Source organism: Mauremys mutica, chromosome 1, assembly GCF_020497125.1.
Source record: "Mauremys mutica isolate MM-2020 ecotype Southern chromosome 1, ASM2049712v1, whole genome shotgun sequence".
Lineage (NCBI taxonomy): Eukaryota > Metazoa > Chordata > Testudines > Geoemydidae > Mauremys > Mauremys mutica.
In genome coordinates this window covers 359,253,266-359,324,838 of record NC_059072.1, presented here as the reverse complement: position 1 = coordinate 359,324,838, position 71,573 = coordinate 359,253,266, and the positions used below count along the sequence as shown (strand labels likewise).

Genomic DNA, 71,573 nt, shown 5'->3' with positions numbered 1-71,573 from the left:
AATTATGTACATCCACTGTACCACTGCCCTTTGCTGCACCTCAGCTCTTCTCTTTGATGAAAAACAGACCAGTGCTTCTGTTCTCTCAAGGTTTTTTGGTAAATCTTGCACATGGTATTGAATATTTATTGAATACACGACCCTGAATGTAAATTTTCAAAACAGCTTTTAGTCAGTTACCAGGAGACAGTATCATACTATTCACTGAACAAAGAGTTAATAGCACCATACCCATTGCAAACAGTATTTTGAGTACTTCTGAAATACTTTCTAAAGCAAAAGCCATTAAGAAGTAAAATTACTACTGCTCCCTCCTGAAGAGATTCCGGTAACTCTGCTGATGGCTTTTGATATCCAAGCAATTCATGAAAGTTTGGTTTGTAATATTTGTATTACAATGAAAAGTTCTGATACAGCATTTACACATCTGTACTTTAGTACACACATGTCAACCCATTCTTTTGCCTCATCTTTCAGAGATGATTTCTCAGGTTACAGTGGGACTTAAAATGTAGGGTCTGTCATGAGGATTTCTTCAGAACCTGAAAAGATCCCAGCATCTCCACCCTCAGTCAGTCGCTTGTTAGGAAACAATAGTCTACTAGCACCTCTGTCCCTGGCTTAATAGCTGACTGGTTCTCCTCAGGTTCGGTTCTATCAGTCTGTAGCCTGTATCCGGAGTGGTAACAGGCACTGGGGTCAGTATAGAAAATATTCATTCCCTGAGCTCTCACTCTCTAATATATAGTAACTCCAGCACTTGTTATTCAGCTATGATGAGGGTTTGCAGGAAGTGGATTTCAAAGTCAAATGTATAAGTATTCATGGAAATGGAACTTCATTACACACAGGAAAGTCGTCTATTGTGCTCTCTCTCTTTCTCTCTGACAGTCTAGCTACAGTATTTATGAAATACTTAGCCCCCGGGAATGGCACTGGGACAGACATGGAGTTGAGCTGCCATAATGAATGTGTGTGTTAAAGCCAGTTCTTGGCTTAACTGTTGGGACATTTATGCTATGGCTATAGTGTGTGAAACCAGTATGGCTCATCTTAGTTTAACAGCAGGATGCTGGGGGAAAAAAGCAAGAGAAGCAACAGCTCAAGAAAAGCCATCGTTCAGTCAGCATCGTTCAGAGAAGCTCAGAGACGACACCCAGTTACAAGCTGGGAAGAGCCTATTTCTGGGCTCTAGCCACGTTACACAGCTTGTTTTGCCAGCGCTGGGAGTCTGTGCAGAGCTGGGGCAGCTGTTGCTGAGGCACTCTTCAGACAGGCACAGACACCGCTGGGGAAGTCTGAAGGCCCTCGGCCTGCCTGGGTCCCCGTCAGAGTGGGAGGGTTTGGGGTCAGAGACGTGTATAGACTGTTGTTTGAAAACCCTCTTATTCAGAGAATCATAGGCCTGGAAGGGACCTCGAGAAGTCATCAAGTCCAGTGCCCTGCACTCATGACAGGACCAGCAACATATAGAACAGGCCTGCACAACTCGTAAAGCAGCGAGGGCCGTATTACTTCAAAGAAAACAGCTGAGGGCCGAACCCCCCCCGGCCCTGTCAACCCCCCCCCCCCAGCGCCGCCGGAACCACCCCCCCCAGCGCCGCCCAGCCCCCCTGAAACAACCCCCCCCCCCCCCAGTGCCACCTGCCCCGTGGAAACAAACCCTCCTTCCTCAGCGCTGTCCCACCGAAACAGCGGTATTTAACCTTGGTAATATGTTGTAGCAGGCCCCTAAGGTAGTATAATTAAGGTAAAAGAAAACTGTCTTTTTGCTAGAAGTAGAATAAGATCTTCCCCCAACTTTGTAATCAATTGCCCTGTTGAATGAATGAGGTGTGAATGAGGAAGGCGTGGAAGGCAGCACCTCCAGACTGCTGCAACCCTTGGAGAGGGGCTGGGAGCCAGACCAGATCAGTAGAACAGGTCAGCCACTGACTCCTCGCTCGCCTCCTCAGCCTCCCTCCCCCGCCACTGGTTCACCTGCCCCCCCGCCACTGCCCGCCCTCTCGCCTCCTCAGCTTCCCCCCCCCCGGCTCGCCTCCTCCCCCGCCGCCGTCTCACCTACCTCCCGCCACTGCCTCCCCGCTCACCTCCTCAGCCACTGGCTCACCTGCCCCCTCGCCACTGCCTGCCCACTCACCACCTCAGCCCGCCCCCCACTCGCCTACTCACCCCCAGCCACTGCCCGCCCGCTCGCCTCCTCAGCCCCTCTCCCTCACCCGCTGCTTGCCTACTCACCCCCCGCTGGCCACACAGTGAGCCCACGCGGGCCGCATGCGGCCCCCAGGCTGCATGTTGTGCAGGCCTGATCTAGAACATCCCTGACAGGGGTCTGTCCAAACTGCTTTTAAAAATCTCTAATGATGGAGATTCCACAACCTCTTTAGGCAATTTATTCCAGTGCCTAACCACCCTGATAGTTAGGAAGATTTTCTTAATGTCCAACCTAAACTTCCCTTGCTGCAATTTATGCCCATTGCTTCTTGTCCTATCCTCAGAGGTTAAGAAGAATATTTTTCTCCCTCCTCCTTGTAATATCCTTTTAGGTACTTGAAAACTGTTATCATGTCCAGTCTGTCTTCTGCAGAGTAGAGCCCAAAAATTACTTCTCGTGTCTTGCTTACAACACTCCTGCTAATACATCCCAGAATGATGGGGTTTTTTTGCAACAGCGTTACACTGTTAACTCATATTTAGCTTGTGATCCACTATGACCCCCAGATCCCTTTCCTCAGTACTCCTTCCTAGGCAGTCATTTCCCAGTTTGTATGTGTGCAACTGATTGTTCCTTCCTAAGTGGAGCACTTTGCATTTATCCTTATTGAATTTCATCCTGTTTACCTCAGACCATTTCTCCAGTTTGTCTGGATTATTCTGAATTATAATCCTATCCTCCAAAGCATTTGCAACCCCTCCCATCATCATATAATCGGCAAATTTTATAAGTGGACTTTGTATGCCATTCTCTAAACCATTGATGAAGATATTGAAAAGAACCAGACCCAGAACTGATCTCTGTGGGACCCCACTCGTTATGCCCTTCCATCCTGACTGTGAACCACTGATAACTACTCTCTGGGAACAGTTATCCAGCCAGTTATGAACCCACCTTATAGTAGCTCCATCTAGGTTGTAGTTCCCTAGTTTGTAAATTATTATTCTCCCATGTTACACTTTATTCCGACTGTTCAGATTAAACAGTATTTTGGTTCCAGAAGGCTGGCTGGTCACTCGTCTCACCGCTAGTCACAGACTCCCAAAGGGAAGAAACACAGGTGCCAAACCCACTCAGACCTGCTCAGTAAGCACATTCGACTCGCAGTGTGCTGTAGCCCAGAGCCCAGTCTGAGGGTGGGAGGATCGCGGGATTCCACCCCATGAGAGGGAAGGGTCCGAGGCCTGACATCTGGCACTCGGAGACCAGAGATGGGGCAGAGATGCCAGTAGCCCTGGAACTCTCAGAGGTCTCTATGGGCAAAAGTGCTGGTGCCCTCAGCCAGTCAGGAAACAGAAATATGCCCTGTTGGACCTGTTACGAGAGAGAAACACAGCTCTGAATTCCTGCCTTCACAGTCGAGCCAGAGAATAAACCCTTTGAAAATGCATTTAAATTTCCAGGAGCAAATAAACCCAAGACCATTTGGGAACTAGTCACTGATATTCTGTGAGGTCTCCTCTCACTCAGTCCCTGGCAGGATCGGGCCCAGATCACACAGCATCTCTAGAGATGGGAGCCCTTGAGAAATCCTGACTCTGAACTTGTTTTGAACATCAGGTTTCTGTGTAGTTTGAATAACCCACCATGAAGCATAGACAGATGTAAGGGAGGGGTTCCTGAGCTACCTAGTGCTGCCTGCCCTCCAGCCCCATCACTGCGTTATCCCGACAGCCCAGCTGAGTCCTCTGCTGCTACACAGAACATCTGCAAAAAACCCAGCTTGCAGCCTTTACCCTTCTCTTCGCATTTTAAAGATAGTGAAACTTGCCAATGTACCCAATTCCTGCTAGAAGAGGAGCTGCTGACACCAGAGATCTTCACCCTGAAGGACCAGGAGCCATTGGAGAGATTGCAGGGCAGCAGGCAGTATCTGTTCAGATATGGAGGGAACTGCCTTTATGAAGCATGTCTGCACATTCCCTTACGGACCACTTGGCCATCAGGGAACCTCAGCTGCTTGGCTCAGTGTGCAGCAGCTTTAACCCCATTAGAGCCAATGGCAAACTGCAGGAGGCCAAACCACAGGAGATGGGTGGTGATGCTGCCCAAGTGGACTGTAGCACCAGCCCTGCTGCAGGCTCTATTTTTGGAATCCAGGCTTCTCATCACTGTTTCTATTATTCTAGCTGTGGTCTTGCTGAAATAAAATTAAATATAATATAATAATAATATAGCACCAAATTTCTCCCAGGCAGCCCCCTGTCCTGCATTACATATCCAGGGTGCAGGCCAGGGAAGAGACATTCTACAAGGCTCCATACGTGGAAACTTCCCTCAGATTGTTCCAGGAAGTGAGGTCCCTTCCCTTCTCCCTGAGGAAGGAAAAGGGGGACCCAGGATCCCCAAAGTTATGCACAGATTTCAGTGATCCAATGGTAGCTAGACGCACCCACCCCTATCTCTGGGCCTCCACAACTGCTCTAGGACCATCTCCAGCTCCCGGCTAGGACAGGTTCATCAGAGTTGTGCTACCAGGGCCTGTCACAGTAGCCACTGCCCGCAGGATCTGCTGAAGGAGTGTTGCATAGAGGGGAGGGGGCTGCACAGAGATGGGATGGCTGGTTAGAGTAGCAGATGGGCACAATAGCCCAGCCATAGGCTGGTTGGGAGGTTTTGAGCTTTCCATACCCAGAATGCAGTCATAGACTCCATCAGTGCGACCTTCATTTATGTTATGAGAGACACGTAGATGAAAAGCCTCCAGTTTCTCTTGGGGATCCAGGCACCTGCAGCTGGGCAGCATCATGGCAGCTGAGCTTTCAGAGAAAAATGATCCATTTTCTATGAAAACTCACGACAAAACATGCATGAAAAGGAAACATTTCAGTTTGGGTCATAATTTTTCATTCTAGTTCAAACCATGACCCTCTGTGCCTCGTGTTAGAGAACCACACCCCTACATGGCATCACTAGCCCCCCCCGCATAGGTCTCCCACACTGAGCAGCCCCGGACATCTGCTAGAGTGGCTACGTCAGCTCTATAACACAGGGTGGCCCTGGAAACAGCTTGTCTGTGGCAGCTCATGCATCAGTGGCACAAATGAAGAACATAACAAAGGCCATGTTGGGTCAGACCAATGGTCCATGTAGACCAGTGTCCTGTCTTCTGACAGTGTCCGGTGCAGACACTTCAGAGGAAACGAACAGAACTGGGTAATTAGCGAGTGATGCATCTGCTCTTGTCTGCTCCTAGCTTCTCGCAGTCAGAGGTTCAGAGAAACCCAGAGCATGGAGCCACATCCCTGCCCATTTTGGCTGATCGCTGCGGCTGGACCTGATCTCCAGAAACTTATCTAATTATTTTTCTTGAACTAGTTATACTTTTGGCCTTCACAACACCCCTTGGCAATGAGTTCCACAGGCTGACTGTTCATTGTGTGAAAAAAGTACTTTCTTTAGTTGGTTTCAAACCTGCTACCTATTAACTTCATTGGGTGACTTCTACCCTTCCTTCTCATGGGATGGAATCCCACGATCCTCCCACCCTCAGAGTGGGCCCTGGGCTCCAGCACACTGCGATTTGACTGTGCTTGCCCAGCAGGTCCGAGTGGGTTCGGCACCTGTGGTTCTTCCCTCTGGGAGGCTGTGAGTAGTGGTGAGACGAGTGACCAGCCTTCTTGAAACAAAATACTGTTTAATCTGAACAGTGGGAATAAAGTGTAACATGGGAGAATAAGAAGGGTTTAAATAGGGCTGTGAAGTGATTAAAAAATTAATTGTGATTAATCGCACTGTTAAACAATAGAATACCATTTATTTAAATATTTTTGGATGTTTTCTACATTTTCAAATATAACGAGGAGTCCTGTGGTGCCTTAGAGACTAACAAATGTGTTTGGGCATAAGCTTTTGTGGGCTGGAACCCACTTCGTGAGTTTTTTCATGAAGCTGATGGATTTCCACTTCATATGGCTAAATTCAGTGCCTTGCATGGTGACAAGTTTCAGACGGGTAGCCGTGTTAGTCTGTTTCAACAAACACAGAAGTGGTTCCAGCCCACAAAAGCTTATGCCCATATAAATTTGTTAGTCTTTAAGGTGCCACAGGACTCCTCATTGTTTTTGCTGAAATATTAACATGGCTACCCCTTTATAAATTAAAAACATATTGATTTCAATTATAACACAGAATACAAAGTTTACACTGCGCACTTTATATTTATTTTTATTATAAATATGGGCGCTGTCAAAAAGAAACAAAGGAAATAGTATTTGTGATCACTTAATTTTACAAGTCACCTAATATAGAATTATATAGAAAAAATAACTGTACTCATAAATAAAACAGTGTAAAACTTTAGAGTTTTACAAGCCTACTCAGTCCTACTTGTTGTTCAGCCAATCACTCAAACAGGCAAGTTTGTTTACTTTTATGGGAGATAATTCTGCCTGTTTCTTGTTACAATATCACCTGAAAGTGAGAACAAGTGTTTGCATGGCAATTTTGTAGCCAAGGTGTCACAAGATATTTTTATGCCAGCTGTATTAAAGATTCAAATATTCTTTTATGCTTCTCTCACCATGCCTTTGAGCGGGGAGTTGGACTAGATGACCTCCTGAGGTGTCTTGCAACTCTAATCTTCTATGATTCTATTCAAGAGGACATGCTTCCATGCTGCAGACAGGTTCTGCTTGCTAACAATTCAAAACAGAGCAGACTGACACATATTCATTTTCATCATCTGAGTCAGCTGCTACCAGCAGAAGGTTGATTTTCTTTTTGATGCTCCGGGTTCTCTAGTTTCCACGTCAGAGTGTTGCTCTTTTAAGACTTTTGAAAACATGCTCCACACCTCATCCCTCTCAGATTTTGGGAGACACTTCAGATTCTTAAACCTGGGGTCGAGTGCTATAGCTATCTTAGAAGTCTCACATTGGTACCTTCTTTGCATTTTGTCAAATCTGCAGTGAAAGTGTTCTTAAATTGAAAAACATGCTGGGTCATCATCCGAGACTGCTATAACATGAAATATATGGCAAAATGCGGGTAAAACACAGGAGGAGACATGCAATTCTCCCATAATGTGTTCAGTCACAAATGTAATTCAGCATGGAAGCATGACCTCTGGAATGAGAACTGGAGCATGAAAGGGCATAGGAATGTTTAGCATATCTGGCATGTAAATATCTGCTCTCACTTTCAGGTGACATTGTAAATAAGAAGTGCAGGCAGCATTATTTCCTATAAATGTAAACACATTTGTTTGTCTGAGCAGTTGACTGAACAAGAAGTAGGACTGAGTAGACTTGTGGGGTCTAAAAGTTTTGCATTGTTTTGTTTTTGAGTGCAGTTCTGTAACACAAATAATCTACATTTGTAAGCTGTACTTTCAGGATAAAGAAATTGCACTACAGTACTTGTATGAGATGAATTGAAAAATATTATGGTATCTCTTTTGTTCGTCTTTATTGCAGTGCCAATATGTGTATTAAAAAATAATATTATAAAGTGAGCACTGTACACTTTGTATTCTGGGTTGTAACTGAAATCAATATATTTGAAAATGTAGAAAAAATCCAAAATATTTACTACATTCCAGTTGATATTCTATTATTGTTTAACAGTGTGGTGAAAACTGTGATTAATCAAAAAAATACTAGTTAATTGCGTGAGTTAACTGCGATGTTCAACTATGTGTCTGATCATTCTGGTCTTCACAGAATTTTCAACCAATTTGCTTGGTACTGAAGTTCAGCTTAATGGCCTGTATTGCCAGGATCACCTCTGAAACATTTTTTGAAAATCAGCATCACATTAGCTATCCGCCAGTCATCTGGTACAGAGGCTGATTTAAGCCATAAGTTAAATTCCATAGTTATTAGTTCTGCAGTTTGATATTTGATTTCCTTTAGAACTTCTGGGTGAATCCCATCTGTTTCTGCTGACTTATTCCTGTTTAATTTTTCAGTTTGTTCCAAAACCTCCTCTATTGACACCTCAGTGTGAGACAGTTCCTCAGATTTGTCACTTTAAAAGAATGGCTCCAGTGTTGGAATCTCCCTCACATCCTCCACAAAGAAGACCAATGCAAAGAATTCATTTAGCCTCTCTGCAACAGCCTCATCTTCTTTTAGTGCTCCTTTAGCACCTCAATTGCCCAGTGGCTCCACTGATTGTTTGGCAGGCTGACCGCTTCTGATGTACTTTAAAAAATATTCTCCCCATTTGTTCTTGTGCCAGCACTGTCCTTTAGCTTCAGGAGCTCATCTCTCCCCTTGGTTTTTACTCCCCTGATGTATTTATAGAGCAATCTGATCCATTCTCAGCCTGCCTGGCCTTAGGCTAAACCAGCCAAGCTCCTTCAGTCTTCCCATAAACCAGGCCCTCCATTGCCCTGACCATCTTAGCAGCCCTTCTCTGCAGCCTTAATTCTTCTTTCTAGCATAGCAATGACCAGAATTTTACACATTTTGCCAGAGGAGGTCTTACCAGTAGCTGGTATAGTGATATTAATAATTCCCTATCTTGTCTAACACATTCTAGGACCTCATGTGCCTTGTTCACAGCCACATCACATCAGTGACTCACAGTCATCCTGGGACTGACTAATACACCCAGGTCTTTTTTCTCCTCTCTTGTTTCCAACATACCCTGGGCTGTATAAACAGGGGCATAACGACTAGAACTAGGGAGGTGATCTCACGTCTGTGCATGGCATTGTTGAGACAGACCAATGCTGGAATACTGCGTCCAGGTCCGGTGTCTAGATTGAAAAATTGGAGTGGGTGCAGAAAAGAGCCACAAAAATGACTGAAGGGCTGGAGAAAATGCTGGACAGTGACAGACTTCAAGGGCTGAGTCTGCTTAGCTTACTAAAAGGAAGGCTGAGAGCTGACTTGATGACAGTGTACAAGCACCTTCACAGGGGCAAAATACCAGCTACTAACGGGATCTTTTCTCAAGCATGGAAGAGCCAATGGCTTGAAACTGAAACCAGACAAACTAAATGTGGACCTGAGGCACACATTTTTAACAGCTAGGATGACTAACCACTGGAACAAACTTCCATGGGAGGTGGTGGATTCTCCTGCTATCTCCAAACCAAGACTGGATGCCTTCCTGGAAGATGTCCTTTAGATGAACACAAGTTATGAGTTAGTCAAACAAGGTCATTGGGTTCAATACAGGGGTAAATGGATGAAATTTTGCAGCCTGTGATAATAGAGGAGGTCAGACTAGATTCTCAAACTTTTTGATTGTGCCCTCACTTCTTTGTGTCTGTAAGAGTGTATGCACCCCCCCCACACACACACACACACCACCACAAAAATGAATATACTGATACATGCCGGGGCAGAGCTTCACTTGAATCAGTTGTGCTCTTTTTCCTGTGACATGAATGATCCAACGATCCACTGTAATAAGTGCAAAACAAAACTGCGATTGTGGCCCCTGCTTACAATGAAATGTGCACACCGTGCCATAGCCAACGGATTGACATACAGATGGCATTGACTTTGTATCCTGCTGGGCAAACTTAACAGAAATCCATCAGCATGCACAGCGCCACCTAGAGTCAAACACACAGCGCCGTCAGAGGACTGGATGTGTCTGGAGGAATCAACTTTGCTACTTATTCACTTTTGTGGGTAAAATGTTCACAGTCTGGTTTTTACCCTCAAGCTTCTCATGCCCCCCACCCCACCGGAATACATTCTGCACACCCCAGGGGGGCCCACCCCTCAGTGTGAGAACCTCTGTAATAAATGATCTAATGGCTCTTTCTGGCCTTAAATTCTATGACTCTATTAATCATTGTCTTGAGTGGATCGTTATGTTGGATCCAACTTGAACAAGTTGCTCCTCTGAACTCTGATAGGCACTCAAGGGAAGATGCTGGCCAACAAGAACCTGGATTGTCACAGTAAAACTAGGATATATGGTCTCTTTACCCTCTAAACCAGGTCCTTTCCTGTCTTGGGGGGAATCTCACAATTGTCCCAGTCTTCGAGCTGGGAACAACCCCCCAGCTCTATAAAACGCTTATCACCAAACAGGTCTGACTGGACACCTCAATCCATTCCCTTACCAGAGCCTGTACAGTCACCCCCAGCCTCCTTAAAACTAGTAGGTTTATTAGCAAGGTGCTGGAGTCACAGGGCTTCCCTCAAGCCAGCTGTCACAGGAAGCTTTGATAAGAAGCCTTTTATAGAGAAATGTCAGAAGTATTGTGCTTTGGAACCCTGACATAGCCCTGATCTCAGGGTCTCAGAGTATCTGAGCACCTTGAATGTCTTTATCCTCCTGCCACTGCTGTGAGACAGGGCCGGGCTATTATCCACCTGTGCAGAGGCTCAGAGACAGACAATAGCTTGTCCATGGTCACACATGTTAGGGAATCAAACCCAGCTGTCCTGAGTCTCAAGCTGTGCCCAGACCACAGGACCAGCCTTCCAGCCATCCGAGCGGTGACAGGTCTGGCTCAGTTCTCTGCTGTGCCAGCAGAGCTCCCCCCTGCGGTGCAGAGAGCGGGGATGGCCAAGAGCCAGTGACAGGGGTTTGATTCTCTGGCCTGTTCTCCCCCTGCCCTAGCAGAGTTCAGAGCCGCCTGGGGGCTAGGCTGACTCCCCCCATTAGCAACGGCTTCCAAGAGCACAGCCCAGTCCAGCCAAGTCCCTGTGGACAGGGGCCACCCCAGAGTGTCCCCTTGGGGCCTGAGGTGGCCCTGCAGGCGCCCTGCCCTTCCCTCTACGGTCCTTGCCTTGACTTACTCTCCGTCTGGGATACTTAAAAAAGGAGACCCCTCTTTGGGATCACATTAATTCAGTCTTCTCCAAAACACAAGGTCTCCTAACCCCCAGCCCCATCCTCTTCCTTAACTCAGGAGCCCCCCACTACCCGGCTAGCTGGGGCCAGCATTGGTTCAAACTTCCCACATCCCTATTCCTCTTTTTCCCCAGAAGCCCCGCCCCCATCCCATCTCTTCCCACTAAGCCCTGCCCCCTGCTCCTCCACTTCCTCCGATGCTCCGCCTCCCAGCCAGGCCAGACTCGGGCCATGGTAAGAGCTGCCCCAGGAGCACAGGTTGCTGTGGGGAACCCTGGACTCTCCACTTTCCCTGAGTTGTATATCCTGGATGGGGGCGTAAAAGGTGGAGGGTCTGGGGCTCCTCACAGTGGCTCTGGCTCTCTGGGCAGCTCGTACCGCAGCCTGGCTCTCACTACCAGCCTGGAGAAATGGCAGAGGGAAGGACCTCATGGGAAGAGGATCCAGCATGGAATAGGTGGCTGTGTTTTTTGTTTCCCTGTATCCAGCCCTGGAGACGAGTGATAAACTGACCCTTCACTTCACAAATGCCCTGATTATCCTCTCACGAAGGTGATTGCTTTTCACGCTGTACACGATTGGATTGATCAGTGGCGGGACCAGCAGGTAGAAATAGCCCAGGACCATTTGAAGCAAATGAGAAGAGCTATTCCCGAATCTGTGTGTCACGGCCAGGCCAATGTCTGGTATGTAGAAGACCAGGACAGCGCAGAGGTGGGAGACGCAGGTGTTCAGGGCCCTCAGGCACTCCACTTGGGACGCGATGCTCAGCACTGTTTTGAGGATCATTACATAGGAGAGGAAGATGAGCAGTGAGTCCAACCCCACTGTTAACAGTGTAGTACACAAGCCATAGATGCTGTTGACTGTGATATCCGAACAAGCCATCTTCATGACCTCCTGGTGCACGCAGTACGAATGGGAGAGAACATTGTCTCGACAGTATTGAAACCGTTTCAGGAGAAAGGGGAGTGGGAATATAACGGCCACCCCTCTTAGCATAAATGCCAGTCCCATCTTGGCTATTCTCTGGGGAGTTAAGATGGCAGCATATCTCAGCGGGTTACAGATTGCAATGAAGCGGTCAAAGGCCATCAACAAGAGCACAGAGGATTCAAATTTTGCAAGTGAGTGGATGAAGAAGAGCTGGGCAAAACAGGCATCCAGGCTGATCTCCCTAGAGTTAAACAAGTATATACCCAGTATCGTTGGCATGGTGACTATCGATAAGCCAAGGTCTGTGACAGCCAACATGGAAAGGAAAATGTACATGGGCTCATGGAGGCTTGGATCTGTTTTTATAATGAACAGAATGACTGAATTTCCTACTATCGAAATAACATACATTAAGCAGAAGGGGATAGAGATCCAAAGATGGACGTCTTCCTGCCCAGGTATGCCGGTGAGAAGGAACACTGCAGAGTTGAATTTGGTGTAATTGACAGTTGACATAATGTACTGGGCAGGTCCGAGGAGTTCTGAACTTTCCTTCCTGAAAGGAAAAAGAACAGGAGACTAGATAATACTTAGCAAGACATCTTTCTGCTCTCAGCACAAGTCTAGAGACTCCCAGAAGCTCAGTGAAGATCAGCAAAAACATACCCTTGGATCCGAGGATAGGAAGACAGGCACTGCCAGACTGGATCAGACCTGCAGTCCATCTAGCCCAATATCCAGTGGCTAATTCCAGATGCTGCAGAGGAAGGTGGAAGAAGCCCTGCAATAGGCAGCTATGAATAACCTGCTCCCAAAGAAAGTTTCCCCCTGACACCCACTAGTTAGACATATTTTGTGTGAATCAAGAAAGTGTATAGCCCTTCCAAGACTCTTTTTTTAAAATCCTCATGACTGTAATTTTCTGGTTACTCATATAAACATCCTATCACTCTTTGAATCCTGCTAAGCTCTTGGCCCCTTTGATATCTTGTTGCTGGGAGTGCCGCAGGCTACGCAAGCACTGTGTGATTTTACAATTGTGACCTGCACACAGACACCCTTTCTGGCTCTTAACTCCTGAGTGTGGCCCATTGTACCATGACACATGACAAGTGCATAGTGAAAACAGTCATTATATTTTTCTGTCCTGCACTGAAGCTATTTATAAATGTGTTTCATTGCCTCATTATATATATTCTTTATTTGCTCCACTCCTGTGAGTTCAAATTATGCCACTGCCTGTTTGCAGTACATGGGATAAATTCTTAGGTCCAGGTTCTTAATTCAATAAAAATGGACTTCCACTGCATTACTCCAGATTTACATGTGGAATTTTGATTAGAACTGGCAGGTGCTTGGGGCGGCCATTACAAAGGGGCGGCTCTCCGTCCACTATTGAGGCGGCCCGTCTGGGTCTTCGGCAGGAATTCGGCGGCGTGTCCGTCAGTCCCTTTCTTCCTCTTTGAGCTGCCGCCGAAGTGCCACTGAAGAGGAAGAGAGGGAGCGAAGGACCCACCGCCAAACTGCCGCCGAAGAATGGAGCGGCGTGATTGAGCTGCTGCCGAAGTGCCGCCAATCGGCTTTTTTTTCCCCACTGCTTGGGGTGGCAGAAAATCTGGAGCCGGCCCTGAGAACCAGGCTTTATTAATTTTCCCTTAACTAAGGTTCCCTTCATGAGAAGCTGAAGTGCTTGGCCTGGCCACTGTAGCCTGACTCCAGAGAGTTTGATCATCCTACAAGCTTCCCGTCATCCTCACAGGACCTGCATCCTGTCCCCGTGCAAATGTCTGTAGATATTTTTTGGTAAGTTACAAGTTAAAACAGACAGTTACTTCACTGGGCAGAGGAGGGGATGGTTTCACAAGTGGGTGAATATGCAAACACTAGGTTTACACTAATATCCAGTTGAGTGTGCATATTCTTCAGCCATGCTCCTGTAAGAGAAGATGCCATAAATTACATACAACCACTATTACACTTGCCTTTCAGCTGTAGTCTTTGCTTAAACACAGACCAGCAGTTCTGTTCTCTTGGGACTTTTTGGAAAGTCTTGTACAAGTCTTGCAGAGTGATTGAATGCACGACCCTGAATATAAGTGTTAGAAACAAATTCTGGTCACTTACCAGGAGACAGTATCACACAACTGTTCACTGAACAAAGAGTTAATAGCACAAACCCATTGCACACAGTATGTGGAATACTTTTGACATACTTTCTAACATAAAAAACATTAAGCAGTAAAGAGGGCAGAAATGTTGAAGCCCTCAGCCAGTCAGGAAACAGAAACAAGTGCTACCAGATCTTTTCCCCAGAGCAATGCGGCTCTGAATTCCTGTGTTCACAATCGATCCAGAGAATAAAAACCTTGAAAATGCATTTGTTGATAAAATTTCCAGCAGCAAATAAACCTGAGGCGATTTGGGAACTAGTCACAGATATTCTGTGGGGGTCTCATCTCGCTCAGCCCCTGGCAGGATTGTGTCCAGATCACACGGCAACTCTAGAAATGGGACTCCTTGAGAAACCTTGACTTGGGGCATCAGGGTTTTAACATTTTGAGGTCGCTTTCAATCTAAGACTTCTCTGTTGCTTGAACAGCCCACCGTGGAGCATGGGCAGATGTAAGGGAGGGGTTCCCAAGCTACCTAATGCTGCCTGCCCTCCAGCCCTGTCACTGAGTCACCCCGACAGCCCAGCTGAGTCCTCTGCCGCTGCACAGAACATCTGCAAAAAACCCAGCTTCCAGCCTTTACCATTCTCTTTGTGTTTTAAAGATAGTGAAACCTGCCAACGTACCCAATTCCTGCTAGAAGGGGAGCCGCTGACACCAGAGCTCTTCACGGTAAAGGACAAGGAGTCATCAGATATATTGTACAGGCAGCAGGCAGTATCTGTTCAGACAGGGAGGCAACTGCCTTTATGAAGCATGTCTGCACATTCCCTTGGGGGCTACTTGGCCATCAGGGAACCTCAGCTGCTTGGCTCAGTGTGCACCAACTTTAACCCCTGTCACGGCCAATGGCAAACTGCAAGAAGCTAAATCACAGGGGATATAGGGTGATGCTACCCAACTGTACTGCGGCGCCAGCCCTGCTGCAGGCTGTATTCCTGGAATCCGGGCGTCTCATCACTGTTTCTATGGTTCTGATTAGTCACAGGGCTACCTCGGGGGCGGCTGAGTTGTAACGATGATGCTGTCACAGCTGTGAGCTTTCCATCATAAAATTAATAAATAAGTAAATTAATAATAATAATAATAAACATAGGACCAGATTTCTCACTGGCAGCCCCCTGTCCTGCATTACAAACCCATAATGTGGGCCAAGGAAGGGAGATCCCACGAGGCTCCCTACAGGGAAATTTCCCTTGGATCATTCCAGTAAGGGAGGTCCCTTCCCTTCTCCCTGAGGAATAAACAGTGGGCCATAGGATCTAGGGAACCCCAAAGTTATGCACAGATCTCAGTGATCCCTGGTAGCTCAGCCCACCCACCCACAATCTCTGGGCCTCCACAACTGCTCTAGTACCATCTCCAGCTCCCTGCTAGCACAGGTTCATCAGAGAGGTGCTACCAGGGTCTGTCACAGTAGCCACTGCCCACAGGATCTGCTGAAGGGGCCTTGTACAGGGTGGCGGGGGCTGCACAGAGATGGGAAGGCTGGTTAGAGTAGCTGATGGACACAATATCCCAGCCACAGACTGGTCAGGAGGTTTCAACATTTCCATACCCAGAGTGCAGCCAGAGACTCCGTCAGTGCAACCTTCATTTACGTTATGAGGCAGATGAAAAGCCTCACATTTCTCTTGGAGATCCAGGCAGCTGCAGCTGGGCAGCATCATGGCAGCTGAGTTTTCAGAGAAAAATTATCTGTTTTCTATGAAAACTCACCCCCAAAAATGGATGAAAAGGAAACATTTTAGTTTGCGTCAATATTTTTCAGGGGGGCGGGGGAAGCTCTCTCTTCCAGCATAGCTCTAGCTCAGATCATGAGCCTGTCTCCCGTGTGCTACAGGACCACACCCCTAGGTGGCAGCACTAGCCCCCCTTCAGCCTCCTATACTGAGCAGACCTTGGATGTCTGCTAGGGTGGCTACGCCAGCTATATAACCAGAGGGAGGCTGTGGAAATGGCCTGTCTGCAGCAGCCCCTCCATCAGTGGAACAATTAATGAACATAAGAATGGCAACATTTGGTCATTCTAGACTAGTGTCCTGTCTTCTGACAATGGCCCATGCAGATACTTCAGAGGGAATGAACAAAGCAGGGCAATTATTGAGTTATCCATCCCCGCTTTGCTTCCAGCTGTCTGAGGTTTAGAGACACCCAGAGCATGGGGCTGCATCCCTGACCACTAGCCAATGATGGAGCTATCCTTCAGGAATTTATATAATTCTTTTTTTGGACCAGTTATACTTTTGGCCTTCACAACACCCTTTGGCAATGAGTCATATGGCAGTGGTTCCATACCCCTAAACATTTTTGTCGCCCTTCTCTGTAGTTCTTCAAATTCAAACACAGACAGACGGACATAAAAGTGCTCCGAGGGTCTCCTCCTCTTGCTCAGGCATGAGACATGCACACAGCGGCTAAGCAAGGCGGGGATTTGGGGCGCTGGGTGGGGAGCTGAACCCTTCACAACAGCCCTTGGTGATGAGGCCTGTCATTAGCACAGCCCCCTCCCCTAGATCCAGCTACCCCCAAGCTCGGTGATGATGGAAATCTGGATGCAGAGTGTGAGGTCTATCTCCAGTGCTAGAGCAGCTCTCACTGCTCATGGAGGGGGTGAGAGTCAGGATCAGAGCGAGGGGCAGACCAGCAGAGCTCTGTTCAGCGAGGGAACACTCTCCAGATCCTTCTCTCTGAAAGCACGTCCTGATTCCCCGTCTTACTGCTGAGCTGCAGGAGGGGCCCAGAACTCCCTCGTCAAAGGGGGCTGTGCTAATGACAGGCCTCATCACCAGGGGGTGTTGGGAAGAGTTCAGGTTCTCCACCCAGTGCCCCAAATTGTCCCTATAGGGCACACAGAGCTGAAATCTCTCTACGGCACTTAACTCTGGGTACAATTACTGTAGTGTCCGAGCACCTTTCAATCTGTAACATGTTATCAGTACCACACCCCGTGCGGCAGGGCCATGCTACTAACCCCACTGGGCAGATCCCCAGGCCAGAAGCCACCTTTGTGATCCTTTAGTCCAGCCCCCTGTATAGCACAGACCAGAGACCTGCCCCCACAATAACTCCTAGAGCAGAGCTGTTAGAACAACCTCCTGTCTTGATTTAACAATTGTCAGCGATGGAGAATCTACCTCAGCCCTTGGTAAATTGTTCCAATGGTTAATTACCCTCATTGTTAAAAAAAATTACACCTTAGTTGCAGTTTGAAATTGTCTAGCTTCAACTTCCAGCCATTGGATCCTGTGATAACTTACTTTGATAGACTGAAGAACCCATTGTTAAATGATTGTTTCTCATGCAGGTACTTACAGACTGTGATCAAGTCACCCCTTCCCCTTCTCTTTGTTAAGCTAAACAGAGTGAGCACCATGAGTCTCTCACTAGGAGGCACGTTTTCTAATCTTTTCCTCATTCTCTGGGCTCTCTGGACCCCTCTCTAATATATCACCATCCTTCTTGAACTGTAGACACCAGAACTGGACAGAGGTCCCAGCAGTGCTCACACCAGGGCCAAATGCAAAGGTAAAATAACCCCTCTGCTCCTACTCAAGATTCCCCTCTTTGTTCATCCTGTGTTGCACTCACTTTTTCATCTATAGCACCACACTGGGAGCTCGTGTTCAGCTGATTATGACCCCCAAGTCTTTTTCAGAGTCACTCCCTCTCGGTTCCACATTCAGTAAGGATGGCCTGCGTGTCTTGCTCCTAGATGTACACCTCTACATTGAGCCGTATTAAAACACATGTTGCTTATGGCATGGAGGGACTAAGTGAGTTGCCCAAGGTCACAGAAGAAATCAGTGGAAGAGCCTAGAACTGAAGCCAGTTCTTCTGAATCCCAGGCCAGCACCTTAACCCCTGAACCATCCTTCCTCTCTGGGGGTAGTGGTTGGAGAGGGAGCAGCTGGCAGCTCAGCATGCTGAGATTACCAGGAACTCAGGGAATTAAATTCCTGTGACAACACTAAACAGGAGCCCAAGAACAATTCCTTTTCCCAGACGATAATGCTGAGTCGGGCTTTCTCCTGAATCTATTCAGGGACAAATCCATAGGCCAGGCACGGAGCAGGGCCACAGTGAACAAGCACCTCCACATGAGCTCCCAGTGTGACTCAAAATGGGCTAATGTGACCCATAAGGACATAGGTCTGGAAGGGACCTCCTGGGTCCATGATTCTAGTTCCCTGCTGTCATAGGATACCCCGGTATATCGACCGGTGCATCAGCCTGTGTAAGCAGGATCTGGGTGAGTTCTCCCCTGACAGCAGGCTGGGATGGGGAGAGACTTCAGGAGCAAACTGTATTTACATAAACACGCCTACTCTGCCTAGGTATCCAGCCCATAGCGTGGGGTTGCTCAAAGTGATCAGCTTTGGCTGGTGCTGGGCTACAAATCACTGCAGTACTGAATGCAGGGGTAGTGAGTCCCTCTGAGATAAAAGAAACTCACTAAGCTAGAGGCTAGAATGACAGAGCCCTATGAAAGGGAGAAGGGTGGGGACAGGTTTAAGCTAAGGGACCTCAGTCTGATTTAACTTGTTCCTGTCCAGTGTTCAAAGATAGAGCTAAATAGGCTCCATTAGGAGCCTTTTCTTATTTTAAGTTCTCACCTGAGAGCTGAAATCACTTGGGGTGGGACAGCATTTCTGCTTGGCCTCCTACAAGCTGAAAGTATCTATGAGGCAGCAGTCACTGAGAGACTGACCTGCCGAGGTCACAGCAGAGAGGCAGGTGGCAGCAGAAGGGAACTGACAGTCGGCTGGCAGGCGCGGTGAGTGGCCAGAGCAGAATGAGCCGCTGGCAGGGTAACTAGCGGAGAGAAACCGCGGTTGGCGGGGTGACTAGTGCAGAGGAACCATGGCTGGCTGGGGTGGGGCTAGCGGAGAGGACCTGTGGCTGGCGGCATGGCCTGCAGAGGAAACCTTCTGTGACTGGCAAGTGCTCAGATGGTGGAGCAAGCCAGGTGCCTCCTTCCGGAGGTGGGAGGTGAACTCACACAGAGGCACCTCGGAACCCTGGGTCCTCATTGACCAGGGACAACCACAGTGAGTGGGGTGGGCTGAGGGAACAGAGAGGGGCACAGTAAAGGAACTTTTGGTTGTAGAATTCAAGACTATGAGGCAGAAGGCACTGCCCCACGCACTCTGGGGTGGGTGTGCTGCTAACGGTTTTAGGATTATGTATCCTGCTTGAGACACTTCCCTAATTATTGTCTTGTAACTTCTTTCCCGAAAAGTTTCTTTTCTACACTCAGTCTCTGTGCTTGCAGGTGGGAAGGCACCCATGGTTACTGGGTGGGGCTTACTGATATATACGTGGATGGGGCTTCACTTGAATCAGTTTCAGCTTCTTTGTTTTTCTCTAGAGTTTTTTATTTGTTGTTGCATGAATGAGCCAAAGATCCATTGTAATAAGAGCAAAAGCAAAACCCTACTTGCAATGAAATGCGCACACCGTGCGGTAGCAAACCGGTTCACGTACAGATGTCTTTGTATCATGCTGTGCAGGCTTAACCAAAATCCCTCAAAATGTACAGCACCATCTAGAGTCAAATGCACAGCGCCGTCTGAGGACCTGATCTGTCTGGAATGATCAGCACGGAAATTCTTCATTGCTGTGCTTCAAATATGCACAGGAAGGTTTTTTCCCCTAAAGCATCTCATGCCTCCCCCTGCCCCGTCCAAATACATTCTGCACCCCATTTTGAGCCTGGGCCCAGCCATCATAGTGCTCAGCCGTGTCTGTGTTGCGGGGCCAAGGTGTGGAGCTGACCTTTGCCCTCAGACTGCTTTCTCCCAGCCAGACATCTAAGATGAGGCCCCCATGGCCGTTGATCCATAGTTTGGCAGTTAGACTCATTCAGCCTCAACGTCTTGCAAACACTGGTCCAGTGACTGAACTGAAACTTCCAGTGATCCCGTGATGCTCCAACACTCCCTCAGAAATCCACAACCTATCCCGCACTGTCACCCCTGAGCGCCCCCATATTAGCCACAGACACCAAGGGGCCAGAGTCATGGGGCTTCCCAGAAGCAGCTGTCACAGAAGTATGTGTTACGAAGCCTTTTATAGGTTAAGGTCAGATTCATTATTCTGTGGAACCCTGACAGAGCCCTGATCTTAGGGTCTAAGAGTATTTGAGCACCTTGAATGTATTTATCCTCCCATCATAACTGTGAGGCAGGGTAGGGCAATTATTGACCTGTGCAGAGGCTCAGAGAGACCCTTGCCTTCCCTGTAAGGTCCTTGCAAAGACTTACTCTTAGCCTTCGATACTTAAAACAAAATCCATCTTTGTGTGACCACATTTATTCAGTCTTCTCCAAATCACAGGCTTTCCTACTCTCTGACCCCATCCTCATCCCTTAATCAGGAACCCTGCAATGCCCTGCTTCCTGGGGTCAGGGTTGGGCTTCCCACCTGGAGAAGGGATGGAGCCTTGGGTAAAGGGGAGTAGTAGAGGTAGGGATTCGGGGAGGAGATGCGGAAGAGGGAGAGGCCTCAGGGGAATAGGATCCAGGAAGGAATAAGTGGCTGTTGACATTCCTTGTGTTTTTGTCTCCCATATCTCCCGTGGAGCCAGGTGATGAACTGACCCATCACTTGACGAATGCCCTGATTATCCTCGCACGAAGGTGTTTGCTTTTCACGCTGTACACGATTGGATTAATCAGGGGTGGGACCAGCATGTAGACGTAGCCCACGAAAATCTGAAGCAAGTGAGAAGAACTATTCCCAAACCTGTGTATCGCAGCCAGGCTGATCAATGATGTATAGAAGACCAGGACGGCGCAGAGGTGCGAGACACAGGTGTTCAGGGCCCTGAGGTGCTCTGCACGGGACGCGATGCTCAGCACTGTTTTGATGATCATCACATAAGACAGAAAAATGAACAATGAGTCCAACTCCACTGTGAAGACTATTATGAACAAGCCATAGGTGCTGTTGACTGTGATGTCTGAACAAGCCATCTTCATGACCTCCTGGTGCAGGCAGTAGGAATGGGAGAGGACATTGGCTCGACCCTCCACTATTACCCCCAGATCCCTTTCCGCAGTTCTCCTTCCTAGGCAGTCATTTCCCATTTTGTATGTGTGCAACTGATTGTTCTTTCCTAAGTGGAGCACTTTGCATTTGTCCTTATTGAATTTCATCCTGTTTACCCCAGACCATTTCTCCAGTTTGTCTGGATTATTCTGAATTATAATCCTATCCTCCAAAGCATTTGCAACCCCTCCCATCTTCATATAATCTGCAAACTTTATAAGTGGACTTTCTATGCCATTCTCTAAATCATTGATGAAGATATTGAAAAGAACCAGACCCAGAACTGATCTCTGTGGGACCCCACCCTTTATGCCCTTCCATCTTGACTGTGAACCACTAATAACTACTCTCTGGGAACAGTTATCCAGCCAGTTATGCACCCACCTTATAGTAGCTCCATCTAGGTTGTAGTTCCCTAGTTTGTAAATTATTATTCTCCCATGTTACACTTTATTCCGACTGTTCAGATTAATCAGTATTTTGGTTCCAGAAGGCTGGCTGGTCACTCGTCTCACCGCTATTCACAGACTCCCAAAGGGAAGAACCACAGGTGCCGAACCCACTCAGACCTGCTCAGTAAGCACATTCGACTCGCAGTGTGCTGTAGCCTAGAGCCCAGTCTGAGGGTGGGAGGATCGCGGGACTCCACCCCATGAGAGGGAAGGGTCCGAGGTCTGACATCTGGCACTCGGACACCAGAGAGGGGGCAGAGATGACAGTAGCCCTGGAACTCTCAGGGGTCTCTACAGGGCAAAAGTGCTGGTGCCCTCAGCCAGTCAGGAAACAGAAATATGCCCTGTTGGACCTGTTACGAGAGAGAAACACAGCTCTGAATTCCTGCCTTCACAGTCGAGCCAGAGAATAAACCCTTTGAAAATGCATTTAAATTTCCAGGAGCAAATAAACCCAAGACCATTTGGAAACTAGTCACTGACATTCTGTGAGGCATCCTCTCACTCAGTCCCTGGCAGGATCGGGCCCAGATCACATGGCATCTCTAGATATGGGAGCCCTTGAGAAATCCTGACTCTGAGCTTGTTTTGAACGTCAGGTTTCTGTGTAGTTTGAATAACCCACCATGAAGCATAGACAGATGTAAGGGAGGGGTTCCTGAGCTACCTAGCGCTGCCTGCCCTCCGGCCCCATCACTGCGTTATCCCGACAGCCCAGCTGAGTCCTCTCTTGCTGCACAGAACATATGCAAAAAACCCAGCTTGCAGTCTTTACCCTTCTCTTCGCATTTTAAAGATGCCAATGTACCCAATTCCTGCTAACAGAGATCTTCACCGTAAAGGACCAGGAGCCACCGGAGAGATTACAGAGCAGCAGGCAGTATCCATTCAGACAGGGAGGGAACTGTCTTTATGAAGCATGTTTGCACATTCCCTTGGGGGCCACTTGGCCTGTGCAGCAGCTTTAACCCTATCAGAGCCAATGGCAAATTGCAGGAGGCCAAACCACAGGGGATGGGTGGCGATGCTGCCCAAGTGGACTGTAGCACCAGCTCTGCTGCAGGCTCTGTTTTTGGAATCCAGGTTTCTCATCACTGTTTCTATTGTTGTAGCTGTGGTCTTGCTGAAATAAAATTAAATATAATATAATAATAATATAGCACCAGATTTCTCACCGGCAGCCCCCTGTCCTGCATTACAAACCCAGGGTGCAGGCCAGGGAAGAGAGATTCTACAAGGCTCCATACATGGAAACTTCCCTCCGATTGTTCCAGGAAGTGAGGTCCCGTCCCTTCTCCCTGAGGAAGGAAAAGGGGGACCCAGGATCTCCAGAGTTATGCACAGATTTCAGTGATCCAGTGGTATCTAGACCCACCCACCCCAATCTCTGGGCCTCCACAACTGCTCTAGGACCATCTCCAGCTCCCGGCTAGCACAGGTTCATCAGAGATGTACTACCAGGCACATCACTGTCACAGTAGCCACTGCCCGCAGGATCTGCTGTAGGAGTGTTGTATAGAGGGGAGGAAGCTGCACCGAGATGGAAAGGCTTGTTAGACTAGCAGATGGGCACAATACCCCAGCCATAGGCTGGTTGGGAAGTTTCGAGCTTTCCATACCCAGAGTGCAGCCATAGACTCCATCAGTGCAACCTTCATTTATGTTATGAGGGACATGTAGATGAAAAGCCTCCAGTTTCTCTTGGGGATCCGGGCACCTGCAGCTGGACAGCATCATGGCAGCTGAGCTTTCAGAGAACAATGATCCATTTTCTATGAAAACTCACGGCAAAACATGCATGGAAAGGAAACATTTCAGTTTGGGTCATAATTTTTCATTCTAGTTCAAACCATGAGCCTCTGTGCCTCGTGCTAGAGGACCACACCCCTACATGGCATCACTAGCCCCCCATTGGTCTCCCACACTGAGCAGCCCCAGACATCTGCTAGAGTGGCTACATCAGCTCTATAACACAGGTTGGCCCTGGAAACAGCTTGTCTGTGGCAGCTCATGCATCAGTGGCACTGTAACGGGTTGGGGCTCACCCCAGTGGCGCCTCCTGCTGGTGACTCTGGGAATTAGCTCTTTCCAGTGGAGCGCCTCCTTCTCGGGTGTCCCGTCCGTTGTTCTGTCCTCTGTCGTTGTCTCTGGACCCGTGTTGCTGCGTGCTCGGCGGTGTCCTCTTCGAGGCCACTGCCCTCCGGCAGTGCCCCTTAATCCATCTGCGCCCCCTTCCGGGGGGGGGGTCAGTGCTCAGCAGTCTCACACCCCAGTCACTATGTGCAATCGCCCTCTTAGTCTAATCCCTCCTGTCAGGGATCTGGCGTAGCAAGATGGCCGCTCCCTACAGCCAATGGCTGGGTGCACTGCAAAGGGTGAAGGGGGGGGACCCAGGCCCGCCCTCTACTCTGGGTCCCGGCCCAGAGACACTCTGGCGTCCGCCTCACTGTCCTTCTCTCCCCTTCCGCTGTCTGTTTCCCTGGGCCGCTTACCCTACGGCCCCTTGCACCCGCTAGGCCCTTCCCTTCAGGGCCTGCAGCCTGGCAGGCTACAGGTTCAAGCTCCCTAGCCTCCCTGAGCCTGGCCAGCACTGCGCTGTCCACGGTGCTAGTCTCCCCCCCTGGGAGACTGACCTTCCCCTGTCGAAGGCCTGGGACAGACCGACTGCTCCTGCTCTGGGTAGCCTTTTTATATGCCTGAGCCTGGCCCTGATTGGCTGGCTCTAAACTGGGCCCTGATTGGCTCACAATAAGCCTCTCTTTTATTGGCTCACCATAAGCCTTGTCTGCGCAGGCACCCTGGCCTGCTACAGCCCTTTCTTACAGGGAGTGGGGCACTCCGCCCCACTACAGGCACAAATGAAGAACATAACAAAGGCCATATTGGGTCAGACCAATGGTCCATGTAGCCCAGTGTCCTGTCTTCTGACAGTGTCCGGTGCAGACACTTCAGAAGAAATGAACAGAACTGGGTAATTATCGAGTGATCCATCTGCTGTTGTCTGTCCCCAGCTTCTCGCAGTCAGATATTCAGAGAAACCCAGAGCATGGAGTTACATCCCTGCCCATCTTGGCTGATCGCCACTGCTGGACCTGATCTCCAGGAACTTATCTAATTCTTTTTCTTGAACCAGTTATATTTTTGGCCTTCACAACATCCCTTGGCAATGAGTTCCACAGGCTGACTGTTCATTGTGTGAAAAAGTACTTTCTTTTGTTGGTTTCAAACCCGCTACCTATTAACTTCATTTGATGACCTCTACCCTTCCTTCTCATGGGATGGAATCTCACGATCCTCCCACCCTCAGAGTGGGCCCTGGGCTCCAGCACACTGCGATTTGACTGTGCTTGCCCAGCAGGTCCGAATGGGTTCGGCACCTGTGGTTCTTCCCTTTGGGAGTCTGTGACTAGTAGTGAGACGAGTGACCAACCAGCCTTCTTGAAACAAAACACTGTTTAATCTGAACAGTGGGAATAAGGTGTAACATGGGAGAATAATAGGGGTTTAAATAGGGCTATGAAGCGATTAAAAAATTAATTGTGATCAATCGCACTGTTAAACAATAGAATACCATTTATTTAAATAGTTTTGGATGTTTTCTACATTTTCAAATATAACGAGGAGTCCCGTGGCGCTTTAGAGACCAACAAATGTGTTTGTACTTGTTGTTCAGCCAATCACTCAAACAGGCAAGTTTGTTTACATTTATGGGAGATAATTCTGCCTGTTTCTTGTTACAATGTCACCTGAAAGTGAGAACAGGTGTTTGCATGGCACTTTTGTAGCCAAGGTGTCACAAGATATTTTTATGCCAGCTGTATTAAAGATTCAAATATTCTTTCATGCTTCTCTCACCATGCCTTTGAGCGGGGGGTTGGACTAGATGACATCCTGAGGTCTCTTCCAACTCTAATCTTCTATGATTCTATTCAAGAGGACATGCTTCCATGCTGCGGACAGATTCTGCTTGCTAACAATTCAAAACAGAGCAGACTGACACATATTCATTTTCGTCATCTGAGTCAGGTGCTACCAGCAGAAGGTTGATTTTCTTTTTGATGCTCCGGGTTCTCTAGTTTTCACGTCAGAGTGTTGCTCTTTTAAGACTTTTGAAAACATGCTCCACACCTCATCCCTCTCAGATTTTGGGAGACACTTCAGATTCTTAAACCTGGGGTCGAGTGCTATAGCTATCTTTAGAAGTCTCACATTGGTACTTTCTTTGCATTTTGTCAAATCTGCAGTGAAAGTGTTCTTAAATTGAAAAACATGTGCTGGGTCATCATCCGAGACTGCTATATTATGAAATATATGGCAAAATGCAGGTAAAACAGAGCAGGAGACATGCAATTCTCCCATAAGGTGTTCAGTCACAAATGTAATTCAGCATGGAAGCATGGCCTCTGGAATGGGGACTGAAGCATGAAAGGGCATAGGAATGTTTAGCATATCTGGCATGTAAATATCTGCTATCACTTTCAGGTGACATTGTAAATAAGAAGTGCAGGCAGCATTATTTCCTATAAATGTAAACACATTTGTTTGTCTGAGCAGTTGGCTGAACAAGAAGTAGGACTGAGTAGACTTGTGGGGTCTAAAAGTTTTGCATTGGTTTGTTTTTGAGTGCAGTTCTGTAACACAAATAATCTACATTTGTAAGCTGCACGTTCAGGATAAAGAAATTGCACTACAGTACTTGTATGAGATAAATTGAAAAATATTACAGTATTTCTTTTGTTTGTCTTTTTTACAGTGCGAATATTTGTAATAAAAAATAATAATATAAAGTGAGCTCTGTACACTTTGTATTCTGGGTTGTAACTGAAATCAATAGATTTGAAAATGTAGAAAAACATCCAAAATATTTAATATGCTCCAGTTGATATTCTATTATTGTTTAACAGTGTGGTGAAAACTGTGATTAATCAAAAAAATAGTAGTTAATTGCGTGAGTTAACTGCGATGTTCAACTATGTGTCTGATCATTCTGGTCTTCATAATGACTAGAACTAGGGAGGTGATCTCATGTCTGTGCATGGCATTGTGGAGACCAATGCTGGAATACTGCGTCCAGGTCCGGTGTCTAGATTGAAAAATTGGAGTGGGTGCAGAAAAGAGCCACAAAAATGACTGAAGGGCTGGAGAAAATGCTGGACAGTGACAGACTTCAAGGGATGAGTCTGCTTAGCTTACTAAAAGGAAGGCTGAGAACACCTTCACAGGGACAAAATACCAGCTACTAACGGGATCTTTTCTCAAGCATGGAAGAGCCAATGGCTTCAAACTGAAACCAGACAAATGAAATGTGGACCTCAGGCACACATTTTTAACATCGAGGATGACTAACCACTGGAACAAACTCCCAAGGGAGATGGTGGATTCTCCTGCTATCTCCAAACCAAGACTGGATGCCTTCCTGGAAGATATCCTTTAGATGAACACAAGTTATGAGTTAGTCAAACAAGGTCACTGGGTTCAATACAGGGGTAAATGGATGAAATTCTGCAGCCTGCGATAATAGAGGAGGTCAGACTAGATTCTCAAACTTTTTGATTGTGCCCTCACTTCTTTGCGTCTGTAAGAGTGTATGCCCCCCCCACACACACACACCGCCACAAAAATGAATATACTGATACATGCGGGGGCGGGGCTTCACTTGAATCAGTTGTGGTTTTTTTCCTGTGGCATGAATGATCCAACGATCCACTGTAATTATAGCAAAACAAAACTGCGATTGTGGCCCCTGCTTACAATGAAATGTGCACACCGTGCCGTAGCCAACGGATTCACATACAGATGGCACCAACTTTGTATCATGCTGTGCAAACTTAACAGAAATCAATCAACGTGCACAGCGCCACCTAGAGTCAAACACACAGCGCCGTCTGAGGACTGGATGTGTCTGGAGAAATCAGCTTTGCTACTTATTCACTTTTGTGGGTAAAATGTTCACAGTCTGGTTTTTACCCTAAAGCTTCTCATCCCCCCCCCCACACACCGGAATACATTCTGCACACCCCAGGGGGGCCCACCTCTCAGTGTGAGAACCTCTGGAGTAAATGATCTAATGGCTCTTTCTGGCCTTAAATTCTATGACTCTATGAATCATTGTCTTGAGTGGATCGTTATGTTGGATCCAACTTGAACAAGTTGCTCCTCTGAACTCTGATGGGCACTCAAGGGTAGATGCTGGCCAACAAGAACCTGGATTGTCACAGTAAAACTAGGATATATGGTCTCTTTACCCTCTAAACCAGGTCCTTTCCTGTTTTGGGGGGAATCTCACAATTGTCCCAGTCTTCGAGCTGGGAACAACCCCCCATGTCTATAAAACGCTGATCACCAAACAGGTCTGACTGGACACCTCAATCCATTCCCTTACCAGAGCCTGTACAGTCACCCCCAGGCTCCTTAAAACTAGTAGGTTTATTCACAAACAGCACAAAGCATTGGAGAAAATGGTTATAAAATACCAGGCAGCTGTCGCATGTCTACACTCATCTATCTCATGTATCACTATGAGCTAAGCTAGGCAGGTTTTGCTCTGGAGACTAGAACTGGCCCAACTTACATTCTTTTGGGAAGCCAAAGAGCTCTTGGGACCCAGCCCAGTTTTCCTGTGTCCCTGAGATCATTGTATCATCTGTTTGCCCCTTTCTTGTGGAAGCAGCCTGTGCTGAAACCTGTGTGAGCCTGGGCCAGTCACCATAGTGTTCAGCCATCTCCATGTTACAGGGCCAACCTGTGAAACTGACCTTTGCCCTCAGACTGCTGCCACAGACACCAAGGTGCTGGAGTCACAGGGCTTCCCTCAAGCCAGCCCCCTCTTTGGGGTCACATTAATTCAGTCTTCTCCAAAACACAAGGTCTCCTAACCCCCAGCCCTATCCTCTTCCTTAACTCAGGAGCCCCCCACCACCCGGCTAGCTGGGGCCAGCATTAGTTCAAACTACCCACATCCCTATTCCTCTTTTTCCCCTGAAGCCCCATCCCCGTCCCATCTCTTCCCACTAAGCCCTGCCCCCTGCTCCTCCACTTCCTCCGATGCTCCGCCTCCCAGCCAGGCCAGACTTGGGCCATGGTAAGAGCTGCTCCAGGAGCACAGGTTGCTGTGGGGAACCCTGGACTCTCCACTTTCCCTGAGTTGTACATCCTGGATGGGGGCGTAAAAGGTGGAGGGTCTGTCTGGGGCTCCTCACAGTGGCTCTGGCTCTCTGGGCAGCTCATACCGCAGCCTGGCTCTCGCTACCAGCCTGGAGAAATGGCAGAGGGAGGGACCTCATGGGAAGAGGATCCAACATGGAATAGGTGGCTGTGTTTTTTGTTTCCCTGTATCCAGCCTTGGAAATGAGGGATGAACTGACCCTTCACTTCACAAATGCCCTGATTATCCTCTCACGAAGGTGTTTGCTTTTCACGCTGTACACGATTGGATTGATCAGGGGTGGGACCAGCAGGTAGAAATAGCCCAGGACCATTTGAAGCAAATGAGAAGAGCTATTCCCGAATCTGTGTGTCACGGCCAGGCCAATGTCTGGTATGTAGAAGACCAGGACGGCGCAGAGATGGGAGACGCAGGTGTTCAGGGCCCTCAGGCACTCCACTTGGGACGCGATGCTCAGCACTGTTTTGAGGATCATTACATAAGAGAGGAAGATGAGCAGCGAGTCCAACCCCACTGTTAACAGTGTAGCACACAAGCCATAGATGCTGCTGACTGTGATATCCGAACAAGCCATCTTCATGACCTCCTGGTGCACGCAGTACGAATGGGAGAGGACATTGTCTCGACAATATGGATACCGTTTCAGGAGAATGGGGAGCGGGAGTATTACGGCCACTGATCTTAGAACAGCCACCAGTCCCATCTTGGCTATTCTCGGTGGAGTTAGGATGGAGGAATATCTCAGTGGGTTACGGATGGCAATGAAGCGGTCAAAGGCCATCAACAAAAGCATGGAGGATTCAATGCACTGAAGCGAGTGGATGAAGAACAGCTGGGCAAAACAGGCATCCAGGCTGATCTCCCTAGAGTTAAACAAGTATATGCCCTGTATCGTCGGCATGGTGACTATCGATAAGCCAAGGTCTGTGACTGCCAACATGGAAAGGAAAATGTACATGGGCTCATGGAGGCTTGGAACTGTTTTTATAATGAACAGAATGACTGAATTTCCTACTATCGAAATAACATACATTAAGCAGAAGGGGATAGAGATCCAAAGATGGACGTCTTCCTGCCCAGGTATCCCGGTGAGAAGGAACACTGCAGAGTTGAATTTGGTGTAATTGACAGCTGACATAATGTACTGGGCAGGTCCAAGGAGTTCTGAACTTTCCTTCCTGAAAGGAAAAAGAACAGGAGACTAGATAATACTTAGCGAGACATCTTTCTGCTCTCAGCACAAGTCTAGAGACTCCCAGAAGCTCAGTGTAGATCTGCAAAAACATACCCTTGGATCCAAGGATAGGAAGATAGGCACTGCCAGACTGGATCAGACCTGCAGTCCATCTAGCCCAATATCCAGTGGCCAATTCCAGATGCTGCAGAGGAAGGTGGAAGAAGCCCTGCAATAGGCAGCTATGAATAACCTGCTCCTAAGGAAAGTTTCCCCCTGACATCCACTAGTTAGACATATTTTCTGTGAAACAAGAAAGTGTATAGCCCTTCCAAGACTCATTTTTTAAAAATCCTCATGACTGTAATTATCTGGTTACTCATATAAACATCCTATCACACTTTGAATCCTGCTAAGCTCTTGGCCCCTTTGATATCTTGTTGCTGGGAGTGCCGCAGGCTACGCAAGCACTGTGTGATTTTACAATTGTGACCTTCACACAGACACCCTTTCTGGCTCTTAACTCCTGAGTGTGGCCCATTGTACCATGACACATGACAAGTGCATAGTGAAAACAGTCATTATATTTTTCTGTGCTGCACTGAAGCTATTTATAAATGTGTTTCATTGCCTCATTATATATATTCTTTATTTGCTCCACTCCTGTGAGTTCAAATTATGCCACTGCCTGTTTGCAGTACATGGGATAAATTCTTAGGTCCAGGTTCTTAATTCAATAAAAATGGACTTCCACTGCATTACTCCAGATTTACATGTGGAATTTTGATTAGAACTGGCAGGTGCTTGGGGCGGCCATTACAAAGGGGCGGCTCTCCGTCCGCTATTGAGGCGGCCCGTCTGGGTCTTCGGCAGGAATTCGGCGGCGTGTTCGTCAGTCCCTCTCTTCCTCTTTGAGCTGCCGCCGAAGTGCCACTGAAGAGGAAGAGAGGGAGCGAAGGACCCACCGCCAAACTGCCGCCGAAGAATGGAGCGGCGTGATTGAGCGGCTGCCGAAGTGCCGCCAATCGGCTTTTATTTCCCCACTGCTTGGGGTGGCAGAAAATCTGGAGCCGGCCCTGAGAACCAGGCTTTATTAATTTTCCCTTAACTAAGGTTCCCTTCATGAGAAGCTGAAGTGCTTGGCCTGGCACTTTATTTAATTAATTAAATAAAAATTGACTTCCACTCCCTTATTCCAGATTTACATGTGTAATTTTGATCAGAACTGGCAGGTGCTTTGGGCGGCCATTACAAAGGGGTGGCTCTCCGTCCGCTATTGGGGTGGCCCGTCCGGGTCTTTGGCGGGAATTTGGCAGCGGGTCTGTCAGTCCCTCTCTTCCTCTTTGAGGTGCCACTGAAGAGGAAGAGAGGGAGCGAAGGACCCGCCGCCAAACTGCCGCCGAAGAATGGAGCGGCGTGACTGAGCTGCTGCCGAAGTGCCGCCGATCGGCTTTTTTTTTTCCCCACTGCTTGGGGTGGCAGAAAATCTGGAGCCGGCCCTGAGAACCAGGTTCTATTAATTTTCCCTTAACTAAGGTTCCTGGTGATAAACTCTGACCCCAAGAATCCCTTCACGAGAAGCTGAAGTGCTTGGCCTGGCCACTGTAGCCTGACTCCAGAGAGTTTGATCATCCTACAAGCTTCCCGTCACCCTCACAGGACCTGCATCCTGTCCCCGTGCAAATGTCTGTAGATATTTTTTGGTAAGTTACAAGTTAAAACAGACAGTTACTTCAGCTGGGCAGAGGAGGGGATGGTGACACAAGTGGGTGAATATGCAAACACTAGGTTTACACTAATATCCAGTTGAGTGTGCATATTCTTCACCATGCTCCTGTAAGAGAAGTTGGCATACATTACATACAACCACTATTACAAGAGGGCAGAAATGTTGAAGCCCTCAGCCAGTCAGGAAACAGAAATAAGCCCTACCAGATCTTTTCCCCAGAGCAATGCGGCTCTGAATTCCTGTGTTCACAATCGATCCAGAGAATAAAAACTTTGAAAATGCATTTGTTGATAAAATTTCCAGCAGCAAATAAACCTGGGGTGATTTGGGAATTAGTCACAGATATTCTGTGGGGTCTCATCTCGCTCAGCCCCTGGCAGGATTGTGTCCAGATCACACGGCACCTCTAGAAATGGGACTCCTTGAGAAACCTTGACTTGGGGCATCAGGGTTTTAACATTTTGAGGTCGCTTTCAATCTAAGACTTCTCTGTTGCTTGAACAGCCCACCGTGGAGCATGGACAAATGTAAGGGAGGGGTTCCCCATTTACCTAATGCTGCCTGCTCTCCAGCCCTGTCACTGAGTCACCCCGACAGCCCAGCTGAGTCCTCTGCCACTGCACAGAACATCTGCAAAAAACCCAGCTTCCAGCCTTTACCCTTCTCTTTGCGTTTTAAAGATAGTGAAACCTGCCAACGTACCCAATTCCTGCTAGAAGAGGAGCCGCTGACACCAGAGGTCTTCACGGTAAAGGACAAGGAGTCATCAGAGATATTGTACAGGCAGCAGGCAGTATCTGTTCAGACAGGGAGGCATCTGCCTTTATGAAGCATGTCTGCACATTCCCTTGGGGGCTACTTGGGCATCAGGGAACCTCAGCTGCTTGGCTCAGTGTGCACCAGCTCTAACCCCATGACAGCCAATGGCAAACTGCAAGAGGCTAAATCACAGGGGATGTGGGGTGATGCTACCCAACTGTACTGCGGCGCCAGCCCTGCTGCAGGCTCAAGTCCTGGAATCCGGGCGTCTCATCATTGTTTCTATGGTTCTGATTAGTCACAGGGCTACCTCGGGGGCGGCTGAGTTGTAATGATGATGCTGTCACAGCTGTGAGCTTTCCATCATAAAATTAATAAATAAGTAAATTAACAATAATAATAATAAACATAGGACCAGATTTCTCACTGGCAGTCCCCTGTCCTGCATTACAAACCCATAATGAGTGCCAGGGAAGGGAGATCCTACGAGGCTCCCTACAGGGAAATTTCCCTTGGATCATTCCAGTAAGGGAGGTCCCTTCCCTTCTCCCTGAGGAATAAACAGTGGGCCACAGGATCCAGGGAACCCCAAAGTTATGCACAGATCTCAGTGATCCCTGGTAGCTAGACCCACCCACCCACAATCTTTGCGCTTCCGCAACTGCTCTAGGACCATCTCCAGCTCCCTGCTAGCACAGGATCATCAGAGAGGTGCTACCAGGGTCTGTCACAGCAGCCACTGCCCACAGGATCTGCTGAAGGGGCCTTGTACAGGGTGGCGGGGGCTGCACAGAGATGGGAAGGCTGGTTAGAGTAGCTGATGGGCACAATACCCCAGCCACAGACTGGTCAGGAGGTTTCAACCTTTCCATACCCAGAGTGCAGCCAGAGACTCCGTCAGTGCCACCTTCATTTATGTTATGAGGCAGATGAAAAGCCTCCAATTTCTCTTGGGGATCCAGGCAGCTGCAGCTGGGCAGCATCATGGCAGCAGAGTTTTCAGAGAAAAATTATCTGTTTTCTATGAAAACTCACCCCAAAAAATGGATGAAAAGGAAACATTTTAGTTTGTGTCAAAATTTTTCAGGGGGGCGGGGGAAGCTCTCTCTTCCAGCATAGCTCTAGCTCAAATCATGAGCCTGTCTCCCGTGTGCTACAGGACCACACCACTAGGTGGCAGCACTAGCCCCGCATCAGTCTCCTATACTGAGCAGACCTTGGATGTCTGCTAGGGTGGCTACGCCAGCTCTATAACGAGAGGGAGGCTGTGGAAATGGCCTCTCTGCAGCAGCCCCTATATCAGTGGAACAATTAATGAACATAAGAATGGCCACAGTTGGTCATTCTAGACTAGTGTCCTGTCTTCTGACAATGGCCCATGCAGATACTTCAGAGGGAATGAACAAAGCAGGGCAATTATTGAGTTATCTATCACCTGTTTGCTTCCAGCTGTCATGGAGCTGCATCCCTGACCACTAGCCAATGATGGAGCTATCCTTCAGGAATTTATATAATTCTTTTTTTGGACCAGTTATACTTTTGGCCTTCACAACACCCTTTGGCAATGAGTCATATGGCAGTGGTTCCATACCCCTAAACATTTTTGTCGCCCTTCTCTGTAGTTCTTCAAATTCAAACACAGACAGACGGACATAACAGTGCTCCGAGGGTCTCCTCCTCTTGCTCAGGTATGAGACATGCACACAGCGGCTAAGCAAGGCCTTGCACATTCTTAATAGAAAGGGGCGTGACCCAAGCCCAGCTCGAAATGCCTGCTGCTAGTTCACTAGGGGACCCAAACAGCCCCCTCCCCTAGATCCAGCTACCCCCAAGCTCGGTGATGATGGAAATCTGGATGCAGAGTGTGAGGTCTATCTCCAGTGCTAGAGCAGCTCTCACTGCTCATGGAGGGGGTGAGAGTCAGGATCGGAGCGAGGGGCAGCCCAGCAGGGCTCTGTTCAGCCAGGCAACGCTCTCTAGATCCTTTGCTCTCCGAAGGCACGTCCTGGTTCCCCCTCTGACTGCCCAGCTGCAGGAGGGGCCCAGAACTCCCTCGTCAAAGGGGGCTGTGCTGATGACAGGCCTCATCACCAGGGAGGGTTGGAAGGGTTCAGGTTCTCCACCCAGTGCCCCAAATTGTCCCCATAGGGCACACAGAGCTGAAATCTCCCTACGGCACTTAGCTCTGGGTACAATTACTGTAGTGTCTGAGCACCTTTCAATCTGTAACATGTTATCAGTACCACACCCTGTGCGGCAGGGCCGTGCTACTAACACCACTGGGCAGATCCCCAGGCCAGAAGCCACCATTGTGATCCTTTAGTCCAGCCCCCTGTATAGCACAGGCCAGAGACCTGCCCCCAAAATAACTCCTAGAGCAGTGCTGTTAGAACAACCTCCTGCCTTGATTTAACAATTGTCAGCGATGGAGAATCTACCAGAGCCCTTGGTAAATTGTTCCAGTGGTTAATTACCCTCATTGTTAAAAAAAATTACACCTTAGTTGCAGTTTAAATTTTCTAGCTTCAACTTCCAGCCATTGTATCCTGTTATAACTTTCTCTGATAGACTGAAGAGCCCATTGTTAAATGATTGTTTCTCATGCAGGTACTTTCAAACTGTGATCAAGTCACCCCTTCCCCTTCTCTTTGTTAAGCTAAACAGGCTGAGCACCATGAGTCTCTCACTAGGAAGTTTTCTAATCCTTTCATCATTCTCTGGGCTCTCTGGACCCCTCTCTAATATATCACCATCCTTCTTGAACTGGAGACACCAGAACTGGACAGAGATCCCAGCAGTGCTCACACCAGGGCCAAATGAAAAGGTAAAATAACCCCTCTGCCCCTACTCGAGATTCCCCTCTTTGTTCATCCTGGGTTGCACTCACTTTTTTATCTATAGCACCACTCTGGGAGCTCGTGTTCAGGTGATTATGACCCCCAAGTCTTTTTCAGAGTCACTGCCTCTCAGTTCCACATCCGGTAAGGATGGCCTGCGTGTCTTGCTCCTAGATGTACACCTCTACATTGAGCCGTATTAAAACACATGTTGCTTATGGCATGGAGGGACTAAGTGAGTTGCCCAAGGTCACAGAAGAAATCAGTGGAAGAGCCTAGAACTGAAGCCAGTTCTTCTGAGTCCCAGGCCAGCACCTTAACCCCTCAACCATCCTTTCTCTCTGGGGTTAGTGGTTGGGGAGGGAGCAGCTGGCAGCTCAGCATGCTGAGATTACCAGGAACTCAGGGAATTAAATTCCTGTGACAACTAAACAGGAGCCCAAGAACAATTCCTTTTCCCAGACAATAACGCTGAGTCGTGCTTTCTCCTGAATCTATTCAGGGACAAATCCATAGGCCAGGCACGGAGCAGGGCCACAGTGAACAAGCAACTCCACATGAGCTCCCAGTGTGACTCAAAATGGGCTAATGTGACCCAGGGAAGGGACCTCCTGGGTCCATGATTCTAGTTCCCTGCTGTCATAGGAGACCCCGGCATATCGACCGGTGCATCAGCCTGTATAAGCAGGATCTGGGTGAGTTCTCCCTGACAGCAGGCTGGGATGGGGAGAGACTTCAGGAGCAAACTGTATTTATATAAACACACCTACTCTGCCTAGGTATCCAGCCCATAGCGTGGGGTTGCTCAAAGTGATCAGCTTTGGCTGGTGCTGGGCTACAAATCACTGCAGTACTGAATGCAGGGGTAGTGAGTCCCTCTGAGATAAAAGAAACTCACTAAGCTAGAGGCTAGAATGACAGAGCCCTATGAAAGGGAGAAGGGTGGGGACAGGTTTAACCTAAGGGATCTCAGTCTGATTTAACTTGTTCCTGTCCAGTGTTCAAAGATAGAGCTAAATAGGCTCCATTAGGAGCCTTTTGTTATTTTAAGTTCTCACCTGAGAGCTGGAATCACTTGGGGTGGGACAGCATTTCTGCTTGGCCTCCTACAAGCTGAAAGTATCTATGAGGCAGCAGTCACTGAGAGACTGACCTGCCGAGGTCACAGCAGAGAGGCAGGTGGCAGCAGAAGGGAACTGACAGTCAGCTGGCAGGAGTAGTGAGTGGCCAGAGCAGAATGAGCCGCTGGCAGGGTAACTAGCGGAGAGGAACCGCGGTTGGCGGGATGACTAGTGCAGAGGAACCATGGCTGGCAGGGGTGGTGCTAGCGGAGAGGACCTGTGGCTGGCGGCATGGCCTGCAGAGGAAACCTGTGACTGGCAAGTGCTCAGATGGTGGAGCAAGTCAGGTGCCTCCTTCCAGAGGTGGGAGTGAACTCACACAGAGGCACCTCGGAACCCTGGGTCCTCATTGACCAGGGACAACCACAGTGAGTGGGTTGGGCTGAGAGAGCAGAGAGGGGCACAGTAAAGGAACTTTTGGTTGTAGAATTCAAGACTATGAGGCAGAAGGCACTGCCCCACGCACTCTGGGGTGGGTGTGCTGCTCACGGTTCTAGGATTATGTATCCTGCTTGATACACTCCCCTAATTATTGTCTTATAACTTCTTTCCCGAAAAGTTTCTTCTCTACACTCAGTCTCTGTGCTTGCAGGTGGGAAGGCACCCATGGTTACTGGGTGGGACTTACTGACATATACGTGGATGGGGCTTCACTTGAATCAGTTTCAGCTTCTTTGTTTTTCTCTAGAGTCTTTTGTTTGTTGTTGCATGAATGAGCCAAAGATCCATTGTAATAAGAGCAAAAGCAAAACCCTACTTGCAATTAAATGTGCACACCGTGCCGTAGAAAACCAGCTGTGTATCACAGCCAGGCTGATCAATGATGTATAGAAGACCAGGACGGCGCAGAGGTGCGAGACACAGGTGTTCAGGGCCCTGAGGCGCTCTGCGCGGAACGCAATGCTTAGCACTGTTTTGATGATCATCACATAACACAGAAAAATGAACAATGAGTCCAACCCCACTGTGAAGACTATTAAGAACAAGCCATAGGTGCTGTTGACTGTGATGTCTGAACAAGCCATCTTCATGACCTCCTGGTGCAGGCAGTAGGAATGGGAGAGGACATTGGCTCGACCCTCCACTATGACCCCCAGATCCCTTTCCGCAGTTCTCCTTCCTAGGCAGTCATTTCCCATTTTGTATGTGTGCAACTGATTGTTCCTTCCTAAGTGGAGCACTTTGCATTTGTCCTTATTGAATTTCATCCTGTTTACCTCAGACCATTTCTCCAGTTTGTCTGGATTATTCTGAATTATAATCCTATCCTCCAAAGCATTTGCAACCCCTCCCATCTTCATATAATCTGCAAACTTTATAAGTGAATTTTGTATGCCATTCTCTAAATCATTGATGAAGATATTGAAAAGAACCAGACCCAGAACTAATCTCTGTGGGACCCCATCCTTTATGCCCTTCCATCTTGACTGTGAACCACTAATAACTACTCTCTGGGAACAGTTATCCAGCCAGTTATGCACCCACTTTATAGTAGCACCATCTAGGTTGTAGTTCCCTAGTTTGTAAATTATTATTCTCCCATGTTACACTTTATTCCGACTGTTCAGATTAAACAGTATTTTGGTTCCAGAAGGCTGGCTGGTCACTCATCTCACCGCTATTCACAGACTCCCAAAGGGAAGAACCACAGGTGCCGAACCCACTCAGACCTGCTCAGTAAGCACATTCGACTCGCAGTGTGCTGTAGCCCAGAGCCCAGTCTGAGGGTGGGAGGATCGTGGGATTTCACCCCATGAGAGGGAAGGGTCCAAGGTCTGACATCTGGCACTCAGAGACCAGAGAGGGGGCAGAGATGCCAATAGCCCTGGAACTCTCAGGGGTCTCTACAGGGCAAAAGTGCTGGTGCCCTCAGCCAGTCAGGAAACAGAAATATGCCCTGTTGGACCTGTTACGAGAGAGAAACACAGCTCTGAATTCCTGCCTTCACAGTCGAACCAGAGAATAAACCCTTTGAAAATGCATTTAAATTTCCAGGAGCAAATAAACCCAAGACCATTTGGGAACTAGTCACTGATATTCTGTGAGGTCTCCTCTCACTCAGTCCCTGGCAGGATCGGGCCCAGATCACACGTCACCTCTAGATATGGGAGCCCTTGAGAAATGCTGACTCTGAGCTTGTTTTGAACGTCAGGTTTCTGTGTAGTTTGAATAACCCACCATGAAGCATAGACAGATGTAAGGGAGGGGTTCCTGAGCTACCTAGCACTGCCTGCCCTCCGGCCCCATCACTGAGTTATCCCGACAGCCCAGCTGAGTCCTCTGCTGCTGCACAGAATATCTGCAAAAAACCCAGCTTGCAGCCTTTACCCTTCTCTTCGCATTTTAAAGATAGTGAAACTTGCCAATGTACCCAATTCCTGCTAACAGAGATCTTCACCATAAAGGACCAGGAGCCACCGGAGAGATTACAGGGCAGCAGGCAGTATCTGTTCAGATATGGAGGGAACTGTCTTTATGAAGCATGTTTGCACATTCCCTTGGGGGCCACTTGGCCTGTGCAGCAGCTTTAACCCTATCAGAGCCAATGGCAAATTGCAGGAGGCCAAACCACAGGAGATGGGTGGTGATGCTGCCCAAGTGAACTGTAGCACCAGCCCTGCTGCAGGCTCTGTTTTTGGAATCCAGGCTTCTCGTCACTGTTTCTATTGTTCTAGCTGTGGTCTTGCTGAAATAAAATTAAATGTAATATAATAATATAGCACCAGATTTCTCCCCGGCAGCCCCATGTCCAGCATTACAAACCCAGGGTGCAGGCCAGGGAAGAGAGATTCTACAAGGCTCCATACATGGAAACTTCGCTCAGATTGTTCCAGGAAGTGAGGTCCCATCCCTTCTCCCTGAGGAAGGAAAAGGGGGACCCAGGATGTCCAGAGTTATGCACAGATTTCAGTGATCCAGTGGTAGCTAGACCCACCCACCCCAATCTCTGGGCCTCCACAACTGCTCTAGGACCATCTCCAGCTCCCGGCTATCACAGGTTCATCAGAGGTGTGGTACCAGGGCCTGTCACATTAGCCACTGCCCACAGGATCTGCTGAAGGAGTGTTGTATAGAGGGGAGTAGGCTGCACCGAGATGGGAAGGCTTGTTAGACTAGCAGATGGGCACAATACCCCAGCCATAGGCTGGTTGGGAAGTTTCGAGCTTTCCATACCCAGAGTGCAGCCATAGACTCCATCAGTGCAACCTTCATTTATGTTATGAGGGACATGTAGATGAAAAGCCTCCAGTTTCTCTTGGGAATACGGGCACCTGCAGCTGGACAGCATCATGGCAGCTGAGCTTTCAGAGAACAATGATCCATTTTCTATGAAAACTCACGGCAAAACATGCATGGAAAGGAAACATTTCAGTTTGGGTCATAATTTTTCATTCTAGTTCAAACCATGACCCTCTGTGCCTCGTGCTAGAGGATCACACCCCTACATGGCATCACTAGCCCCCCATTGGTCTCCCACACTGAGCAGCCCTGGACATCTGCTAGGGTGGCTACGTCAGCTCTATAACACAGAGTGGCCCTGGAAACAGCTTGTCTGTGGCAGCTCATACATCAGTGGCACAAATGAAGAACATAACAAAGGCCATATTGGGTCAGACCAATGGTCCATGTAGCCCAGTGTCCTGTCTTCTGACAGTGTCCGGTGCAGACACTTCAGAAGAAATGAACAGAACTGGGTAATTATCGAGTGATCCATCTGCTGTTGTCTGTCCCCAGCTTCTCGCAGTCAGATATTCAGAGAAACCTAGAGCATGGAGTTACATCCCTGCCCATCTTGGCTGATCGCCACTGCTGGACCTGATCTCCAGGATCTTATCTAATTCTTTTTCTTGAACCAGTTATATTTTTGGCCTTCACAACATCCCTTGGCAATGAGTTCCACAGGCTGACTGTTCATTGTGTGAAAAAAGTACTTTTTTTTGTTGGTTTCAAACCTGCTACCTATTAACTTCATTTGATGACCTCTACCCTTCCTTCTCATGGGATGGAATCTCACGATCCTCCCACCCTCAGAGTGGGCCCTGGGCTCCAGCACACTGCGATTTGACTGTGCTTGCAGAGCAGGTCCGAATGGGTTCGGCACCTGTGGTTCTTCTCTTTGGGAGTCTGTGACTAGTAGTGAGACATGTGACCAACCAGCCTTCTTGAAACAAAACACTGTTTAATCTGAACAGTGGGAATAAGGTTTAACATGGGAGAATAAGAGGGGATTAAATAGGGCTATGAAGCGATTAAAAAATTAATTGTGATCAATCGCACTGTTAAACAATAGAATACCATTTATTTAAATAGTTTTGGATGTTTTCTACATTTTCAAATATAACGAGGAGTCCCGCGGCGCCTTAGAGACCAACAAATGTGTTTGTACTTGTTGTTCAGCCAATCACTCAAACAGGCAAGTTTGTTTACATTTATGGGAGATAATTCTGCCTGTTTCTTGTTACAATATCACCTGAAAGTGAGAACAGGTGTTTGCATGGCACTTTTGTAGCCAAGGTGTCACAAGATATTTTTATGCCATCTGTATTAAAGATTCAAATATTCTTTCATGCTTCTCTCACCATGCCTTTGAGCGGGGGGTTGGACTAGATGACCTCCGGAGGTCTCTTCCAACTCTAATCTTCTATGATTCTATTCAAGAGGACATGCTTCCATGCTGCGGACAGATTCTGCTTGCTAACAATTCAAAACAGAGCAGACTGACACATATTCATTTTCATCATCTGAGTCAGCTGCTACCAGCAGAAGGTTGATTTTCTTTTTGATGCTCCGGGTTCTCTAGTTTCCACGTCAGAGTGTTGCTCTTTTAAGACTTTTGAAAGCATGCTCCACACCTCATCCCTCTCAGATTTTGGGAGACACATCCAAAGAAAAACATCCAAAATATTTAATATGCTCCAGTTGATATTCTATTATTGTTTAACAGTGTGGTGAAAACTGTGATTAATCAAAAAAATAGTAGTTAATTGCGTGAGTTAACTGCGATGTTCAACTATGTGTCTGATCATTCTGGTCTTCACAACAGTTTTAACCAATTTGCTTGATACTGAAGTTCAGCTTAATGGCCTGCATTGCCAGGATCACCTCTGAAACATTTTTTGAAAATCAGCATCACATTAGCTATTCGCCAGTCATCTGGTACAGAGGCTGATTTAAGCCATAGGTTAAATTCCATAGTTATTAGTTCTGCAATTTGATATTTGATTTACTTTAGAACTTCTGGGTGAATCCCATCTGTTTCTGGTGACTTATTCCTGTTTAATTTTTCAGTTTGTTCCAAAACCTCCTCTATCGACAGGGGCGGCTCTAGACCCCAGCGCGCCAAGCAGGCGCGTGGGGCGGCCCTTTCCCGGGGGGGCGGCATTTGGCTCCGGTGGACCTGCGGCAGGTCCACCGGAGCCGCGGGAAGAGGGGACCCGCCGCGGGACTGGGGAATGGCGGCGCAGCGCACCGCGCTGCTTGGGGCAGCCTAATTTCTATAGTCGCCCCTGTCTATCAACACCTCAGTGTGAGACAGTTCCTCAGATTTGTCACTTAAAAAGAATGGCTCCAGTGTTGGAATCTCCCTCACATCCTCCACAGTGAAGACCAATGCAAATAATTCATTTAGCCTCAATGCAAAAGCCTCATCTTCCTTGAGTGCTCCTTTAGCACCTCAATTGTCCAGTGGCTCCAGTGATTGTCTGGTAGGCTGACCGCTTCTGATGTACTTTTAAAAAAATCATCCCCATTTGTTCTTGTGCCAGCACTGTCCTTTAGCTTCAGGAGCTCATCTCTCCCCTTGGTTTTTCCTCCCCTGATGTATTTATAGAGCAATCCGATCCATGCTCAGCCTGCCTTGCCTTAGGCTAAACCAGCCAAGCTCCTTCAGTCTTCTCATAAGCCAGGCCCTCCATTGCCCTGACCATCCTAGCAGCCCTTCTCTGCAGCCTGAATTCTTCTTTCTAGCATAGCACTGACCAGAATTTTACACATTTTGCCAGAGGAGGTCTCACCAGTACCTGGTATAGTGATATTAATGATTCCCTATCTTGTCTAACACATTCTAGGACCTCATGTGCCTTGTTCACAGCCGCATCACATCAGCGACTCACAGTCATCCTGGGACTGACTAATACACCCAAGTCTTTCTTCTCCTCTCTTGGTTCCAACATACCCTGGGCTGTATAAACAGGGGCATAATGACTAGAACTAGGGAGGTGATCTCACGTCTGTGCATGGCAGACCAATGCTGGAATACTGCGTCCAGGTCTGGTGCCTAGATTGAAAAATTGGAGTGGGTGCAGAAAAGAACCACAAAAATGACTGAAGGGCTGGAGAAAATGCTCGACAGTGACAGACTTCAAGGGCTGAGTCCGCTTAGCTTACTAAAAGGAAGGCTGAGAGCTGACTTGATGACAGTGTACAAGTGTTGTGTATTTGGTTGTCATGGTTTTTGTTGCTATGGCAACTGAGTTAGATTATTATGGGTTAGCTCAGCCAGCTTCAGCCGGCTGAGTGAGCTCTCTGTGTCTGTAAATAAAATGGCAGTTTGGTTAGCTGTCTGCTGTCTGGCCTCAAGTGATTTCTTCCTAAACCGGCTGCCCCCAAGGATATAACAAGTGGCGATGAGGGTGAGACTCCGGTTCTGCTCCAGTAACAGAAGGAAGTAGAAGTTAAGGTAAAGAACAAACAAACAAAAAGCTGCTTGTTTGCACTGACTGTGAAAGTGAAACTAAAATCATGGCTACTCTGACCAGGCCTCTGGAACCTTTTGATGAGAATATAGAGCAGTGGCATGTGTATACTGAGCGTTTTGAGCTTTTTTTTATTGCAAATGACATTACAGAAGCGAAGAAGGTGCCAATATTCTTAACTGTTGTAGGGGCTAAAACCTACTCCCTGCTACACAGCTTACTACACCCTGTTAAGCCAGCAACTAAATCTTACAGTGACATTGTGGAAATCCTGGGGTCCCATTTTTCCCAAAAACCACTGGTAATTGCTGAAAGATATAGGTTCCACAAAAGAGACCAAAAGGAAGATGAAACAGTTGTACAATTTGTAGCCATTCTAAAAAAGCTAGCAGAACACTGTGAATTTAAAAAAATGTTAAATGATGCCCTGCGTGACAGGTTAGTGTGTGGCCTGTACAGTGAAGCTATACAGAAGCGCCTACTGACAAGGCTCAGCTTACCTTAAAGAAGGCTGTTGATATTGCTGTCTCCATGGAACTGGCTACAAGGGAGGCACAATACATCGGTGCACCCCCTAGGGTGCAAAAAGTGTCACAAGAACCGACCCATAAAACTGTGCAGAGTCAAGAATGTTACCGCTGTGGTAAGCCAGGACACCAGGCATCAGAATGCTGGTGTAAGGACCTGGTGTGTCGACACTGTGGCAAAAAGGGACACATTGAGTGTGCCTGTAAACAAAAGAAAAAGAGGCCTGTGGCCTGGCCGACAAAAAGAGGAACCTTGCATACTCTAGAGCAGACCCAGGATGATCAAGGAGACACCTCATCACAAGAGGAAGTGCCACTGCATGTTTTGTCTTTGGCAGCGGGCTCACATGACTACTGGGTAACCCCCTTATTGGAGGGCAAACCTATACGCATGGAACTGGACACCGGTGCAGCTGTCTCGCTGGTCTCTAAGATGTGTATAAAGAAAAGCTCCAGCATCTTCCGCTTAAGGCAACAAAAACTGTTCTGAAGACGTATACAGGAGAAGCTGTGCCCACGGTGGGCACTATTGATGTTAAGGTGGAGCTCAATGGACAGGCGGCTAGATTGCCACTGTTTGTGGTGAGAGGTAACTACCCAGCCTTAATGGGTAGGTCTTGGCTTGGGAAGATTCAACTGAACTGGGCAGAAGTGCACCGGATGACTAAAGAAGAAACCAGTCTAACCCCTATACTAAGGAAACATGCTGCTGTTTTTGGAGATGATTTGGGAAGTATGAAGGGAATCACTGTGACATTGAACATTAAACCTGGCAGTCCACCAAAATATCTGAAAGCCCGAACTGTGCCATATGCCATCAGGCCAAAGGTTGAAGCAGACCTGGAGCGCCTGGTCACCAATGGAGTCCTAATACCAGTTACCCATAGCTCATGGGCCACTCCTATCGTTCCAATAGTGACGAAAGATGGCTCTCTCTGGATTTGCGGTGATTTTAAAGTCACTGTCAACCCAGTGTTGTGTGCAGAGCAATACCCGCTTCCCCGCATCGATGACCTCTTCGCAGGCCTGGCTGGAGGACAAAAGTTCAGTAAGATTGATCTGAGTCAAAAATATTTACAGATGCATGTCGATGAAAAGTCCCAAGAGCTGTTGACTATTGTAACTCATAAGGGGCTTTATCGATACTGTCGCCTACCCTTCGGAATAACATCGGCTCCCGCCCTGTTCCAGAGAGCTATGGACCAGATCTTGTGTGGCTTGTCAGGAGTTCAGTGCTATCTGGATGATATCCTGGTCACTGGAAGAAATGAAAAGGATCACTTAAAGAATTTAGAGCTACCCTACAAAGATTGGAAGAGTATGGCCTATGAGTTCGCAAAGACAAGTGTGAATTCTTCAAGCCCTCTGTTGAATATTTGGGACACATCATCAATTCTGCAGGTCTTCATAAGGCCCCTGCAAAAGTTAAAGCTATTGTGGAGGCTCCCCCACCACGAAATGTAAGCCAGCTGCGCTCATTTCTAGGACTACTGAACTATTATGGAAAGTTCATCTCACAGTTAGCCACACTGCTAAAACCACTTCATGAGCTCCTTGGGCAGAACAAGGCCTGGAAGTGGACCGAAGCCTGTGATGTTGCATTTAACAAAGCTAAGGATGCATTGTTAAATTCTGAAGTTCTAACGCACTTTGATCCATCCTTACCCCTGCAATTGGCCTGCGATGCCTCCCCTTATGGAGTGAGAGCAGTCGTGTCACACATTATGCCTTCAGGAGAAGAGAGACCTATTGCTTTTGCTTCACGCACTCTAAGCAAAGCAGAAACTAACTACGCCCAAATCGAACGTGAGGCATTAGGAATTGTTTTTGGAATTCGGAAGTTTCATCAGTACATGTTTGGGTGAAAGTTTACTCTTCTTACAGACCATCGACCTCTGACGTCAATTTTTGGACCCTACATTGGCATTCCCCCATTAGCTGCTAGTCGTATGCAACGTTGGGCATTGTTACTTTCAGCACACACATATGAAATCAAATATCGGAAATCCACTCTGAACGGCAATGCAGATGGCCTCTCGACGTTGCTTTTGCCGGTCAAACATCAAGATAGTGCCCAAAAGGAAATCTTCTACTTTGAACAGGTAGAGAATACACCCATCACTGCTACTCAGATAAAGAAGGCAACTCGCGTTGACCCAGTATTGTCCCAAGTTATGGACCTGGTGATGCATGGAAAATCTCGACAAACCTCTCCGGTCTCATCCGACCTTGTTCCCTACATGTCCAAACGGATGGAGTTATCGGTCCAATCTGGTTGTTTGTTGTGGGGGAGACGTGTCATTATTCCACCACCACTAAGATCACAGATGTTAGAACAGCTACATTCCGGTCACTGTGGAATAGTGCGCATGAAAGAAATTGCACGAAGCTATTTTTGGTGGCCTGGATTGGACAGCGCTATTGAAGAGAAGGCAAAAGCTTGTATGTCATGTCAGGGTGTGAGGAATGCACCCCAGTGGGCACCTCTACACCCATGGGACTGGCCTGAAAACCCGTGGCAACGTATTCACGTTGACTTTGCTGGCCCCCTTGAAGGAAGCATGTTCTTGGTGGCAATAGATGCCCATTCTAAATGGCCAGAAGTCTCTATAATGCAGTCCACTTCTGCAGAGAGTACTATCCAAAAACTACGAGGACTCTTTAGTCGTTTTGGTCTGCCAGAATAACTTGTGAGCAACAACGGACCGCAGTTCGTTTCTCAGGAGTTTCAAAATTTTATGAAGGCAAATGGGATACACCACATCACGTCAGCACCATATCATCCGTCCACCAACGGATTAGCTGAAAGATTTGTGCAGACAATGAAAAACGCTTTGAAATCAGCAAGGGGACAACACTCCATTCAAAAGCGTCTGGATATCTTCTTACTTTCCTACAGAAACACCCCTCATGCTACGACCCAGGCATCCCCAGCCTTTCTAATGTTGGGATGACAGCTGTGCACTTGCTTTGATCTGCTGAAACCTTCTGAACCCCGACAAACTGTGCAACATCAGCAGCAATATCAAGTCATCAGACGGGCACCCAGAGCAAAAGACCGAACCTTTAGCCTGGGACAGCCAGTTTTGGCTCGGAATTATACTTCCAGAGCTAAATGGGTCCCGGCCACAGTCATCACTCAAACAGGACCTGTTTCCTATACAGTCCGGACTGCAGAGAATGTTACCTGGCGGCGACATTTAGATCAGCTGTTGCCAGGTCATGCCAGTCCTCAGGACCCATCTGCAGTTGCGGGGTCTGACTTCACCTCTTCTGGTGAGGCACCGAATCACGAGTCACCTGTTCCTGACTGTTCTCCTCCATTACTGCCGGTGGCTGAGATACCCCTTTGCCCAGCACGAGCTGATACCACCTCCTCACCCGTTCGTGCTGCGGACCCTGAGCCCCTAGTGCTTTTGGGTGCAATAACACCAGATGTTCGCCGTAATCCACCTAGAGACAGAAGGCCTCCTCATCGGCTGGATCTCTAGCTAGGGCGAACCCACGGTTATGGGGCAAAATAATCCCCAGGGTTTAGCCGGGAATGGAGGCAGTCTACCCTCCTTCTCTAATCTAGTGTGTGTTTTTTATTTAGGGGATTTTCTTATTGGGGGGGAGGAATATGTTGTGTATTTGGTTGTCATGGTTTTTGTTGCTATGGCAACTGAGTTAGATTATTATGGGTTAGCTCAGCCAGCTTCAGCCGGTTGAGTGAGCTCTCTGTGTCTGTAAATAAAATGGTGGTTTGGTTAGCTGTCTGCTGTCTGGCCTCAAGTGATTTCTTCCTAAACCGGCTGCCCCCAAGGATATAACAACAAGCACCTTCACAGGGACAAAATACCAGCTACTAACGGGATCTTTTCTCAAGCATGGAAGAGCCAATGGCTTGAAACTGAAACCAGACAAACTAAATGTGGACCTGAGGCACACATTTTTAACAGCTAGGATGACTAACCACTGGAACAAACTCCCAAGGGAGGTGGTGGATTCTCCTGCTATCTCCAAACCAAGACTGGATGCCTTCCTCGAAGATATCCTTTAGATGAACACAAGTTATGAGTTAGACAAACAAGGTCATAGGGTTCAATACAGGGGTAAATGGATGAAATTCTGCAGCCTGTGATAATAGAGGAGGTCAGACTAGATTCTCAAACTTTTTGATTGTGCCCTCGCTTCTTTGCTCTGTAAGAGTGTATGCACCCCCCCCCACACACACACACACCATCAGAAAAATGAATATACTGATACATGCGGGGGCAGGGTTTCACTTGAATCAGTTGTGCTCTTTTTCCTGTGGCATGAATGATCCAATGATCCACTGTAATAAGTGCAAAACAAAACTGCGATTGTGGCCCCTGCTTACAATGAAATGTGCACACCGTGCCGTAGCCAACGGATTCACATACAGATGGCACCGACTTTGTATCGTGCTGTGCAAACTTAACAGAAATCCATCAACATTCACAGCGCCACCTAGAGTCAAACACACAGCACCGTCAGAGGACTGGATGTGTCTGGAGGAATCAGCTTTGCTACTTATTCACTTTTGTGGGTAAAATGTTCACAGTCTGGTTTTTACCCTAAAGCTTCTCATGTCCCGTCCCCCCACCGGAATACATTCTGCACATCCCAGGGGGGCCCACCCCTCAGTGTGAGAACCTCTGGAGTAAATGATCTAATGGCTCTTTCTGGCCTTAAATTCTATGACTCTATGAATCATTGTCTTGAGTGGATCGTTATGTTGGATCCAACTTGAACAAGTTGCTCCTCTGAACTCTGATGGGCACTCAAGGGAAGATGCTGGTTAACAAGAATCTGGATTGTCACAGTAAAACTAGGATATATGGTCTCTTTACCCTCTAAACCAGGTCCTTTCCTGTCTTGGGGGGAATCTCACAATTGTCCCAGTCTTCGAGCTGGGAACAACCCCCCATCTCTATAAAACGCTTATCACCAAACAGGTCTGACTGGACACCTCAATCCATTCCCTTACCAGAGCCCGTACAGTCACCCCCAGGCTCCTTAAAACTAGGAGGTTTATTAGCAAACAGTACAAAGCATTGGAGAAAATGGTTATAAAATACCAGGCAGCTGTCACATGTCTACACTCATCTATCTCACGTGTCACTAGGAGCAAAGCTAGGCAGGTTTTGCTCTGTAGACTAGAACTGGCCCAACTTACATTCTTTTGGGAAGCCAAGGAGCTCTTGGGACACAGCCCAGTTTTCCTGTGTCCCTGAGATCATTGTATCATCTGTTTGCCCCTTTCTTGTGGAAGCAGCCTGTGCTGAAACCTGTGTGAGCCTGGGCCAGTCACCATAGTGTTCAGCCATCTCCATGTTACAGGGCCAACCTGTGAAACTGACCTTTGCCCTCAGACTGCTGCCACAGACACCAAGGTGCTGGAGTCACAGGGCTTCCCTCAAGCCAGCTGTCAAGGGAAGCTTTGATAAGAAGCCTTTTATAGAGAAATGTCAGAAGTATTGTGCTTTGGAACCCGGACACAGCCCTGATCTCAGGGTCTCAGAGTATCTGAGCAACTTGAATGTCTTTATCCTCCTGCCACTGCTGTGAGACAGGGCCGGGCTATTATTCACCTGTGCAGAGGCTCAGAAACAGACAATAACTTGTCCATGGTCACACAGGTTAGGGAATCAAACCCAGCTGTCCTGAGTCACAGAGCAGTGCCCAGACCACAGGACCAGCCTTCCAGCCATCCGAGCGGTGACAGGCCAGGCTGGATTCTCTGCTGTACCAGCAGAGCTCCCCCTGCGGTGCAGAGAGCGGGGATGGCCAAGAGCCAGTGACAGGGGTTTGATTCTCTGGCCTGTTCTCCCCCTGCCCCAGCAGAGTTCAGAGCTGCCTGGGGGCTGAGCGGACTCCGCCCATTAGCAACGGCTTCCAAGAGCACAGCCCAGTCCAGCCAAGTCCCTGTGGACAGGGGCCACCCCAGAGTGTCCCCTTGGGGCCTGAGGTGGCCCTGCAGGTGCCCTGCCCTTCCCTCTACGGTCCTTGCCTTGACTTACTCTCTGTCCGGGATACTTTAAAAAGGAGCCTTCTCTTTGGGGTCACATTAATTCAGTCTTCTCCAAAACACAAGGTCTCCTAACCCCCAGCCCCATCCTCTTCCTTAACTAAGGAGCCCCCCACCACCCGGCTAGCTGGGGCCAGCATTGGTTCAATCTTCCCACAACCCTATTCCTCTTTTTCCCCTGAAGCCCCGCCCCCATCCCATCTCTTCCCACTAAGCCCTGCCCCCTGCTCCTCCACTTCCTCCGATGCTCCGCCTCCCAGCCAGGCCAGACTCGGGCCATGGTAAGTGCTGCCCCAGGAGCACAGGTTGCTGTGGGGAACCCTGGATTCTCCACTTTCCCTGAGTTGTACATCCTGGATGGGGGTGTAAAAGGTGGAGGGTCTGGGGCTCCTCACAGTAGCTCTGGCTCTCTGGGCAGCTCATACCACAGCCTGGCTCTCACTACCAGCCTGGAGAAATGGCAGAGGGAGGGACCTCATGGGAAGAGGATCCAGCATGGAATAGGTGGCTGTGTTTTTTGTTTCTCTGTGTCCAGCCCTGGAGATGAGTGATGAACTGACCCTTCACTTCACAAATGCCCTGATTATCCTCTCACGAAGGTGTTTGCTTTTCACGCTGTACACGATTGGATTGATCAGGGGTGGGACCAGCAGGTAGAAATACCCCAGGACCATTTGAAGCAAATGAGAAGACCTATTCCCGAATCTGTGTGTCACGGCCAGGCCAATGTCTGGTATGTAGAAGACCAGGACGGCGCAGAGGTGGGAGATACAGGTGTTCAGGACCCTCAGGCACTCCACTTGGGATGCGATGCTCAGCACTGTTTTGAGGATCATTACGTAAGAGAGGAAGATGAGCAGCAAGTCCAACCCCACTGTTAAGAGTGTAGCACACAAGCCATAGATGCTGCTGACTGTGATATCTGAACAAGCCATCTTCATGACCTCCTGGTGTATGCAGTAGGAATGGGAGAGGACATTGTCTCGACAATATCGATACCGTTTCAGGAGAATGGGGAGTGGGAGTATTACGGCCACTGATCTTAGAACAGCCACCAGTCCCATCTTGGCTATTCTCAGTGGAGTTAGGATGGAGGCATATCTCAGTGGGTTACAGATGGCAATGAAGCGGTCAAAGGCCATCAACAAGAGGAAGGAGGATTCAATTTTTGAAAGTAAATGGATGAAGAACAGCTGGGCAAAACAGGTATCGATGCTGATCTCCCTAGAGTTAAACAAGTATATGCCCAGTATCGTCGGCATGGTGACTATCGATAAGCCAAGGTCTGTGACTGCCAACATGGAAAGGAAAATGTACATGGGCTCATGGAGGCTTGGATCTGTTTTTATAATGAACAGAATGACTGCATTTCCTACTATCGAAATAACATACATTAAGCAGAAGGGGATAGAGATCCAAAGATGGACGTCTTCCTGCCCAGGTATCCCGGTGAGAAGGAACATTGCAGAGTTGAATTTGGTGTAATTGTCAGCTGCCATAATATACTGGGCAGGTCCGAGGAGTTCTGAACTTTCCTTCCTGAAAGGAAAAAGAATAGGAGACTAGATAATACTTAGCGAGACATCTTTCTGCTCTCAGCGCAAGTCTAGAGACTCCCAGAAGCTCAGTGAAGATCAGCAAAAACATATCCTTGGATCGGAAGATAGGCACTGCCAGACTGGATCAGACCTGCAGTCCATCTAGTGCAATATCCAGTGGCCAGTTTCAGATGCTGCAGAGGAAGATGGAAGAAGCCCTGCAGTAGGCAGCTATGAATAACCAGCTCCTAAGGAAAGTTTCCCCCTGACACCCACTAGTTAGACATATTTTGTGTGAATCAAGAAAGTGTATAGCCCTTCCAAGACTCTTTTTTTTTAAATCCTCATGACTGTAATTTTCTGGTTACCCATATAAACATCCTATCACTCTTTGAATCCTGCTAAGCTCTTGGCCCCTTTGATATCTTGTTGCTGGGAGTGCCGCAGGCTACGCAAGCACTGTGTGATTTTACAATTGTGACCTGCACACAGACACCCTTTTTGGCTCTTAACTTCTGAGCGTGGCCCATTGTACCATGACAGGTGTATAAACCCATGGCAAGTGCATAGTGAAAACAGTCATTATATTTTTCTGTCCTGCACTGAAGCTATTTATAAATGTGCTTCATTGCCTCATTATATATATTCTTTATTTGCTCCACTCCTGTGAGTTCGAATTATGCCACTGCCTGTTTGCAGTACATGGGATAAATTCTCAGGTCCAGGTTCTTAATTAAATAAAAATTGACTTCCACTGCATTACTCCAGATTTACATGTGGAATTTTGATCAGAACTGGCAGGTGCTTGGGGCGGCCATTACAAAGGGGCGGCTCTCCGTCCGCTATTGGGGTGGCCCGTCTGGGTCTTCGGCAGGAATTCGGCAGCGGGTCCGTCAGTCCCTCTCTTCCTCTTTGATCTGCCGCCGAAGTGCCACTGAAGAGGAAGAGAGGGAGCGAAGGACCCGCCGCCAAACTGCCGCCGAAGAATGGAGCGGCGTGATTGAGCTGCTGCTGAAGTGCCGCCGATCGGCTTTTTTTTTTTCCCTCCATTTGGGGTGGCAGAAAATCTGGAGCCGGCCCTGAGAACCAGGCTCTATTAAATTTCCCTTAACTAAGGTTCCCGGTGATACACTCTGACCCCAAGAATCCCTTCATGAGAAGCTGAAGTGCTTGGCCTGGCCACTGTAGCCTGACTCCAGAGAGTTTGATCATCCTACAAGCTTCCCGTCATCCTCACAGGACCTGCATCCTGTCCCCGTGCAAATGTCTGTAGATATTTTTTGGTAAGTTATAAGTTAAAACAGACAGTTACTTCAGCTGGGCAGAGGAGGGGATGGTGTCACAAGTGGGTGAATATGCAAACACTAGGTTTACACTAATATCCAGTTGAGTGTGCATATACTTTAGCCATGCTCCTGTAAGAGAAGATGGCATAAATTACATACAACCACTATTACACTCGCCTTTCAGCTGTAGTCTTTGCTTAAACACAGACCAGCAGTTCTGTTCTCTCGGGACTTTTTGGAAAGTCATGTACATGTCTTGCAGAGTGATTGAATGCACGACCCTGAATATAAGTGTTAGAAACAAATTCTTGTCGGTTACCAGGAGACAGTATCACACAACTGATCACTGAACAAAGAGTTAATAGCACAAACCCATTGCACACAGTATGTGGAATACTTTTGACATACTTTCTAACATAAAAAACATTAAGCAGTAAAGAGGGCAGAAATGTTGAAGCCCTCAGCCAGTCAGGAAACAGAAACAAGTGCTACCAGATCTTTTCCCCAGAGCAATGCGGCTCTGAATTCCTGTGTTCACAATCGATCCAGAGAATAAAAACCTTGAAAATGCATTTGTTGATAAAATTTCCAGCAGCAAATAAACCTGAGGCGATTTGGGAACTAGTCACAGATATTCTGTGGGGTCTCATCTCGCTCAGCCCCTGGCAGGATTGTGTCCAGATCACACGGCACCTCTAGAAATGGGACTCCTTGAGAAACCTTGACTTGGGGCATCAGGGTTTTAATATTTTGAGGTCACTTTCAATCTAAGACTTCTCTGTTGCTTGAACAGCCCACCGTGGAGCATGGGCAAATGTAAGGGAGGGGTTTCCCATTTACCTAGTGCTGCCTGCCCTCCAGCCCTGTCACTGAGTCACCCCGACAGCCCAGCTGAGTCCTCTGCCGCTGCACAGAACATCTGCAAAAAACCCAGCTTCCAGCCTTTACCCTTCTCTTTGTGTTTTAAAGATAGTGAAACCTGCCAACGTACCCAATTCATGCTAGAAGAGGAGCCGCTGACACCAGAGGTCTTCACCCTGAAGGACAAGGAGTCATCGCAGAGGTTGCACAGGCAGCAGGCAGTGTCTGTTCAGACAGGGAGGCAACTGCTTTTATGAAGCATGTCTGCACATTCCCTTGGGGGCCACTTGGGCATCAGGGAACCTCACCTGCTTGGCTCAGTGTGCACCAGCTTTAACCCCGTGACAGCCAAGGGCAAACTGCAAGAGGCTAAATCACAGGGGATATAGGGTGATGCTACCCAACTGTACTGCGGCGCCAGCCCTGCTGCAGGCTCTAGTCCTGGAATCCGGGCGTCTCATCTCTGTTTCTATGGTTCTGATTAGTCACAGGGCTACCTCGGGGGCGGCTGAGTTGTAACGATGATGCTGTCACAGCTGTGAGCTTTCCATCATAAAATTAATAAATAAGTAAATTAATAATAATAATAATAAACATAGGACCAGATTTCTCACTGGCAGCCCACTGTCCTGCATTACAAACCCATAATGTGGGCCAAGGAAGGGAGATCCCACGAGGCTCCCTACAGGGAAATTTCCCTTGGATCATTCCAGTAAGGGAGGTCCCTTCCCTTCTCCCTGAGGAATAAACAGTGGGCCATAGGATCTAGGGAACCCCAAAGTTATGCACAGATCTCAGTGATCCCTGGTAGCTAGACCCACCCACCCACAATCTCTGGGCCTCCACAACTGCTCTAGTACCATCTCCAGCTCCCTGCTAGCACAGGTTCATCAGAGATGTGCTACCAGGGTCTGTCACAGTAGCCACTGCCCACAGGATCTGCTGAAGGGGCCTTGTACAGGGTGGCGGGGGCTGCACAGAGATGGGAAGGCTGGTTAGAGTAGCTGATGGACACAATACCCCAGCCACAGACTGGTCAGGAGGTTTCAACCTTTCCATACCCAGAGTGCAGCCAGAGACTCCGTCAGTGCAACCTTCATTTACGTTATGAGGCAGATGAAAAGCCTCCAATTTTTCTTGGGGATCCAGGCAGCTGCAGCTGGGCAGCATCATGGCAGCTGAGTTTTCAGAGAAAAATTATCTGTTTTCTATGAAAACTCACCCCAAAAAATGGATGAAAAGGAAACATTTTAGTTTGAGTCAAAATTTTTCAGGGGGCGGGGGAAGCTCTCTCTTCCACCATAGCTCTAGCTCAGGGGTCTCAAACATGCGGCCCGCGGGCCGCATGCGGCCCGCGGACCGCATGCGGCCCGCGGAGCTCTTCCCTGCGGCCCGCGGAGCTCCCCATGGGAGCTCCACAGGGGCCCCCAAGAGAAAAGCGGAGGCTCCCGCCTCCGCCCCTCTCCTGGAGCCTCGGCGCATAGAGCGCCGAGTCTCCGTCCGAGCGTCTGAGCCCCGCCCCGATCCGAGCCGCGTGGGGAGGGGGCGGGGCTGGGAGCTCTGGGCTGAGTGCTGCGCTCGGCGTGGAGCTCCCAGCCCCGCCCCCTCACCACGCGGCTCTGAGCGGGACGGAGCTCAGGCCTCGCCAGAGACGCGCTCGGGTAAGGGGGGGGGGAAAGCGGGACCCGCCGGGGCCGGGGCCGGGGCCGAGCCGGGCCGGGGGGTGGGGGAGGGAAGCGGGACCCGCCGGGGCCGGGCCGGGGGAAGGGAAGCGGGACCCGCCGGGGCCGGGCTGGGGGGCGGGGAAGGGAAGCGAGACCTGCCGGACCCGGGCCCGGACCCGGGCCGTGGGGGGGGGGGGAAGGGAAGCGAGACCCGCCGGGCCGGGGGGTGGGGGAGGGAAGCGGGACCCGCCGGGGCCGGGCCGGGGGAAGGGAAGCGGGACCCGCCGGGGCCGGGCCGGGCCGGGGGGCATGGGCGGCAGGTTATATACTTGTGTGGGGCCCGGGCCCCAGCAATATTCAGGGCTGGGCGCCCTGCTCCAGCAATAGTTGGAGCTGGGTCTCTTCCCGCCCCCCCCCCCCGGTCCTGCCTGGATCGGCCCCGGCCACCGCAGGTCTCCCCCCGCCGCCGCGACCCTGCCTGGAGCAGGTCCCAGCCCCCGCCTGCCACCCCCCCTCCGCGTGTTCCCCCCCCTCCGCCGCGTTGTGTTGCGTCCCTGCCTGACAGAACGCAGCGCGCCTCTCCCCTGCCTGCTGCCCGGAGGGCTCCCAGCAGATTTGCTGTCTGCTGCCGCAGGGTCCTAGTGCCTGCCCTCCGCCAGTACTGGCAAGGCAGGCTGCCCTTACCCTGAGCCTCTCCAACCCCAAACCCTCAGCCCCAGCCAGAGCCCTCATTCCCCCCGCACCCTAATCCTCAGCCCCAGCCCTGAGCACCCCCACATCATGAACCCCTCATCCCCCTGCACCCTAATCCTCAGCCCCAGCCAGAGCCCTCATCCCCCCACACCCTAATCCTCTGCCCCAGCCCTGAGCGCCCCCACATCATGAACCCCTCATCCCCCCGCACCCTAATCCTCTGCCCCAGCCCTGAGCGCCCCCACATCATGAACCCCTCATCCACAGCCCTCACCCCACACTCCAAACCTCTTCCCTAGCCCTGAGCCCCCTCGCATCATGAACCCCTCATCCACAGCCCTCACCCCACAGCCCAACCCTCTTCCCTAGCCCTGAGCCCCCTCGCATCATGAACCCCTCATCCACAGCCCTCACCCCACAGCCCAACCCTCTTCCCTAGCCCTGAGCCCCCTCGCATCATGAACCCCTCATCCACAGCCCTCACCCCACAGCCCAACCCTCTTCCCTAGCCCTGAGCCCCCTCCTGCATCATGTACCCCTCACCCTCAGCCCCACAGCCCTCACCCCTGCACTCCCTCCTATCCCCAAACTCCGTCCCAAAGCCTGCACCCCCACCCCCTGCCGCAGCCTGGAGCCTGCATCGAGCACAGAGCCTGCATCCAGACCCCCTCCCCAACCCAAACTCCCTCCCAGAGCCTTAGGCAGTAAATCTAAGTGCGTGTTTTGTCCTTTGAGTGAGGTGCATTACTGAGTGTATATATTTATTAAAACTGCGCGGGGAGGAGGTGGAGAAGAGACAGGGCAGGGGCGGGGCCTCATGGAAGGGGTGGATTGGGGGTGGGGCCAGGGGCAGCAAGGGGGCGTGTCAGTGATGCGCCCTCGGGCCAATGCACTAGTCCTCATGCGGCCCTCGGGGTCATTTGAGTTTGAGACCCCTGCTCTAGCTCAAATCATGAGCCTGTCTCCCTTGTGCTACAGGACCACACCCCTAGGTGGCAGCACTAGCCCCCCTTCAGCCTCCTATACTGAGCAGACCTTGGATGTCTGCTAGGGTGGCTACGCCAGCTCTATAACCAGAGGGAGGCTGTGGAAATGGCCTGTCTGCAGCAGCCCCTCCATCAGTGGAACAATTAATGAACATAAGAGTGGCCACATTTGGTCATTCTAGACTAGTGTCCTGTCTTCTGACAATGGCCCATGCAGATACTTCAGAGGGAATGAACAAAGCAGGGCAATTATTGAGTTATCCATCCCCGCTTTGCTTCCAGCTGTCTGAGGTTTAGAGACACCCAGAGCATGGGGCTGCATCCCTGACCACTAGCCAATGATGGAGCTATCCTTCAGGAATTTATTTAGTTATTTTTTTGGACCAGTTATACTTTGCCCTTCACAACACCCTTTGGCAATGAGTCATATGGCAGTGGTTCCATACCCCTAAACATTTTTGTCGCCCTTCTCTGTAGTTCTTCAAATTCAAACACAGACAGATGGACATAACAGTGCTCCGAGGGTCTCCTCCTCTTGCTCAGGCATGAGACATGCACACAGCGGCTAAGCAAGGCCTTGCACATTCTTAATAGAAAGGGGCGTGACCCAAGCCCAGCTTGAAATGCCTGCTGCTAGTTCACTAGGGGACCCAAACAGCCCCCTCCCCTAGATCCAGCTACCCCCAAGCTCGGTGATGATGGAAATCTGGATGCAGAGTGTGAGGTCTATCTGCTAGAGCAGCTCTCACTGCTCATGGAGGGGGTGAGAGTCAGGATCGGAGCGAGGGGCAGCCCAGCAGGGCTCTGTTCAGCCAGGCAATGCTCTCCAGATCCTTCTCTCTGAAATCACGTCCTGATTCCCCCTCTGACTGCCGAGCTGCAGGAGGGGCCCAGAACTCCCTTATCAAAGGGAGCTGTGCTGATGACAGGCCTCATCACCAAGGGCTCTTGGGAAGAGTTCAGGTTCTCCACCCAGTGCCCCAAATTGTCCCTATAGGGCACAGAGAGCTGAAATCTCTCTACAGCACTTAGCTCTGGGTACAATTACTGTAGTATCCGAGCACCTTTCAATCTGTAACATGTTATCAGTACCACACCCCGTGCGGCAGGGCCGTGCTACTAACACCACTGGGCAGATCCCCAGGCCAGAAGCCACCATTGTGATCCTTTAATCCAACCCCCTGTATAGCACAGACCAGAGACCTGCCCCCAAAATAACTCCTAGAGCAGAGCTGTTAGAACAACCTCCTGCCTTGATTTAACAATTGTCATCGATGGAGAATATACCACCGCCCTTGGTAAATTGTTCCAGGGGTTAATTACCCTCGTTGGTAAAAAAAATTACATCTTAGTTGTAGTTTGAATTTGTCTAGCTTCAGCTTCCAGCCATTGGATCCTGTTATAACTTTCTCTGATAGACTGAAGAGCCCATTGTTCAATGATTGTTTCTCATGCAGGTGCTTACAAACTGTGATCAAGTTGTTGCCGGCACAAAAGGCCTGAGGCGACAGCAACAGTGATTCGTTGCCCGGAGTGCCTCACTCCAATTAGACACACCAGGGTGGAGAAGCAAAAAAAAGTTTATTTGAGATCTCAAAGCGCAGGATGCTTGGAGACACACGTCTCAGATCAAGCACACCCCAGACAAGCAGCTCTCTGTCTTTATACATGATCTTAGTTAAGCATGTCTATTACCCCCAATGCCCAGCTCCCCCCTCCCTCCCCCTCTTCTCCCTCCTTTTTAGTTCCCATACAGCAAATACATTATAACGTAGCAATTACTTTAAACAGGTTAGATCATACTTGGCAAAATATATATTATCTCGTTAGTAACTTTTCTTGACCGGTCATTCTGTTTCACTCCCTTTAGCCAGGTGCAAGCAGGCTGTATAATTGCCTCCTGGTACTGATAACTAGTTGCCACACATTCCATTCTTTCCATCTAGCCTGTGGGGTTAATTAAAGTTTAAACATGGAAGCGGTTCAGACAAGCAGAGGCCTAATACAGGGAGCCTTCATTGGCACTGTCATTTTCCACCCCTCTGTCAACACTGGGCCATGCCTGGTGCCACCAACAAAGTCACCCCTTCCCCTTCTCTTTGTTAAGCTAAACAGACTGAGCACCATGAGTCTCTCACTAGGAGGCAGGTTTTCTAATCCTTTCATCATTCTCTGGGCTCTCTGGACCCCTCTCTAATATATCATCATCCTTCTTGAACTGGAGACACCAGAACTGGACAGAGATCCCAGCAGTGCTCACACCAGGCCAAATACAAAGATAAAATAACCCCTCTGCTCCTACTCAAGATTCCCCTTTTTGTTCATCCTGCGTTGCACTCACTTTTTCATCTATAGCACCACTCTGGGAGCTCGTGTTCAGCTGATTATGACCCCCAAGTTTTTTTCAGAGTCACTGCATCTCAGTTCCACATCCGGTAAGGATGGCCTGCGTGTCTTGCTCCTAGATGTACACCTCTACATTGAGCCATATTAAAACACATGTTGCTTATGGCATGGAGGGACTAAGTGAGTTGCCCAAGGTCACAGAAGAAATCAATGGAAGAGCCTAGAACTGAAGCCTGTTATTCTGAATCTCAGGCCAGCACCTTAACCCCTGAACCATCCTTTCTCTCTGGGGGTAGTGGTTGGGGAGGGAGCAGCTGGCAGCTCAGCATGCTGAGATTACCAGGAACTCAGGGAATTAAATTCCTGTGACAACACTAAACAGGAGCCCAAGAACAATTCCTTTTCCCAGACGATAACGCTGAGTCGTGCTTTCTCCTGAATCTATTCAGGGACAAATCCAACGGCCAGGGCACGGAGCAGGGCCACAGTGAACAAGCAACTCCACATTAGCTCCCAGTGTGACTCAAAATGGGCTAATGTGACCCATAAGGACATAGGCCTGGAAGGCACCTCCTGGGTCCATGATTCCAGTTCCCTGCTGTCATAGGAGTCCCCGGCATATCGACCGGTGCATCAGCTTGTGTCAGCAGGATCTGGGTGAGTTCTCCCCTGACAGCAGGCTGGGATGGGGAGAGACTTCAGGAGCAAACTGTATTTACATAAACACACCTACTCTGCCTAGGTATCCAGCCCATAGCGTGGGGTTGCTCAAAGTGATCAGCTTTGGCTGGTGCTGGGCTACAAATCACTGCAGTACTGAATGCAGGGGTAGTGAGTCCCTCTGAGATAAAAGAAACTCACTAAGCTAGAGGCTAGAATGACAGAGCCCTATGAAAGGGATAAGGGTGGAGACAGTTTTAACCTAAGGGACCCCAGTCTGATTTAACTTGTTCCTGTCCAGTGTTCAAAGATAGAGAGGCTGATTTAAGCCATAGGTTAAATTCCATAGTTATTAGTTCTGCAATTTGATATTTGATTTCCTTTAGAACTTCTGGGTGAATCCCATCTGTTCCTGGTGACTTATTCCTGTTTAATTTTTCAGTTTGTTCCAAAACCTCCTCTATTGACACCTCAGTGTGAGACAGTTCCTCAGATTTGTCACTTAAAAAGAATGGCTCCAGTGTTGGAATCTCCCTCACATCCTCCACAGAGAAGACCAATGCAAAGAATTCATTTAGCCTCTCCGCAACAGCCTCATCTTCTTTGAGTGCTCCTTTAGGACCTCAATTGTCCAGTGGCTCCACTGATTGTTTGGCACACTGATCACTTCTGATGTACTTTTTAAAAAATTGTCCCCATTTGTTCTTGTGCCAGCACTGTCCTTTAGCTTCAGGAGCTCGTCTCTCCCCTTGGTTTTTACTCCCCTGATGTATTTATAGAGCAATCTGATCCATGCTCAGCCTGCCTTGTCTTAGGCTAAACCAGCCAAGCTCCTTCAGTCTTCTCGTAAGCCAGGCCCTCCATTGCCCTGACCATCCTAGCAGCCCTTCTCTGCAGCCTGAATTCTTCTTTCTAGCATAGCAGTGACCAGAATTTTACACATTTTGCCAGAGGAGGTCTTACCAGTACCTGGTATACGGATATTAATAATTCCCTATCTTGTCTAACACACTCTAGGACCTCATGTGCCTTGTTCACAGCCGCATCACATCAGTGACTCACAGTCATCCTGGGACTGACTAATAAACCCAGGTCTTTCTTCTCCTCTCTTGTTTCCAACATACTCTGGGCTGTATAAACAGGGGCATAATGACTAGAACTAGGGAGGTGATCTCACGTCTGTGCATGGCATTGTTGAGACCAATGCTGGAATACTGCGTCCAGGTCCGGTGCCTAGATTGAAAAATTGGAGTGGGTGCAGAAAAGAGCCACAAAAATGACTGAAGGGCTGGAGAAAATGCTGGACAGTGACAGACTTCAAGGGCTGAGTCCGCTTAGCTTACTAAAAGGAAGGCTGAGAGCTGACTTGATGACAGTGTACAAGCACCTTCACAGGGACAAAATACCAGCTACTAACGGGATCTTTTCTCAAGCATGGAAGAGCCAATGGCTTGAAACTGAAACCAGACAATCTAAATGTGGACCTGAGGCACACGTTTTTAACAGCGAGGATGACTAACCACTGAAACAAACTCCCAAGGGAGGTGGTGGATTCTCCTGCTATCTCCAAACCAAGACTGGATGCCTTCCTGGAAGATGTCCTTTAGATGAACACAAGTTATGAGTTAGTCAAATAATGTCATTGGGTTCAATACAGGGGTAAATGGATGAAATTCTGCAGCCTGTCATAATAGAGGAGGTCAGGATAGATTCTCAAACTTTTTGATTGTGTCCCCACTTCTTTGTGTCTGTAAGAGTGTATGCACCCCCCCCCCCACACACACACCACCACCACCACACAAATGAATATATTGATACATGCGGGGGCGGGGCTTCACTTGAATCAGTTGTGCTTTTTTTCCTGTGGCATGAATGATCCAACGATCCACTGTAATAAGAGCAAAACAAAACTGTGATTGTGGCCCCTGCTTACAATGAAATGTGCACACCGTGCCGTAGCCAACGGATTCACATACAGATGGCACCAACTTTGTATCGTGCTGGGCAAACTTAACAGAAATCAATCAACATGCACAGCGCCACCTAGAGTCAAACACACAGCGCCGTCTGAGGACTGTTTGTGTCTGGAGAAATCAGCTTTGCTACTTATTCACTTTTGTGGGTAAAATGTTCACAGTCTGGTTTTTACCCTAAAGCTTCTCATGCTCCCCCCCACCGGAATACATTCTGCACATCCCAGGGGGGCCCACCCCTCAGTGTGAGAACCTCTGGAGTAAATGATCTAATGGCTCTTTCTGGCCTTAATTCTATGACTCTATGAATCATTGTCTTGAGTGGATCGTTATGTTGGATCCAACTTGAACAAATTGCTCCTCTGAACTCTGATGGGCACTCAAGGGTAGATGCTGGCCAATAAGAACCTGGATTGTCACAGTAAAACTAGGATAAATGGTCTCTTTATCCTCTAAACCAGGTCCTTTCCTGTTTTGGGGGGAATCTCACAATTGTCCCACTCTTCCAGCTGGGAACAACCCCCCATCTCTATAAAACGCTTGTGACGGAGCGATTCTGGCGGGACCCAACTGAGAGTGCCAAATCAGGACCAATTGCTCAAACAGGGCAGTTACAGCCCTAGGCTGGGGTTTTTCCACCTCTAAGGCAAACCAAACCAGCCAGACAAAAGGACTTTGGTCTCACCCCACTGGCTAACCACAAGTCACACAAGCAATTTCCTTAGACACTCCAGTCTCCCAGCATCACCACCAGTGCACTCGTCCTGGGGATAAATGGTTATGAAAACCAACACCCCAATAAAAGAAAAAGGTTCTCTCAATCCCAAAGGACCAAGCCCCAGACCCAGGTCAATATACACATCAGATCTTACCCACAAATCACGCTGTTGCCAATCCTTTAGAATCTAACATCTAAAGGTTTATTTACAAAGGGAAAAAGGTAGAGAAGAGAGGTAGAATTGGTTAAATGGAATCAATTACATACAGTAATGGCAAAGTTCTTAGTTCAGGCTTGCAGCAGTGCTGGAGTAAACTGCAGGTTCAGATTAAGTCTCTGGAACATCCCCCGCTGGGATGGGTCAACAGTCCTTCGTACAGAGCTTCAGTTTGTAGCAAAGTCCTTCCAGAGGTCAGAAGCAGGATTGAAGACCAGATGGAAATGATGCATCAGCCTTATATAGACTTTTCCAGGTGTAAGAATCCCTTTGTCCTCACGGTGGAAACTTACAGCAAAAATAAAATGGAGTTTGCAGTCACATGGACAAGTTTCTGCATACTTTGCTGAGTCACAAGGCGTGTCTGCCTTCTCTCCATGGGTCAATTGTGTAGCTGATGGCCCTTTAATGGGCCATCAAGCCAGCTATGCAGGGCTAACATCAGCTTGTCTGGGATCTTTCCCAGAAGCAGAGCATAATACAAACTACAGACAGTACAGAGCCAATACTTATAACTTCAACTACAAAATGATACACAGACATACAGACAGCATAATCATAACCAGCAACCCAGAACCTGGTCTTAGACACCTTATATGACCCCCTTCACTTAAGATTTGGTGCCACTACAGGACCTTGGTTGCAACCCATGTTCTATATGGTCCCAATTTATATCAACAACGTCACACCCCCAACGCAAAATTGATGCAGGAAGGGATGACGAAACATCACTGACTGCATCCCAAGAGCCCCCTTTCCTTGGGTCTGTCTCACTACAGCTAGTGTTGGGCTAGAGGCCGTACCAGTGTATAACCGAAATGGTTTATCAAAGTCATGTTCAATAACATGAATGAATCTCTTTATAAACTTAAGGTATAACTTGGTTAGCTTTTGCAGCATGGTTCCTGTATGTTTCATGTGATCTTGCCAAGAGCTAAAGAAAACAGCTACTTTATCCATACCAGCTTTGGCCAATGTTTTGAACCCAATTAACATTAAACCAATGTAGATATTGATGTTGTTCATAGTACAGGACTCTTGGCATTTAGCCATGAAAGCAATATGGTAGTGTGCCTCAGTTTCCCCTTTCATACAGCACATCAGGTCTGGAATGTATTTTCCCCTGTGAAAAGTTCCAACATTGTTTACATGCATTAACTGTGAAACATCAGTATAGCAAGGCCCTTTAACATAAAGTGTGTTTTCATGTATTTCTTTCAACATGTTTAAGGGACTTTCCAAAAGATTAGGCACATTGTGCATTGATACAGTTCTTGGCCATAGCAACACATTAGTTACAAAATTTAGCATTAGCAATAACAACAAACTGATTGCAAGTGTCCATTTACAAACCTGTTTGTCATGCCACACCCTTGGCTCAATACCATTGGAGTTTGGGCCTTTTAGGGTTAACCTGTGGCTTCCCTTTGCAAAATTCAGTTCTCTCTTTCCTTCTTGTCCTGCAGGATTAAACCCTGACTTCTCTTGCTTAACAGAATTCACTGGCTGATGGGGTGGGCCCTCTGTGCTAACAGCTATTAGCAATTCTTTCTTCTCCCTGCCAGCCAAGTAATTTGCATTAACACAGACACTAGCTTTTAACTCTTCAGCTGCTATGGATTTCAAGGCTGGACTTCGTCTTACAGAGACATCACACCAATTCAAAGGGTCTGAGGGTGAGAGCTGGCTTGCTCTCCCCTGCCTCCTCAAGCATTCAGCCATAAAACTGTTCTGCTTTGAAACACCAGTAACTGAATCTGTCCTCAGATCCTGAAGCACAGACTGCTCACTTACAGATTCAGCATGGAGACATTCCTGTCCCAACACCATTGTCTCCCCAACAAGCTGGCTACACCCAGCCGGGTGGTTATAGGGCTGCTCAACTTCCTTAACAGCGTCTACTCCACCTGAGACCTTTTCAAAGCTGCCCACATTGGATCTCTCAAAAGGAAAGTCAGTGGATCCATTCACAACAGAAAATTTCTGGCTGTTAGGAACTGAAACTTCCTTGATTAAATTACTTTTACACCCTTCAGTTGCAGTAAACTGCTTGCACAGGCTACCATGAGGATTCCTTTCCCTAGGAGCTTTTCTAAGCAGCAATTCACCCCTCTCAGAAATTCTGCCCTCACCCTCTCCACCTAGGGCTTGCTCTAAAGGAACACTTCCCTGAGCAACCACAGCCGCTTTCTGGGTCTCACTTACATTCAGAATCACCTTAGGCCCAACAGGCGGATTTCTACACAATCCCCTTTTAGGCACACCTACAGACTTTCTAGATAACAGGTCAGAAGCAGACTCCTTCCCTTGGCCATGAACAAGTTCAGGAATCTTTTCCTTCTTGCTACAAGTTGTCAAACTGTCAGTAGGTAACACACTTAAATCACCTTCATGCTCTCCTTGTGCCCTGGCTAGGGTATCACCCTGATCAGACAGAGTTGCTGCACCCTTTTCCAACCACACATTAGCAACTGGCAAACTACAAGCACCAGAACTGTCTGGTCTTTGGGACCTTGCTATGACACTAACTGGATGCAACCTAGTCACAGTGCCATTCTCCCCAGCAGACACAAACTCAGGACTATTCCCTTCCTGGGCTTTAGCTGTATTTACAACCAACTTCGAGACAACTGAATCACCCTCAACCATCACAGGCTGAAAGGCCCCTTCTGTCTGCTCCACAGACACAGAAGAGCTGGAGACACATTCTCCTTCACCAGACACCCAGCTTGGGATCTCATTTCCCTTGTCCCAGCACACAGGGCTGTTCACAGACAACTGCTTGGAGACCGAGGTAGCTCCCTTCATAGGCAAGTCAATACCCCTGACAGAGACAGGCACATTCCCTTCACTGTCACATTTCTCCACACAGGAAACAGGTAAGGGATATGGACACTCATCTTCCACTATCCCTCCCTTCCCAAACTGCTGACTAGACAAAGCCATCAGCTCACAAGGCTGCCTAGGCTCCTCCAAACTTTCCCTACCAGGCACATTGCCTCTCCCAACAGATAAGCTGCTGCTCTTTTCACTACACTGAGCTACTTTTAGCAAATCACAGTTACCCATTTCAGGTTTACTTCTACAAGCTGCACTAGCCACCAATCCATTACCCATTACAAATTTACCCTCTCCTTCCTCAGTTAGGGATTTAGTCTGAGAAACATTTTCCTCCCCAATGAGATCTTTCTGCTCTTGATCTAACTCCAGATTTCCTTCTGAGACATTAGACAGACATTCAGAAACTTCATTCCCAGACACACTGCTTTTTTGCACAGACAAACCTTTGGAGCAACCCTCCTCAGGCAAATCATTGCTCACACTAGACACAGGTTTAAGATCATTCCTTTCCTGTGACTGGCTACCTGGACTGAACAAAGCTTTAACATTTTCCCCAATTAAAAGATCTTTAGGCAATAACTTCCTGACGCCAGCTATCACTTCATGCTGAGCCCCATTCCACTCAAGGTGGATTCTGGCTAAAGGCACACGGACAGTAAACTCACAGAGGATCACAACACTCACACTCTGATTTGGTAAATAATCTTCCTCTTTGACCAGATCTGCTTTAACAAGAGTGATGTTAGAAGCCATAATTTGCCCTAAACAGCTTTTACCATTGACTTTTACACACTCTATGAATTTTCCATTACCATTCCCATCCATAGCACTGGCACAATTTATGGGGCCACCCTCTACTGAACCCACAGTAACAGCATTGACATAAAAGGTGGCATTGTTGGGGTACATTTGGTTACCCCCAGACAACTGCTCAGAGTTATACAACATACCAACATTGTTACAAACTGGACTTTCAAGAGGATACAGTCTCTGCTGTTCTTCCATTGCTTTTTTGACTTGGAGTTGGAGTCTAGCTGTCTCCTGTTGCATCTGTCGAGTTTTCTCCTCAGCAGCCAGCAGCTCCAGACGCCTCTTACGAGCTTTTTCTTCTCTCTTAGCAACTTCTTTCTTTCTCTCATCAGCCTCTTTCTCCATTCGAATTTCTGCCAGTTCTTGCTCATAATCAAACTGCAGGCTGTCTCTCAAGGCTTGCAGTTTCCTTGCTTTTCCTGATGCTTTCTGTCTCATGGTCACTGATCTTTAACCAACCAAACTCTCAATCCCAAAGTTAAAATTTGGATAGCGTGGGGTTCTGACCCAAAGCTTAATTGACCTGGTTCTGTGGATCCAAGCACGACTACGCCACTGTGACGGAGCGATTCTGGCGGGACCCAACTGAGAGTGCCAAATCAGGACCAATTGCTCAAACAGGGCAGTTACAGCCCTAGGCTGGGGTTTTTCCACCTCTAAGGCAAACCAAACCAGCCAGACAAAAGGACTTTGGTCTCACCCCACTGGCTAACCACAAGTCACACAAGCAATTTCCTTAGACACTCCAGTCTCCCAGCATCACCACCAGTGCACTCGTCCTGGGGATAAATGGTTATGAAAACCAACACCCCAATAAAAGAAAAAGGTTCTCTCAATCCCAAAGGACCAAGCCCCAGACCCAGGTCAATATACACATCAGATCTTACCCACAAATCACGCTGTTGCCAATCCTTTAGAATCTAACATCTAAAGGTTTATTTACAAAGGGAAAAAGGTAGAGAAGAGAGGTAGAATTGGTTAAATGGAATCAATTACATACAGTAATGGCAAAGTTCTTAGTTCAGGCTTGCAGCAGTGCTGGAGTAAACTGCAGGTTCAGATTAAGTCTCTGGAACATCCCCCGCTGGGATGGGTCAACAGTCCTTCGTACAGAGCTTCAGTTTGTAGCAAAGTCCTTCCAGAGGTCAGAAGCAGGATTGAAGACCAGATGGAAATGATGCATCAGCCTTATATAGACTTTTCCAGGTGTAAGAATCCCTTTGTCCTCACGGTGGAAACTTACAGCAAAAATAAAATGGAGTTTGCAGTCACATGGACAAGTTTCTGCATACTTTGCTGAGTCACAAGGCGTGTCTGCCTTCTCTCCATGGGTCAATTGTGTAGCTGATGGCCCTTTAATGGGCCATCAAGCCAGCTATGCAGGGCTAACATCAGCTTGTCTGGGATCTTTCCCAGAAGCAGAGCATAATACAAACTACAGACAGTACAGAGCCAATACTTATAACTTCAACTACAAAATGATACACAGACATACAGACAGCATAATCATAACCAGCAACCCAGAACCTGGTCTTAGACACCTTATATGACCCCCTTCACTTAAGATTTGGTGCCACTACAGGACCTTGGTTGCAACCCATGTTCTATATGGTCCCAATTTATATCAACAACGTCACAACGCTGATCACCAAACAGGTCTGACTGGACACCTCAATCCATTCCCTTACCAGAGCCTGTACAGTCACCCCCAGGCTCCTTAAAACTAGTAGGTTTATTAGCAAACAGTACAAAGCATTGGAGAAAATGGTTATAAAATATCAGGCAGCTGTCACATGTCTACACTCATCTATCTCATGTATCACTATGAGCTAAGTTAGACAGGCTTTGCTCTGGAGATAGAGAACTAGAACTGGCCCAACTTACATTCTTTTGGGAAGCCAAGGAGCTCTTGGGACACAGCCCAGTTTTCCTGTGTCCCTGAGATCATTGTATCATCTGTTTGCCCCTTTCTTGTGGAAGCAGCCTGTGCTGAAACCGGTGTGAGCCTGGGCCAGTCACCGTAATGTTCAGCCATCTCCATGTTACAGGACCAAAGTGTGAAACTGACCTTTGCCCTCAGACTGCTGCCACAGACACCAAGGTGCTGGAGTCACAGGGCTTCCCTCAAGCCAGCTGTCAAGGGAAGCTTTGATAAGAAGCCTTTTATAGAGAAATGTCAGAAGTATTGTGCTTTGGAACCCGGACACAGCCCTGAGCTTAGGGTCTCATAGTATCTGAGCACCTTGAATGTCTTTATCCTCCTGCCACTGCTGTGAGACAGGACAGGGCTATTATTCACCTGTGCAGAGGCTCAGAGACAGACAATAGCTTGCCCATGGTCACACATGTTAGGGAATCAAACGCAGAAGTCCCGAGTCTCATGCAGTGCTCAGACCACAGGAGCAGCCTTCCAGCCATCCGAGCGGTGACAGGCCTGGCTGGATTCTCTGCTGTGCTAGCAGAGCTCCCCTCTGCGGTGCAGAGAGCGGGGATGGCCAAGAGCCAGTTACAGGGGTTTGATTCTCTGGCCTGTTCTCCCCTGCCCCAGCAGAGTTCAGAGCCGCCTGGGGGCTGGGCTGACTCCACCCATTAGTAACGGCTTCCAAGAGCACAGCCCAGTCCAGCCAAGTCCCTGTGGACAGGGGCCACCCCAGAGTATCCCCTTGGGGCCTGAGGTGGCCCTGCAGGCTCCCTGCCCTTCCCTCTATGGTCCTTGCAATGACTTACTCTCCATCTGGGATACTTTAAAAAGGAGCCTCCTCTTTGGGGTCACATTAATTCAGTCTTCTCCAAAACACAAAGTCTCCTAACCCCCAGCCCTATCCTCTTCCTTAACTCAGGAGCCCCCCACTACCCGGCTAGCTGGGGCCAGCATTGGTTCAAACTTCCCACATCTCTATTCCTCTTTTTCCCCAGAAGCCCCGCCCCCATCCCATCTCTTTCCACTAAGCCCTGCCCCCTGTGTAGTAAGTGCAGGCCCTGATAAAGGCCCAGTATGAGGCCTGAGGCCTGAACTAAAGTAATGGTGAAGACTTTGCTAACATAAAGCAAAGTTAAGCTGTGAGCCAGAGGTAGGCCCTGCTCACAGAAGCTGGCACGAAAAGGGCTGATGCTGCATAAACATATATTCACCTAGCATAAACACAGTACTAGAACACACTATACTGAAACATTCCATAGATAACAGGAGGACAGGCCGACCCATCCCAATGACAGGGGCAAAAGGGTAAAATGATGGATAGAGTTGTTTTGATCGAACCAACATGTACAAGGTAGAAGGCGGTACCTTAATACGTAGAAGGGTTGTAACTTGCTACGTAGAGAGGTTGTACCTCAATACGTCAGGTGTGATGTGTAACTTGTTTGTAACTGTGTATAAGAATGCACTCCTGAGGCGGAGTCTTTGTCCGGCCGAGGGGGCAGTGGAAATTCCCGCCACTGACTGAGCCGGGTCCATTGCCAAGAGGCACTTTCTCGTAGTATGCCCTGAATTAGGCTAAGAAACCTACAGGGAACTGCCATTGTGTCCGAGGTCGCAATAAACCTAGCCAAAGTGACTTTGCATCTTACTGGACTCTGTGGTTATTGGGGGGTTCTTGTCGGGTCTGCTGTGTCAGCTATCTGCAGAGCTGGGGCAGCACACAGAGGGAAAACACGCACACAGCCGAGTGATATCAACAAGGAGAAAGCAGAGCACCACACCGGTTCCACTCTGACAACACCCTGCTCCTCCACTTCCTCCGATGCTCTGCCTCCCAGCCAGGCCAGACTCGGGCCATGGTAAGAGCTGCCCCAGGAGCACAGGTTGCTGTGGGGAACCCTGGACTCTCCACTTTCCCTGATTTCTACATCCTGGATGGGGGCATAAAAGGTGGAGGGTCTGGGGCTCCTCACAGTGGCTCTGGCTCTCTGGGCAGCTCGTACCGCAGCCTGGCTCTCGCTACCAGCCTGGAGAAATGGCAGAGGGAGGGACCTCATGGGAAGAGGATCCAGCATGGAATAGGTGGCTGTGTTTTTTGTTTCCCTGTGTCCAGCCCTGGAGACGAGTGATGAACTGACCCTTCACTTCACAAATGCCCTGATTATCCTCTCACGAAGGTGTTTGCTTTTCACGCTGTACACGATTGGATTGATCAGGGGTGGGACCAGCAGGTAGAAATACCCCAGGACCATTTGAAGCAAATGAGAAGAGCTATTCCCGAATCTGTGTGTCACGGCCAGGCCAATGTCTGGTATGTAGAAGACCAGGACAGCGCAGAGGTGGGAGACGCAGGTGTTCAGGGCCCTCAGGCACTCCACTTGGGATGCGATGCTCAGCACTGTTTTGAGGATCATTACGTAAGAGAGGAAGATGAGCAGCAAATCCAACCCCACTGTTAAGAGTGTAGCACACAAGCCATAGATGCTGCTGACTGTGATATCTGAACAAGCCATCTTCATGACCTCCTGGTGTATGCAGTAGGAATGGGAGAGGACATTGTCTCGACAATATGGATACCGTTTAAGGAGAATGGGGAGTGGGAGTATTACGGCCACTGATCTTAGAACAGCCACCAGTCCCATCTTGGCTATTCTCAGTGGAGTTAGGATGGAGGCATATCTCAGTGGGTTACAGATGGCAATGAAGCGGTCAAAGGCCATCAACAAGAGGAAGGAGGATTCAGTTTTTGTAAGTAAATGGATGAAGAAGAGCTGGGCAAAACAGGCATCGATGCTGATCTCCCTAGAGTTAAACAAGTATATGCCCAGTATCGTCGGCATGGTGACTATCGATAAGCCAAGGTCTGTGACTGCCAACATGGAAAGGAAAATGTACATGGGCTCATGGAGGCTTGGATCTGTTTTTATAATGAACAGAATGATTGAATTTCCTACTATGGAAATAACATACATTAAGCAGAAGGGGACAGAGATCCAGAGATGGACGTCTTCCTGCCCAGGTATCCCGGTGAGCAGGAACACTGCAGAGTTGAAGTTGGTGTCATTGACAGCTGACATCATGTACTGGGCAGGTCCGAGGAGTTCTGAACTTTCCTTCCTGAAAGGGAAAAGAACAGGAGACTAGATGATACTTAGCAAGACATCTTTCTGCTCTCAGCTCTCAGAGACTCCCAGAAGCTCAGTGAAGATCTGCAAAAACATACCCTTGGATCCAAGGATAGGAAGATAGGCACTGCCAGACTGGATCAGACCTGCAGTCCATCTAGCCCAATATCCAGTGGCCAGTTCCAGATGCTGCAGTGGAAGGTGGAAGAAGCCCTGCAATAGGCAGCTATGAATAACCAGCTCCTAAGGAAAGTTTCCCCCTGACACCCACTAGTTAGACATATTTTGTGTGAATCA

The 71,573-nt window shown here is 48.5% G+C and overlaps 4 protein-coding genes across 4 annotated transcripts; all 4 read right to left on the bottom strand.

Annotated features, from left to right (window-relative positions):
• Positions 1-11,500: 11,500 nt before the first annotated feature.
• Positions 11,501-12,436, bottom strand: LOC123374252 (olfactory receptor 51G2-like). The gene has a single exon (XM_045024011.1). It carries the CDS (start codon positions 12,434-12,436, stop codon positions 11,501-11,503), a length of 936 nt encoding a protein of 311 aa, XP_044879946.1.
• A 16,527-nt stretch (positions 12,437-28,963) lies between these two features.
• LOC123374245 (olfactory receptor 51G2-like) lies at positions 28,964-69,076 on the bottom strand. Its single transcript, XM_045023998.1, has 2 exons — positions 68,958-69,076; positions 28,964-29,939 (listed from the first exon to the last, which is right to left on the bottom strand). The coding sequence occupies exon 2, from the start codon at positions 29,897-29,899 to the stop codon at positions 28,964-28,966; it is 936 nt and encodes a 311-aa protein (XP_044879933.1). The 5' UTR covers positions 29,900-29,939; positions 68,958-69,076.
• LOC123374261 (olfactory receptor 51G2-like) lies at positions 50,201-51,136 on the bottom strand. Its single transcript, XM_045024036.1, has one exon. The coding sequence runs from the start codon at positions 51,134-51,136 to the stop codon at positions 50,201-50,203; it is 936 nt and encodes a 311-aa protein (XP_044879971.1).
• A 1,216-nt stretch (positions 69,077-70,292) lies between the features above and the next one.
• On the bottom strand, positions 70,293-71,231 carry LOC123356546 (olfactory receptor 51G2-like). Its single transcript, XM_044999905.1, has one exon. The coding sequence runs from the start codon at positions 71,229-71,231 to the stop codon at positions 70,293-70,295; it is 939 nt and encodes a 312-aa protein (XP_044855840.1).
• Between the last annotated feature and the right edge of the window lie 342 nt (positions 71,232-71,573).

Coding starts and splice junctions, on each gene's coding strand:
- LOC123374252 (XM_045024011.1), bottom strand. CDS start 12,436: ATGTCAACTGTCAATTACACCAAATTCAACTCTGCAGTGTTCCTTCTC.
- LOC123374245 (XM_045023998.1), bottom strand. CDS start 29,899: ATGTCAGCTGTCAATTACACCAAATTCAACTCTGCAGTGTTCCTTCTC.
- LOC123374261 (XM_045024036.1), bottom strand. CDS start 51,136: ATGGCAGCTGACAATTACACCAAATTCAACTCTGCAATGTTCCTTCTC.
- LOC123356546 (XM_044999905.1), bottom strand. CDS start 71,231: ATGATGTCAGCTGTCAATGACACCAACTTCAACTCTGCAGTGTTCCTG.